Here is a 62,827-nt window from a genome sequence, read left to right on the forward strand (position 1 = left end):
CAATGGTGGTATCAATAGGACTTGCTATATGTGGATCCTATTTGAATGTGACTCCAAAAGTTTTGTGTTTTGAAAACTTGGTCTCCAGTGTGTGATGTTGAGCAGTGTGGGAACCTTCAAAATGTAGGGCTTAGTGGAAGCGAGGTGCTATCCTTTTTAGTGAAGATGTTGTTCTTTTGGAGTCCAGTGAGATCCTGTGAGAGTGGATTGTTCCTAAAAAGAGCAAGACTGGTTCCTTCCCTGCTTTCTGACTTCCTGTCTTATTATGTGAAGTGCTCTCAGCATTGGGATACTATTTGCCATAAAGGACTTTCACTAGAATGTGCACAAGCCAATATCATACTCACATGGTTTCAAAGTTCTCTTTAAAAACAATTTCCCAGTTTCAGGTATTTTGTTATAGCAATGAAAAACTGATTAATACAGGACCATACAAATTAGAAATCTCTTTCCTTTGCTATTTTCTACTTTGGGGCATGCATTTTATTTCTACATGTGTTATAAATTGAAAAAGACATCAGCATTGTTTTCTCTTTAAACAGTCAACAGTAATTAAATAAAGCCTAAAACATGCAAAAATGTCGTCTTTCTAACTACTTGTTTCTCTTTTCTGGGTCTCTTTATTCCTTACTGCAGATTGCAACTAACTTCTGATACCATAGCCTTTAATAATAATGAAGCTCTTCAATTATTTCCTATACTTCAAGCAGATTATCTCAGGTGATTCTGAAAATGTCTTTACTTCTGCTTTAGTTTTTAAGTGTACTTTATCATAGCCTATAGAATTCTAGGTTGTGATGTTATTTTATTTATTTATTTATTTTGGTATTTTAGATTGTACCCAAGGGTGTTTAACCACTGAACCACACCGCAGACCTTTTGATTTTATTTTTTATTTTGATACAGAGTCTCTCTAAGTTGCTTAGGGTCTCATTAAATTGGGGAGACTGAGTTTGAACATGCGATCCTCCTACTTTGGACTCCTGAATTGCTGGGATTACAGGCGTGCACAATCACAACTGCGGTGATGTTATTTTTATTTACTTTCAGCACTTTAGCCTACATTTTTTCCTCTGATGAGAAGTCAGCTGTCATTCTTATCATTGCTTTCCTGATTAAAATGTGTCATTTTTTTCACCCCTTGGCTGATTTAAAATTTCCTCTTTCTCTTTGATTTATAGCATTGTACAGATAATATGACTAGATTTCTTTATCTTTGTTTTGTCCTGCATGATATTTGCTAAAGTTTTTTTTTTTAATTTTTATTGGTGCTTTATAATTAAACACAAGCAGGATTTATTAAACCATATTCGTACATGCACACAGCATCATTTGATTGATCTCATTCATCATGCTAAAGTCTTTTGATTCTTTGGTTTGTTTTCTGGTCAATTGGTGTATTTCATCAGCTTTGAAAACATAAACTGTTGGAAACGCAGGGAACTTAGAGAAGTAGAGTTGCCCAGTGAGACTCCCCCTCTAGAGCGGTAAACCCAGACAACCGGGAGCATTGTAGAGGAGGGCAGCTCAGCGGGAGGCTTAGGAGCAGAGCCAGGGTCCCAGGACTGCAGGCAGCTTCTCGGAGGAAGGGCTGCCCAGCAGGGAATTTCGGCACAGGGTGAGGCTCCCTGGCCCAGGAGGTAGGTCCGGACCCCTGGGAACGTCGCAGAGGAGGGCTGCCCAGCCCAGACGGTAGTTCTGGAATGAAGGGAACTTCTCAGAGGGGAGCTGCCCAGTGAGACTTCCCCACCGGGTGAGGCTTTCCCACCAGGCAGTAGAACCAGAGACACAGGCCCAGACCAGACATGCCCCAACCTGCCCTCTAGTGCCCCTTTGGCTGACCATCAGTCAACAAGTGGAGGCGCCTCTACCCCCTAGCAGGGATATACCCCACCTGAAAGTCACCATCCCTAGAGGGGCAGCTTTCTTCTGGAGCACTGCATTATCAAGTTCTTCCAAAACTTCAAGCTACTGAAGGCTAGGAGGTGAGATATTGGAAATCTACAGGGACACTGTAAGTCAACAGGGGAAATCTGCAATATCCTAGAGTTTCACTACTAGAGGAGTAGATACCTGAGCAATATGAGAAAACAAGGAAAGAAAATGTCCCAAACAAACCTCTTTGCTACATCAATAAAATCCAATGACAGCATGGCAGAAGAAATGTCAGAAAGGGATTTAAGAATGTACATAATTAAAATGATCAGAGAAGCAAATGATGAGATGAAAGAGCAAATGCAGGCTTTGAATGATTGCATCAATCAACAGTTAAAAGAGCAAACATGGGAAGCAACAGATCATTTCAATAAAGAGTTAGAGATACTGAAAAAAAAAACAAACAGAAATCCTTGAAATGAAGGAATCAATAAACCAAATTAAAAACTCCATAGAAAGCATAACCAATAGGATAGAACACCTGGAAAACAGAACCTCAGACATTGAAGACAAAATATTCACGTACAAACAGAGAAACAAGAGGTACCCCATTTGTTTACAATAAAAATAAATTTAAAAAAGAAAAAAAATTAGCTGTTATCTTTTCAGGTATTTTTTTCTGATCCTTTTTCTCTTGCCTCTAATTTGGGAGCTTTACTTTGACATTTTGTATACAGTTTAACACTGTTCTATGGATCTTGAAAGCATTTTCTCTTTGTGTTTCAATCTGATCTTTTATTGTGGACCCGTCTTAAAGTTAACAGCTTGTTTTGGACAGGTTTAAGGTGGTCCCTGTTATCTCCTCTTCATGGAATTCCCACCGTCATGTAACCCCTTTCCTTGAGCCTTGAGCCCTGGGTTTTGGTGGAACCAATGCCTTGCTTCTCTCCACGTAGTTTTGATTAGATTCAGTGTACTACGGGCTAAAATATTTTGAAGACAGACCCAGTGCAGTTCATTTAAGAGAGCATCTGATGAGCCCTGGCAAGACTTGGTATCTCTACACACTCTGCCTCACAGATACCAGGTTTCCAAGACCTGCTTTGTCACCCAGATGTCATCCTGTTGGAATGCTGGAGAGCTCTTTCTTTCTCTCTTCTTTATTTTTCCCTATTGCTAAATTTCACTTTCTACACCTGCTGATCTCTTTCTGATCTTTTGCTCAGAATTTGAAGGCACCCTGCACTATTCTTGGCAAAGAATCAGCATCTTTCTGAAGGACTATGTGTGTTCTCCTACTACCCCTAACATTCAGATTCCTGGTGCCTTCCTTCTTGATGAAGGAATCTGGTGCCTCAGTGTTCTCTTTATCTTCCCTTCATACTTATTGACACTTTGATGAATTCATTGAAGGAACAGGAGGGAGTCAGTGAGGATTTCCATGCTTGTCCCTCCTCTGAGGTTCCTAAGAATTCATGTCAGCCCCAAATTGGTCTTCAAACCTTTGACACCACTGTGACATTTTTCTTCCAACCGGTCTTTCTGTGTTTTAATCAGAAATATTGAGACAGTGCAGGAATTAGAATCTCTATAGGTTGGTTGCCAAAATTGTCTCTTTAGAGTACCCTGAAATGCCCTCTGCATTTCCAAAACTCTTACCTTCATAAAGCAACCACGAGTAAAAGAACAGGGGTTGCATTTTACATACACTATTTTAGAATAGGAATTTATGATGAAGAGAGAGAGAGACCGAATCTTCATGGAAGTGCCCACAAGCCATTGAGATGCACAGTTGCAAATCTTGAGCAACATGCCCTTAGTCAATGCCCTTATAAAATGAGAGAACACACAGAGAACAGGGAAAACTGGTGTGAAATCCTGCATTTCCACCTGGGCTCCACCTCCGGTCAGGCCCCAGATCCAGCCCTTCTAGAAATATTGGATTCCCAACATAAGCCGCTGCTGAGTCTCCTCTCAATAGCCCATGTTCTACTCCTTTGTATTTAGAGGTTTATTCCTAAGTAAACCTCTACCTATGCCTTTGTCTGTTTCCTGCAGAAATTCTTTCTGTTATATATGCCAAGAACCCTGTTGGTGCTGAGTTGAGCTCTCCTTGTCCTCTGGGATCTCCTAGGACCCTTCTCCAGAGTCATCTGTTCACTGTAACAATTTGATACATTATTTAGCCATCTATTCTTTTTTCTGTTGTACTAACTGTACACTAACTTAGACATCGTGGTTAGTAGCTTGGAGTTAGTTGGAAATTATCTTTTAAATTTTGCTTATCAGCAAATAGAATTTCAGTATATAAAAAGAGAAAAAGACAGGAAAAAAAGAAGAAAAACAAACTTGATATGATAATGCACCAAAGTCAAGAACACTGATACCATTTTCGGAACCAGGAACATTTAATGAGTGAAACAAACATCAGGGTGTTAGATAAATTAAAGCAGACAACAGACAAAAAAAAACTTGATCAAAGAATAAAATATGGGACCATGATCAAAGAAAATAACTTATAAAGAAAACAATACTTGATTTTCAATAGAGACACTTAGAAGGCAGAGAATTTATTAAAAAATTAAGTCAAGTTGTAGAACCAGATCTGTTTTATGAGTATATATCTTATAATACATATTCTTTGTTATTTCACAAAAATTGAAAATGGAGTGTCCAATAAATAACACTGTTCTCACTTACATAAAGCAAGATTCTTAAGAAAAAAGACAGTTGATTTGTTTTTATTTACACTTAGAAATAATATAGATAAAAGCTACTTTTCAAGACAGAAGAAAATCCAAAGGAATATTGTGATATAGACGCCACATGATTGGACTAAGTAGTCTTAATGATTTCAAAGCTCTTAAATTACCTCCAAATTACCCAATTTGAGAAATGTACCGAATATCGGTATTTCTCCTAAGAGGGTTTTACAGATCTGGCTAATGGATCTTATTGAAAAAGTCTGATACCTGTCATGGCAATCTGGGAAGAAGGGCAGTTTTAGGAATCATTGTACATTTTTATTGGTGCCAAATTCTATATCCAGATTAACTTTGGTAACCTCTCTATTTATTTTTATTCTATTTCTTTTCATGTAATTTGTATGTGTTTAGCATTGATAGTGACTTTGGGGGAATTAAAAACATTAGTATATAAGGTCATTTATCCTTTAAAACTCTTCATTAAATAGCAAAATGGTGTATCCTGAACAACGGGAAAGATGGTTAGACGTGTTTCTTTATAAAATGGTGTTTGTGCATTTGGCTGATTCATAGTGGATTTTTGTACCTAACCTTATTGCTTTCTCATTATACGAAAACAACAGTTAAAGTGCAAATGCAATTTAGAAATTAACAACTTTCATTATGAAAGTTAGATTTCCTTGTTTGAGTTCCAGACTTTAATTCTGCACTGTCATAGCTTCTAGCTTATGGTATTTTATTTGTTTAGACCTGTATTGCTAGCACTGGATCCATAGTCTGCATCTACCAGACACTCTGAATGTATTTCTGAAGTAAATGAGCAAAGATTTCTTTGGAAAATAATGTTTGTCACCAAGTGTGTACATACAGCCATATGCTTTCTCTCTTTCTGCATAGACACATATGTAGGGTATACAGGTAGTCATGTATTACTTTGCAGAGATGTGATATCAGAAATGCATTGTTAGATAATTATGTCATTGTGTGGACATTGTAGAGTGTACTCACTCAAGTCTAGGTGATACAGACTACTCTATACCTTGGCTATAAGGTTTCACCCGTTGCTTCTACACTACAAACCTGTACAGTGTGCTACTTTACTGTAGGCAATAGTAAAGCAATGGTACCTACGTATTTAAATATGGAAAAGGTACTGCAAAAATGTTATAAAGGATACAAAATTGTTACATCAGCATCTCCACAGACATATGAGCCACCCATTGCAAACATTCGGTGGTTGTGAATCACCTAGGCTTTCAGGAATTTTTTAGCCCCATTGGAATCTAATGTGATCATAATAGTATAAGAGGTCCTGATTGTGTGCACTGTAGAATTAATATAACATATATAACTATAGAGATATGTAATAATTAATCATTGGTGTTATGGGTCAAACACTATTCTTAACTCTTTAGCTGTCTTAGTTCATTAACTTCAACAATATCCCCTTGCTTTGGTTCTGTTTCTATGCTATTTTCTTCTCCTTTTTATTAATTTTTAAAATTTGTTCTAATTGGTTATACATGACAGTAGAATGCATTTAGACACATTGTACACAAATGGAGCATAACGTCTCATTCCTCTGACTGTACATGGTGCTGAGTTACACCAGCAGTGTAATCATACATGTATATAGGGTAATAACGTCTGTCTCATTCTACCATCCTTCCCATCCCTACCGCCCCACCCCTTCCATCACTCCCTTCTGCACAATCCAAAGTTCCTTCATTCTTCGCTACCCATCCCCAACACACACTATGGATCAACGTTGGCTTATTAGAGAAAACATTTGACCTTTGGTTTTTTGGGATTGACTTGTTTCACTTGGTATGATATTCTCTAGTTCCGTCAATTTACCTGAAAATGCTATAATTTCATTCTTCTTTAAGGCTGAGTAATATTCCATTGTGTATATGTACCACATTTTCTTTATCCATTGGTTTGTTGAAGGGCATTTAGGTTGATTCCATAGTTTAGTTGTTAATTGAGCTGCTATAAACATTGATGTGGCTGCATCACTGTCGTATGCTGATCTTGAGTTCTTTGGTTACCCAAAGTCATATAGTTGCTAATGAGAGAGCTGGAATTCAGACAGACCATTTTGTACAAATCTACTTCTCCAAGAATTCCAACAAAATGAGATGTTTATATTTGAAGACAATATTATTCTTCCTTCTAAATCATTAGGTAATTTTTTTTATTTCATTTTGTCACACAAATGCTACTGTATTCATGAATAAGCATGAAATACATGCATAACTTATAAAGACCTAGACTTTTGTGGGAGTGAGTAGGAGCTTTCATAAGTGTGTGTGGGCATGTCTTGTTTTTCTTACTCAGAATGTAGCAGGTGCTGACTCCAGATTTAAGTGGGACTAGGGAAAGAAATAAGGGAGATGGTGGGGGAAAGAAAGAAGGAGGAAGAGAGAGGGTCTATGAGAAGGGATGCATCTTTCCAGGCTGATGAGACTGATAGCCAGGAGCTGTTATCTATAGTTTTCTCCAATCCCATTATGTTGGCAATAATGGGATGCAAAAATCTATGCAGAGACATTCTTTGTTCAAGAAAACATTTACAATCTGTTTATTCATTTGCAGTTGTCCAAATGATCTGCCCTGAGATAATTGATGTACCATTCTTACTGTCATCATTTTAAATAAGAAAAGTAAGAATCGAGATAGTTAAATTAATGGAGAGGCCACAGAGTTCTGAGCTGGAGCCAGGACTTTGTACTTAGTCTTCTGTTTGCAAAATCGATAATCTTCACTATGGTCTATGTTAATCCTCACCTAAACCCGTGACTCCATAATAAATAATTAAATGCTAGTTCTTAAATATCTATCTTTTCACCAAACTTGGGTCTAATGTCTGAAAAACTTTTCAATAAAACTTGAAATCTCTAACCTTTTCTATACTCACTGGACATATCTGAGTTTTATAAACCAATGTGGTTAATCTTTCTATGAAAATCCCTTATGATGTGTTGTCAGAATTTCTTCCCACTTATAGTATCAGTTCAAACAGCTTTTCAGAGATAACTGTAATTCTGAGAAAAGCCTAAGTCCTTTATGGCTAATCCTGCACGTGGTACCACCATTCAGTTTATTTTTAGCACATTCCGTTCAAGTGACTGTCTCACTCTGACATCTACGGTGGCTTCCAGCTGCATCTGTCCTCCCAATGGGACCCTGAGGGAAAATCAGGAATGAGTACAGGGCTTGAATGAGTTTTTTTCAAAGTCTCCCTAAATATGAAGCTCCCACATTACAGTTTTGGGGAACTCTTTACTTCAGTTTAGCGATAAGCGTTGACATTTGGAGGTAATAAAAACCACCATTGTAAGTCATTTCTTATTTTTGGTAGAGCTGCACGATCTCAAATATTCATGCAGTAAATTATTTTATATGCAATTTCCATTTTCAGGGAAAGGCAATTTGAACTGAAATTTAACATTTGCTGCATCAGCCACTCCTGCATTGTGTATGCATGCGAGCATCCATTCAATTATACATTTATATCATTCATTCAAAAATCATAAATCTAGCTCTTGTCATATATGAGATGTTGGATTCTAAGAATGCATGATGTGAAAAGTAGCCTCTAGTTTTCACCTTCCCTGATCTTGTAGAGGGAACTCTGTGAGCAAACATTTAAATTGCCTTATTTTTCACAAAGTTGCTCCCCTTCAATTTTTGAAGTTTTATTGCCTAATTTATTGGGATTTTCCCCTTCCTTTTCACCACACAGTCTCAAATATTCTAAAGTGCAAGGAAAGAAGAGAATGAAGGAAATAAAGAGAGAGGAGAAGCCTTTCAACAATAACGGGTTTATTTGGGACAAACGAGGAGGTGAACCGGTGGAGACTGAAACCAGGCTTCCACAGACAACTTGGGATAGATAAAGGGGAATGAGGGAGCTGGGGATCTAGGCCATTGCTAGGGGCTTGTCAGAGAAGGGTCCCTATGTTGTTACCTTCATAAGGAACTAGGTGTTTTCAGGATTTCAGTCCCAGATAACTTTCTTTCTTATGATGATGTGGTCAAGTTTCTTTGTATGAAGATGAATTGTTGTCCCGGGTTTAAGCCAGACTGTGACTTTGAGGTGACTGGTTCTAAGGAGCGTAAGTTTCAAAATGGAGTTGCCTGTGTCAAGTTCATCCTAACATAAAGTATTTTCTCAAATTTTCATTCATTTCAGGTTTTATATCAGCAGTGATATGGCATTATTTCAATCACTGCTACTACAAATGTGATTATGCAATATTTCTTAACTAGTTCTTCATGGTAAATAGGAGCTATATTGATTGCTGGTAACATTGTTACTATTGGGCTTTCTGGTTATTTTTACCTGTTTTTGTTTTGGAGCTGCTGGTTTTATCAGGTTTAAAAAAACCATATAATTTATAACTAGTGGAAATTTTACTCTCTACTTCTAAAAATACTTCTCTTCTGATTTTATTTAAGATTATATCTAGAATGCAATTCAATAACCAAGTTGGTATAATCCATTCTCATCTTGACTCTTAAACTTAATGAAATTGTTTCCAATCTAATGTTTTACTATATTAATAATGCTTGTGTTTTCAGCATCCCTTTTTCTAACATCTCTTTTTATTATGTTAAGGAAAATAATTACTACTTGATTAATAGCTTGTTGTAGGTATGGATTTTGAACTTAAAAATACTCTTTGAGTGCCAAAAACAGAGGAGATGTCTTTTTGACAAATGGTGCTGGGAAAACTGGTTACCCATATGTAGAAGAATGAGACCAGACCCTCATCGCTTACCCGCTACAAAAGTCACATCAAACTGGATCAAAGACCTAAAATTAGACCAGAAACTATGCAATCCCTAGAAGAAAGCATAGTGTCAGTACTCCAACTTACAGGGACAGGGGACAAAGGAGGAGAATTTTAAAGGGAAAGAGGGGAGGGAGGAGGAAGTTCAAGGGAATGATATTGGCCAAAGTTTATTTTTATATTGTGTGCATGTACAAATATGTAGCAACAAATCCCACCATTGTGTACAATTTGATTTTCTTGTTTATTTATTTATTCATTTATTTTTTTAACTTTTTGGACACTGAGGATTGAACCCAAGGATTGTTAACTCTTAAGTCACGTCCTCAGTTCTTTTCATTTTTTATTTTGAGCCTGGATCTTGCTAAGTTGCTAAGGACTCCTCGCTAAGTTGCTGACCTTGAACTTACAATGCTCCAGCCTCAGCCTCCCAAGTTACTGAAATTACAGATGTGAACCACCATGCCTGGCTCATTATGCACAATTTTGATGAACAAATAAAAATATGGAAAAATATGTTTGATATTTCTTCAAATAATTTATCATTATTGATTCATTCTTGAGGAATTATAATAATTAGCTCTCCAGTGTCAAATTACTCATGTGAATTTACCACCAAATATTACTCATTTACTTTGTAAGTCAGGTGTAGGCTCAAACTAGATAGTAAGGAGTAGTTCAACAACTAGACTATCCACTGTAGACAGGATCAAGGAAATAGGAGGTTGCCTTGTACCATGGACTAGTGAAGTTTGTTATTCTGTGGTTGATGATCAAGGGGAAAGGGAAGAGGAAAGCAGCCCAGAGAAGACTGCCTGACCAGAAGTGTGATTCCTATGAGAAAGATGCAGACAACCAACAGTGACTTTGCATGAAGGGAATCAGTGGAAGAAATTCCCACTCTGTTTCTCCCCATGTGACCTGAGTTTGGAAAGCAGGAAAGTCCATTGATTCTGTTTGTGAGGGTCTGACTTCCAGGGCCCAGCATGAGGTAGACCAGCAAATAGAACGAGGAAACAAAAGCCATCTCTCCCTATTTCTCCACAGAGTTTTAGTAACCTGGTATATTCCAGGCCTTGTGCTATCAATGATCACTCCATTACATAACAAGTACTCAAAACAATGGAATCTAGTCTTCATTAAGAATTATAAAAGGAATGATGAGAATCCTATGTTAAAAAGTTAGGGGTAGTAACTAGGTTTAATCAAGGTATAAATGTGTCTCGAGCTTGGTGTGCAAGGGAAGACTGATTTAGGATGAGGATAGAAAGGAAATCAGGAGGTATTGAATGAAAAACGGGTAGATGTTAGGTTTATTCTAAGTATAATGGAAGGCCATTGCAAGGTTTTACACAGAAATGTTATGATCAGATCATCTGAATAATTTATTCCTTAAAATAATGCCAGATAAAACTCCTGTCCCAGATGATTGTTACAGGTAACATGTATGTAGGTAAGCACAGGACTGAACCTAGGGCATTATGCAGGCTATGCACATGCTTACCACTGAGCTACACCGGATCCCTTCTCCCAGAGGGTATGGTAAGTTGTGTGGTTAGTGGGTGGGGACAGTTTCTTAACTATGTTCTTGTTTCCTTATTTCCAGATATCATCTAGCTGATTTATAGTTTTATAAATGTGAGGAATGAATTTGAGTTGCAATTTTTAACTCTGAACAAGAATATACTGTTTTGATATAGTTCTAAAATGCCTTCTGTATTTGTATTTTGGCAACTTGCTTTTGTGTATTTATACTTATTTTCTTGACATATTTACTAGAAAATGTTCTACCTTATTGATGCTAAATTTCCTGAAGAGCAACAATGTTATTATTTCCAATGCATGTATTTATTTTCTACTGCTTTATACTTTTAGTTGTGATAAGTTCTCACTTTCTTGTGCTTTTTTTTCCATTTATAGAATGGAATTTTCTTTAAGTGTAACTCATAAATATCTAATTTATTATTTTAGCTTCATAACAATATCATTTAAATATCTAAATTTGTTATGAGCACATTATTGATAATATTTTCTATTTTTGGCATGTAGTTACAAAAATAAATCCTTGTTAACCATACGGAATAGAAATTCTGGGTTTCTGTGGACCTATAAGATATGATTGCAAAAATAACTTTTACTTTTTTAATGCATTTATTCCTAAATTTTACTTAAAATATATTTAATTCAGTGCAATATTTTTTCCAATATAATTTCACATTTAAGAAACAATGATAATTTTCTCTATGACTTCGTATAAAATCACTTGGTATATATTTCAAAAAGTAGCAAATTCTATTTCTGTGAGGTTTAATATGAATACTTTCTGATAAAATTTAGGTATGCTTTTCATACTAAATTGCATTGACTCTTTTGTTCAAAAAACAATTGACTCTATTCTTGTTGGCCTATATTGTACTCTTTTATATGCCTATTTTCACACTGATAAGTCATTGTCTCATACATTGTATTTTTACACTATATCTTGATACTAGGTAGTATAAACTATTAAAATTGTGTTTGCTTTTCAAGGATATATTAGCTATTTTGAATTCCTTAACATATTCACATAAGTTGTAGAATCATTTCAATTTCTACAAAACATATGCTGGCATTTTGTCTGGAATTTTGAATCCATAGATGAATTTGTGGGGAATTATCACATTAAAAATATCAAAACTCTTATCCATTAACATGGTATATGTCTCCATTATTTAATGTTCTCCATTTTTCTGATACATCTTGTGTTATGTTCCCCCATGGAAAAACTTTATACAACTTTGGTTATGCTCAGTGATTGCCTTTTCCATGATTTTAATTTAATTTAATGTTAACATCAGCCCAAATAATTATCACCAAAAATTGATGAGATCTCAGTACATAAGGACAGAAGATATTATCCAATTATCTTTAAATACATCCAAAATTAAAATAAATTTCTACTCAGCAATTAAGTCATCCAGTGAAATGTAAACTCCTGAGCAACTTTTAATTGGATTATGAGTAACCTATTGTTGACTTCTTTCCTAATATATTCTTCCAGTTCTCTTTCTAGTGTGACCTATGAGCCCCTTCAATTTGTGAATTCAAGTGCTTTTCTACGTATGTGGCATTTTCTTAGAAGTGTAATGCTGTTAGATTGTTTTGTTTTTCTTTTTTAATGATAACAGTGACATAAATATTGCACTACTTTTTATGTTGTCCATTTCCAATATATTCTCTGTGAAACTTTTTACTATTTTGTTTCATTCATTTTCTCTCATTTGCTTTTTTCAACCTTTCTTCCATTTCCCTTATTAAATTTTTATGAGTCTCTCCATTGCATAATTTAAAAAAGTACAAGTCACCTCATAATTTAGATTTTGCTTCTGGTATAATTTTTTTTGCGTTCCATTTGTGTCTGAGTTTAATCAATTCTTCATTTTTACTCTGACTTTTAAAATCCATTAATATTCTTGAACAGTTCATTTTTTAATACATCTATTCTCAAATGTTTGCTTCATGGCACTTCTGTTTGGAGTGTTTTCTTACAGCAATTTTTGGCTTCAGAGTTGGATTTTTTAAAAATATATATCCTTTATTTTCTATTTCCTGGAGGAATTTTTTCAGTTGATATGTTTGGATTTCTTTTTTCCTTTTTGTTTAATTTTGACAGTCTCTCTCTATGGATTTGTTAATCTCCCCCTTGTTCACATATTTGACATTTTGAGGTTTTACAAAATTCCTAGTTAAATATCACCCACTTCTGTCTGTGCTGCAAAGGCCAGATGCTGGAGCGGATTTGTTTGTTCTGCTGGTAGCAGGTCAAGTAGTGGTTCCTCCAATTTTATGTCTTTGTTTTGCAGAAACCTAAGTTTTCCTCTTTCCTTTTTACCTCTCCATCACCAAAGGAAACTGGTTCTTTCAATCTGAATTATTTTATTCCTTGGACTTTTATGTTTTATTGAAACCCATGTTATTTTTCTGAAATCTCATACTTAAGCCCACAATAAGTAGGCCATCACATTGACAGAAACTACCACTAGATAGACCCATGTACTGGAAATGGTATAAAATATTCAAAGTTTCTTTCTAGTTACTTATCATTCACTACTGAGTATGCCTTAGGTAGAAATCCAGGTGTCATCTCCCTTTTTTTTTACTGGTCATACTACTTATCTGATCTACTTTCAGTCGCCAATATCTACCTAGTTCTGGGGTATCAATAAAAATTCTTTGCTTATGTCATTTTTGTCTTTGAATGTATTTATTTTTATTTTTATTTTCTCAGATGGGGTCAGAAGGGAATAGGACTGATATGACAAAGGAAATAAATTTTAAGACTTATTCTTCATGGAAATACCCATTCTGCAGAGATACATATTTTCTAAATGTTCTTTGCAATTTACCAAAATTACCTAAACTTTTTCATATTATTTGTGTATCTCAGAATTTTAAGAACCTATTTGATAATCTCAGTGGGGGGTTAATACTAATACACTGTTTACAGAGATGGAGACAATACTTAACACCAATAAACTTTTTTTCATGGAATGCTGGAAATGCAGAGAAATACTTAAGCTTTTAATTGCATCAATTTGTACTTTTACAAGCTCCCCCTGTGATTGTGATTCATAGTGATTTGGGGAAACCAGTACTGAAAATTCTGTACTAAAAGGAATGTGTGTGAAAGAATTGGTGTAGACAAAAGTCCTAGTTGGCTTTTATATTTGCTATTAGGAAGCAGTAAAGGATTGGGCACCAGGGAACATGACTGCAATGAATTTCTCAACTTTGTATATTCCACAGGCATTTGGGGGCTTATATCTTCCCTGATGGGCTCCCCAGAGTGGCCAACTAAAAATAAAAAAAAAAATTAAAAAAGCAATTCAGATGGAAATAGCTTCTACACTCATCACCACAGATAGTTCAGAAAGGCAGGCTAGAGGATTTGGCTCTGTGCTGAAGCTGGGCTTGGGGAGAATACCCATGGCACAGTTGACAGTAATAGCTCCAGAGAACAGAAGTTATATCAAACCCCAAGGCAAGGACAGAAAGAAACTGTAGTGAGGATATGTCAGACCAGTTTGAGGGACTTGACCAAACAGTTCCCCATTTACTGATGTACTCAAACTGTCGTGTCCCTCGCCCGCAAGAAAGCACGACACAGGAATCTTCCTTCAGCAGTTTAGGACCTTATTATTATATAACCATGGTTTTTCTTCTTCTATCCTTGAGCCGAATTCATACACTTTTATACTCTTGCAATAACCAATCTACTCCTGCCACTTGGCCTATGTTCATAGGTGTTCCCATTTGCAACAGTTGGCTCAACCAAATATGGGCTTGTTTACCTAGAAAGCACTTCAGGAAACCAGCGCCATCTTATCATGGCGGCGAGGCGGCTCACCACAGCTCCCCCTTCTTTATTTTATGAACACAGGTGAAGGTAGAGGCCCTATCCTACTGTGTAAAAGTGGCAGATAGTGAATGTCAGTCCCAGAGTGGCGCCTTCTCCGGGCCTTATAAGTGGCTTGGGACCGTGCCTGTCTTAGGTTGAGGGGTCAGCCCGTATCCTTACCCGTCATCAAAGACTGTAGATCATGCTACAGCTTCTGTCTTAGGTTGGTATATGGCCACCTCCTACATTACCCGTCTTTGACTACTGGTCCAGCATACTCAGCCATACTTGAGGGGAACTGCCAGCCTCTAAGGCTGTCATGACTTGTTGAAGGATGATTCGATCTCTCTGTTGGGTGCTCGTAATTGATAAATTAAGCAAATGAGATATAAAACACCTAAAATATTAGTCCTAGGGAACCAAGGCCTGCCCATTGTTTTACAAAACCTAGAGCAGTAGAGAACCATTTGACCATTTCAGATACAGGTGCCACATTTACCCTGGTGGTATTGACTCTCATAATTTCAGCTCTTAGTTGAGGGGTTAAATTGTCAAACCCATATGACCAAGTACAAGTAAGATAGTGAGAAAGATTTCTAGACAACATAGCTGCATGGCTATCATTATAAAAAGTGATAGGGGCAACACAAACTGCTCTTAAAGAAAGAACACATCCCAGACCCATAAGTTCTTGTAACAAGTCCACTTGTTCTTGTACTAAGTCCACTCTTTGATTTACTAGGAGGATGCCTGTTCTTAAATGTTGATTTAAGGTCTCTTGAGTCTGTAAGGCAGTGGCAGTGTTTTCTGCCAAATGATTAACTGTAGTTGTTGTCTGTATTGTAGTTGTCAACGCGGCTGCTGCGGTTGTGGCTGCTGCTGCAGAGGCTGCAAAGGCAGTGATCACAGCTGTTGTGATGCCAAAATCTCTTTTGTTTCTTGATAATAGTACTGGTAGTTCTGTATCTGTAACAGAGACTGGGACTGGTAGGAAGGTAGGAATAGGCATTAAGACTGCTCGTGAGAACCTAGAAGCATTCCAACATTGAGAGAGAAGTTTGGAGAATAGCAGCTTGATAAATACCCTGCTTTAAAACTTGTATACTTGGAAAATATGAATACATTTAATATACAAGGAGTGACCATTTCACAATTACCTTGACACTTTAATCTTACTAAATTTAGTTTTTAAAGAAAAATTTAGACTCTGTAACATAGTACAATACTCTTAACAGTTGTTTAACCATAATTGTATAAACCCCAATTTTTAAGACTAATTGTTTTAAAGAATAAAACTTAATAGACACAAAGTTAAGAGTAAATTAGTGTTTCTAAGAAATCCTTGTTATTTTACCATGTCATTTTACCATATAGATTAAACTTTGGCTTATATCAGAACATTAGTATTTCACCTTAGGAAAAACCTTAAATAGCTTTAGCTGTTTCACATACACACAACCAACTTAGTTACACACAGACTTGTTGAAACTTGCCCTTTACTTACACACAGACTTTCTTAGCACTTACTTAGACCCTCATGTATTCCATCACACAGGCACTTTCTTACCCAGAAACATTTTCTTTTCCTTTTTATTAAATATATTTCCAAACCTAGAACCTTTTATTCTCTCTTTCCTATCTGTTGACCCCTTTTTGTTCACATTCTGAAACAACTTTTATGAAATTTTTGAATTTAGATAAATTACACCATTTTAACAAGATAAAATACTTTGTTGTTTATAGTACTCTAACTGAAACACAGTTGAAACCTTTAGAACCCTTTGTATATAGAATTGTACTTGTTAAGACATAACTCTTAGTAACCTTGTTTTTAGTCAAGATATTAGACAAGTGTCCTGAACAGTATTTGCTGTCTCTTTCCTGTTGAAGAAAAGTCCTAGAAACAATTGATATTAGACATTGTTTATCATCAACATTCCATTAGTTTGACCACCTACAGACTTGCAAGTTATTTTTAAAGACATTTCACTTTTATTAGTTTACTCAATTTAAATTGAACCTTTTTAAATCATGTGAATAAAAGTATTTGGATCCATTTTTAAATTTTAATTTTAGGAGCGCTCAGTTTTGATACAGACAAAACATGACATTAGACAGCACAACATACACATAACACAAAATCAAAGGCCTTGTAACTTTATAGGTGAATCTCCATTGCAATGTAACAGATGTTCAAAAACTCTAGTTGAATAAAAAATAGAACTGATCAAAAAGAAAAAAAATCATTAACCTAGGTATGCAGGATGAAAATTATGAGCTCAAAAATACAGCATTAAAGAAAAACAAAACAAAACAAGAATCCTGGAAAATGAGTTAGTTCTGTGTAGCAGCCCAGGAGTTTAAAACAGACACCTTTTTTTTTTTTTTCTTATCTTCAGGTTACCCCCCTTTCCCGCTGAGACTGTTGCAGTTTACATTCCAATGCAGGCTTCAGCAAGGCCAGGCAGGGGGGAGGGAGGATCACCCAGGACTTTTTAACCCTTTTTCTTCCTGGTTGAGAAATCAGGTTAGGTTTGAATGCAGAAAATCACAAAACATTATTTCTTACTACTTTTGAGGAATGGAGCTGCTGAGCTCTCTGCCTAGGGGGAGGACTGCTTCAAGGACACGGGTGTTCCCTCCCTAGGTGGCCATGGAGCTGCGTGGAAGGGATCAGGAGGGGGGCCTTTTTCTGTCTCTTGTGATAGTTTCTCTTGATCCAACAATCCCTTATCTAAAAACCAAGGGGCTTTGTCTTCTACAGTTTTTAAAAACTTCCTAGCTGAGGAAACCTTTAAAGGTGCTCCATTAGCCTTTAATAAAGCCTTTAATAGTCCTTCCATGCGAACTCTAGACACCTCAGAACCCATGATTAATTTGCCCCCTTTCGAGTGCCACTTTCACTTTAATACTTTTAATGTGGACCGCTTTTTGCTTAGTCCAGGGTGTAGCTGCCTTTCGCGTGCTACTTTCACTTTAATACTTTTAAGGTGGACCGCTTTCCGCTTAGTCCACCCTGAGCTGCGTTTCGCTTAGCTCTGTCTCTGGACTGCCTTTCGCTAGTCCACTCCGAGCCGCATTTTGCTTGGCTCTGTCTCCGGACTGCCTTTCGCTAGTCCCCGCTCTCTCTTTATCTACAGAGGAGCATCCCACTATGTGTGGACCCCACTTACCTGTGGTACTTACCGGTGCACCCCCTGACCACTGAAAGTTCTGATTCCCGGGTTTCGGCACCACTTGTCGTGTCCCTTGCCCGCAAGAAAGCACGACACAGGAATCTTCCTTCAGCAGTTTAATCAGGACCTTGTTACTATATAACCATGGATTTTCTTCTTCTATCCTTGAGCCGAATTCATACACTTTTATACTCTTGCAATAACCAATCTACTCCTGCCACTTGGCCTATGTTCATAGGTGCTCCCATTTGCAACAGTTGGCTCAACCAAATATGGGCTTGTTTACCTAGAAAGCACTTCAGGAAACCAGCGCCATCTTATCATGGCAGCGAGGTGGCTCGCCACACAGTTGAACTCCCAAAGCAAAGAAATTTCAAAAAAGTCAAAAAGAGGTTTATGCTATACAAAAGCATCTTGGGTGGCAAACGCAGCAAAACAAAGTGATATGGTAGCCTAATCTCACTTACCAGCAAGGTTCAGAGATATAAAGAAAGAAAACTTTTACACAGCTATACAGTAAGTTTGGGCTTGAAGTGTTTTTTAAGTGTGAAGAAACCAAAAATTTTGAAGTTTATAAAGTAAAAATGCTACAGTAAGCTATCAATTTATTATTGAAGAAAGAAAAATATCTTTCCTTACAGATCCTGTATAGCCTAAGCACAGAGTGTTCACAAAGCCTACAGTAGTGTTCACTGAGGTCGTGGGCTTCTTTTCACATCTGCTCACCCACTCACTGATTTGCCCAGAACAATTCCTGGTCCTGTGAGCTCCATTTATGGGAAGTGCCCTCTATAGGTATACCATTTTTATCCTTTATGCCTTTATTTTTCCTGTATCTTTTCTGTTTAAACATGCTTAGATACAAAAACATCATTGTGCTAAAAATGCCTACCATATTCTGTAGCATGCTCTAGGGCATGTAACCTAGGTATAGCCATATAGCCTAGGTGTGTGATAGGCTATAGCATCTCGGTTTGAAAAAGTGCACTCTGTGATGTTCACACCACCATGAAAGCACCTAATGATGTGGCTCTCAGGAGGTACCCTTTGGTTAAGCAACTAATGACTGTGCTTTGAAAAATGTGATCTGCTGCCTTCTCGCTTGCATCTTTTTTTTTTTTTTTTTTTTTTTTTTTTTTTTTTTTTGCGGTGCTGGGGATTGAACCCAGGGCCTTATGCTTGCAAGGCAAGCACTCTACCAACTGAACTATCTCCCCAGCCCTTTGCTTGCATTATTTTTGATAGGAAATTTGACAGGAAGTTTGTAGTGAATAGTGGTCTCTGATGCCTCCATTTAAAACTCTTTGTACATACATGATTCTCTTGTTGACTCTTTATGACTTCCTCTGTGGCTATGTAATAGGTGTTGGAGTGCCGGAACCCCACTGTATACTTTTTCCCAGAACTGTGAGGCTGCCTCCAGAGTGACTTTCCTGTCTGCAATCCCAACACACACACAGACTCCAGATTTAGCCACATCCTCAGCAGACCGGTGCTTTCCAGCTTCCTCATCTGTTAAAGGAATAGTGCCAAAGTGAAACTTCATTTTATTCTGCATTTATGATTCCTAAAAAAGTTGAACAGTCCCTCATATGGTTCTTAAGCACCCGAGTTTGCCTTTTTGAAAACTGCCTACTCAAACCTTTAGAATCATATATTTTGGGCTAATGGAACACAAGCATGTTTTTGTTCACTGCCTGTTTATCAACTGGATCAAGGTCATCTGTATTTATAAGTTTCTTGCATGGTGTTGGCATTAATTCCATGTAAGTTTTGGACACAATATGTCTCATCCATTTGATAAATTGTCAATGTTTCCTTCATTGCCACAAAGTAAAAATCCACTAATGTTTTTGCCTTATTGGGTTTGGGGAGTTGAAAGTGACATCCCTAAGATCCCCAAATTCTTATTCATTAAACTTGATTTTTATCATTCACATTTAATGCAGGTTGTATGATATAATGTCTGTCAGTATTTTCCACCATACAATGAGCCAGTATTGTCAGAATTCTCTATTAAGACATTTTTCTTTATTAGGTCATGGTATCACTGATATAGTTCAGATTCACACATATGTATGTCTGGTTTTGAATTCTTCTGACATATATATAATTACTCCTGCATGACAATTTTTAATACTAGGTCTAAGCAATATATGTGCATTTGTAAGAAGGCAATGTTTCTCTTCATTTTGTTTTTGTTTGCTAAATCAACCAAGGTATGCTTGTGAACCTTTGTTGTTCTATATACACATTAGAAAAAGGCTCATGGGTTCCTGAAGTAAAAAAGGGAGACAAACTCCACTGAAATTCAACTTGAATTATGTCGGCTTTATTGGTTTGGGAAAAACTGATATCTTTATGTCAAAAACAGAGTCTCCATTATTCAGATATTCATTTATGTCCTTTTACTGTTTCTTAAACTTTCTTAACAATCTCATGAACACATTCATATCAGTGTGTTTTTCACCACAATGATTTCACTATTATTTAATGGTTTGTTACTATGATGAACATAATCTTGTCTTCCATTAGATTTCCAGTTGTCTATTGCTATTACAAAGGAAAATCACTTATTCTTTTATAACAGAATCTTACATCCAGCACATCTGTTGAATTTCTTCATTAGCTCTGAATGTGTGAGGATTCTTTAGATTACCTATAGAACTTCTCCTCTGTAAACAAAGACAGCATTGTATGGGTGAACAGCAGTCACAGAAGAAAAACTCGTTTCTGCCTTACTGGGAAAATGCTTTAGTTTACATTCCCCAGAAGCAAGAGCCCAGCCAAGGACTTGGTTCAAATAGTTTATTTAGAAGGTAATATTGGGTAAATGGAGTAGGAAACATAGTGAGACAGGAAAAGAGGAATGCCAATACAGAGGTGTGCTGCTGAAGTCTTCTCTGTAGGCAAAAGGGGCTGAATTCCTTCTCTCTGAGCAGGAAGTAGTGCCTCCCATAATTCCATCTGAAATATATGAGGTTGAGGCATTTCTTCCTGGCATGAACCCTGTTGGTTGAGGTGCTCCTGGGGTGTTAATGACTGCAATTTCCAGCTACACTTACACAAGAGCTGAAATTATTTCAGATTTGGAGAAGGGCGTGGTACAGGCTTGAAGAGGAATGCTGTCAGAATGAGCCCAACTCACATGGAACTGTCCACCACAGATGCAACCAAAAGTGTGGGAGCACAGAGGAGACATGACAGCACCAGCAGCACCCGCTGCAGTCTCCCCTCACACCACGCAGATCCACTCGTGATTGCTTTCAGTCCTTCTGACTATTTGAGCAACTAGTTGTAATCTTTAGAAAACAATCCAGAGGGTTCATGGAACGAGCTGGTTTCCACTGCTGCTGCCAGTTACAGGCTTTGACCATAACTCTTTACTTCTCTCCTATACCATCCTTTCTGGAAGGTCCTCATTCTTTGCCAGTACTTCAGCTCTACTAAGCTGCCTGTCTGGCACAGTGATCCACATCTTCAAACCTAAGGGCTCAGACTCTTGGCTCTCATGTCCCTACCACCATGTGGGACATGGAAACTCCAAATTTCCTCTATGAATTCTCAGCCGATTATGTAGCAAAAACCAGAGCCTTCCAGGTGACAGGGATGACCAACATTTTAAGGTCTTTCTTTGCTGCTGATCTAGTAGTGTGGAAATCCCAAAGTGACTAAGTGACAGACACTGTCAGATTCCATAGAACCTTTCCTTTATTTCCAGGTGCCCCGGTCCCCTGAATCTTTAGGATTCAGGACTTCTAATCCAGCAGGGCCTAAAGTTGCAGAGACAGAAAGCATAAATTGTAAAATTTAGTTAATGAAAATAATATTGTGAGAGGGCAATATTGCTTGATTCATGGACCTGAGTATCCAATTATTAGGAACAAACACGATTGGTTTAATGTAGAGGTCTGCAAGCTTATATATAAATGAAAGGAGTAAATATTTTAGGCTTCGTATATTATAATGGTCTTTATCAAAATGCTTTGTCATCAAGGGGCAAAAGTAGACATACATGAAACAAAAACATTTCTGGAAAGGCAATGCCTTTGTAAGGATCTATTGCCCAAGATAGTAGTCCATGCATATGTCAGGAAAATCATTCAGTTATTGCATGTAATCATTTTGCCACCAAGTTTCCAGATAGTCTGGATGTCTAAAATAGCAGGACCATACTGAGAATTCAGTGTCAGGTCCTGCTGCTGAGGGCTCAAGCCCCAGCAGAGGTCATCAGTATAGCAGCCTTGGTGAGAGCCCCAGCTGTCATGGGACCCAATGAAAGTTCCATTCCTGACACCTTGATGTTCTGTCCTGAAGCCCATTGAACAAGCACTAGAGTAGGCCAAAGACATCTCATAAATGAGTGATGCTACTTTTCAAGTCTGTAGATGCTATAAATGTTAATAAAATTCTAAAGATCATGGAGGGTGGCTTCAAAGATAGGGAAAGAGATACGTGCACTTCCTCTTTAACATCTCTCTCCAAACATCTCTTTCCAGCTATTTCTCCCCTTCCTCCCTCCTACCCGCAACATACCAAGGAAACTTCCACAGCAGCAGTCTTCTTGCAGTCTTGCTTGACAGCCTGACAAGAGTATCTGGAGTATCAGTAGCAAGTAGCATTCACTTATTCATGTGGTTTCTTTTATTTTAAACCAAATTAACTGGTCCCTCCATTATATATTAAATCTGACATCTCATAAAATATCAACAAAATTCATAAGAATATATACATACCCTTAAGTTAATTTTAAAGAAGTAACATTTTGTTCTTCAACTTATGAAAAATAAATTCACACTTTCAAAACTATTCCTGTAATTAATTTTTATTATGTGTTTCTTAATACAATAAAAAATATAAAAAGGCATTATTACAATAAAAGGGAGGACAAATATAAAAGAATATATCTACATCCTTATTAACTGAAAAAGTAGGTATCAATAATTTTGGTTGTTTTGGTAGGCATACTTTGTGACTAAATATAGATATAAATGTTTCTATGGACTGAAGAAGTGTGAACATAGGGAACTCTGAGTGAGGAGTGGTTATATATTTAAAGATTAGAATCAAAACTAATTGATGGATGTGTATTACAAATTTGAAAAAAATAAAATAAAAAGGATCAATGAAACAAAGAGTTGGATCTTTGAAAAGTTAAACAAGATTGATAAACCCTTAGCCAAACTAACCAAAAGGAAAAGAAGGAAAACCAAAATTAATAAAATTAGAGATGAAAAAGGAGAAATCACCACAGACATCTCAGATGCAACAGATCATTACATATTATTTTGAAAACTTATACTCTAATTGGAAAGGCTAAAGGAAATGTATACATTTCTAGACAAATACAATCTGCCAAAATTGAATCAAGAGGACACAGAAAACCTAAAAAGACTAGTAACCTGTAATAAGATACCAGCACTAATAAATCTTCCAACAAGGAAAGCCCAGGACCACATGGTTTCTCAGCTGAATTTTACCAAACCTTTAAAGAAGAACTAAAGTCAATACTCCTCAAATTATTCTATGTATTAGAAAGAGGAAGAACATTTCCAAATTCATCCTCTGTAATATCACAGTCATACCAAAGCCAGATAAGGAAATGTCAAGCAAAGAAAACTACAGACCAATATCCCTGATGAACTTAGATGCAAAAATACTTAATAAAATGTCAGCAAATTGTGTTCAACCTAGTAAGACTGTATACCATGAACAAGTTGGTTTTATTCCAGAGATAAAAGAATGATTTAATATATGTAAATGAATAAATAAAATTCATAAAATAAACAAAATTAAGGACCAAAATCACTTCGTAATCTCAGTAGATGCAGAGAAGGCCCTTGACAAAATTTGGCACCCATTCATGATAAAAATACAGAAAAAACTAGGGATAGAAAGAACCTATGTCAACATCATAAGGCTATATATGAAAAACCCCTAGCCTGGGGTTGTGGTTCAGTGGTAAAGTGCTTGCCTAGCATGTGTGAGGCACTGGGTTCAATCCTCAACATCACATAAAAAATAAACAAATAAAATAAAGTTTAAAAAAATTCCAAATGCAACCTCATTAGTAAATGGGGAAAAATTGAAAGCATTTCCTTTTAAATTTGGGACAAGACAAGGTTATTCACTCTCACCATTCCTATTTAATACAGCTCTAGACATTCAAGGCAGAGCAATTTGGCAAGAGAAGGAAATAAAAGGAATAAAAATAGGACAGGAAGAAGTCAAAATACCAGTTTATAGATGGTATGATCCTATACCTAGAAGATCCCAAAACTCCACTAAAAAATTGTTAGAGCTAAAAACAAATTTGGTAAAATAGCAGATTACAAAATCAGCATACAAAAATCAATAATTTTCCTGTATAAAAACACTTTCATAGCACTGGTAAATACTTCCCATTCCTAGCAAAGGCGGCCTGTGGAAATAAATGAGGTGTTACAAGAGGTGGGAGGACTCTGTGTAAGCAGAGATACACAAGTTATTAAACCACGAATGCAACATTTTCAGAGGTGAGAGGATCTTGGAAATGGTAAAATCCAGCTCTGGCAAGTTCGTCACAGAGATGGCTCTTCAGGAGCTGCGTGGTGGGACAGGCAGGGCCAGCCGTGTAGCATAGCAAGGCTCCGCAGGAGATAAGGGTGCAACCAGAGTATATACCACTGAATCATGCCAGGAAGTGAAGTGACTTCAGAACAGAATGTTCCAGAAATGGCACAAAAGCCATGTCTCCAGACCCCTGGCTCTCTACTGCTCCTGTAGCCCTAAGCCCCCAGCCAAGACTCCTGAGCTCTTACAATTCCACAAGGAAAGTATCAGTGAATTCCACCAACCTCAAAAAGCTTATCAAAGACATGTTTCTCAGTCATCATGACTTTTCTTATCCTAGAAATAATACTGATTTTTCTAACATATTTTAGATTTAGTACTTTCATAAAGCTTCATATATGTATTACTTATTCAACAATGGCAGATCAGAGATTCACAGACAATTAAAACTGGAGGACTATCAACTGGCTTATTCATTTTGAAGATGAGAATACTGATACTAGAGATATTATTCACTTGACAAGCATTTTCTAGAATTCCATTTTAGGTCAATAAAATTTTTTTTTTTTTCCTTCTTGGTTACTGTCTGTAGAGATGAACTAATATGTAATGCATAATCTTGTTAGTGTTTAGCTTGGGTTCTTTCATGTATAATACAGTTTGTTGTGATTTTTCTGAATGTTTCTATTGATAATAATTGTTACTATACAACAGTGTGATGGCAGCTGAACCCAAGACCACAAGATGTCTTCATTGGATACTTAAAATAAATCCAGGTGCTCCTTTTGAATGTGAGGGTAATTCATGGTAAATTAAAGGAGAATTTAAGAATATTTTTTGAGAAATACCAGTTTTAGATAGGTAACTGTGAGGAACACAAGAATCATACAAGTCAGACTCAGGAGATTCTTCCACAAGCCCCAAGGCGAGAGATCAATGCCCTGGATGGTCAAGAATTCTTCACCGGTACATCTGAAATTCAATTCAAAAAAACACATCTAAATTCCTAGCATCTGTCAAATTTTACTGAATATATTCACTAGTCTTTTGTTAAAGAAACCTCTAAGTTATCCAAATTATTAGGAGTTAGTCCTTCATATATAATAGCTAAAAGTCATTGAGTGCTTATAATTTTGCGGAATCCTGTGCTGAGCAACTTGTTTAGTTATATCGAAAAACAATCCAAGGGGATAGAGATATACACATTTAAAAGAGGAGAGGAAGTAGACTTAAAAACTTGGCCAAGCCTACAGAGACATACTGCAGAGCAAGTTTCTAGCCTCTTAGATTCTTTCATTCACAAATCTATAATGCTGCTCTCTTCGAAGGAAAGATGCGTATGGTAAACTTTCACTGAGACTTCCCCCTGAGGGCTAACTCCCAATGGGTGACCCTCAGCTCTAACGCCTTGCTAAGAAGATCAAAGCTCCCCGTAGTTCTGCTCACCCACAAGACAGCCGTCCTAAAAACTCAGGCTAAGAATTTGAAATAGGACCAAAAGGGAGCAGGCTTCTAGCCAGAGTGCTGTCTGTCAGCTCTTGCACCAAGACAGTGAAGAGCATCACAGATACTGAGTCATAGGATGTCACCTGCGGCCCAGGAATCAGAACCAGAACTGAAGTACCAGCTGCAGCAGAACAGGACAGAGCATTCCTGCCACAGGTGGAAAAGCACCTGATACTAAAAACACCTGATGCAGCCACAATAACTGACAGCTGCCATTCTTGTGCCTATTGTTCCATCTCTTGGAATTTAGTGTTATAAAAACATCTGTGGCCTCTCTTTGCTGTAATAAGAGCTTTGTCCTTCCTTTTCTGAGGTTAACCCCTGTGAGCATGAAGCCTGTGGCTGCTCCTTTTTATCTGGTCCCATTTTTTCCATCTACTTTATTCTGACAGCAACTTGGCACTGATTTTGTGCCACACTCAGATCAAAAAGAGAGTGGGAAAGTGAAGAAAACACCTCTTCACAGATTTTCTGATTGGTATAGAATTATTTCTATACTATATGAAAAATGCAGGATATTCCAGCATTCTCTTTTTTCTTATTAATATAAGCATTGAAGTCAAACCATTGACAACAATCATTGAAAAGGTAAAAAGCATTATCAAAATTTTAAAGCAAGATCTTCTAATTTTATTAAAATCTGCATTTGTGTTTTAATGATATTATATGAAAATAAGATGTCCTTTTAAATTTACTGAAATACATATTTTTTTTCTCTAAAGGTCATTCTATGATAGGAAGTATTCCAAGTCAGTTTCCACACACATACACGCAACTGAGCAGCCTCTGACTTCACGATGTCTCCCATCCCAGGACCTTGGGGCCAGCGTTCACTTCCCTGAGGCAATCACTGCCCTCTTGGTTCTTATTACTGTCCATGGGCTGGGCTCATAGGCACCATATAATCTGTTCAGTTCAGAGACCATAAACCCTTGCTAAACTATCAAAACATCCATTTCAAATTCAAACGTTCTGAAAAATAAGAACTTGAACTCACAATCAAAACATCAAAATAATTTTTCCAAAGGGAGAAAACAAACATTTCTCCACATTTAATACAATATTGACTATAGTGGAATACAAGTACAGCATGTTCACATGCATCTGCGTATAACAAGTCACTTTATGAGTGAGAAAACTTATGTTCAGAAAGATTCATTGTGCTTGGGCTCTAAACCCAGGGGACTTTCTATATCTCACCACAGTGGTGAGGAATCTCATTTTGACATTGAATGGAAACTTACATCACATAGCTGGTGCAGCCACTGCTTTCTGTTGTACTGAGTCCTGGACAGAAGTTTCGTCCCAAAAATTCATTATGCTGCAAAGCCTATATCATAAGGGAAGATAAATAGTTTTAAATTTCAAAAAGTTTCCAGATGCCAGGTACAGAAGTACACACTGGTAATCCAGCTGATGGGGAGACTCAGGCAGGAGGACAGCAAGTTCAAGGCCAGCCTGGGCAACTCAAGATAAGGAGACCCTGTTTTAAAAAATAAAAAGGGCTGGGGAAGTAGTTCAAGGATAGAGTGCTTGCCTAGCATGCACAGGTCCCTAGATTAACTCCCCATTACTGAAAATTTTACAGTTGCCAAAGAATTATCACAATTATGTCCTTGTTTAATCTTCATTGTTGCTTCTAAAAATATTCCAAGTCTCACATTCATAGCCTTTGTCACAGCACAGCAGCTGATATATTTTCCCTAATAATCAAGAGGCGTAGGTTTGAGATGTTGCCTCTCATTGGCAAAAAAGGGAGACCTCTGGCTAGATAACCCAAATGTCCTTCTTCTCACTCAATCTTATAATCCCATAAAAACTATAATTAAAATGATACAACAGTGCTCAGTGAACATTGTCAATTTATAATAACAATGTTTTCTTCCTTGTTTTCATCAAAAAGCAGTTATAATTCTGGGAGTTAGAAATTTGGTTACACTATGCTAAGACACAGCTTTATTTGGAGTTGATTCACTTGCCAATATGGCTCTGGGTATTAGATGGTCTTCTGACGCTCTCTTAAATTCAATTTCAATATAAACAATGTGTTCCAGTCTCCCTTCCTCCCATTGATTCCCTGATTAAACTAAAACACAAAATATGTTTTTTATTAATTAGTCAAGCTAACTTTTCCTGTTTGCTAGATTTCTCCCCAGACTTCCTCTTCCTCAAATAATGATGTGACTGAAAAACCCCACATACCTTCCTGAAAGACAATTCCTGGAAGGAAGAAGTTCATAGTTCATGCCCATGGAAATTAGACAATTAGGATTTATTTTGGTTGTTCCCACTTTGAGAACTCTGTCACAATGGCAAATAAGGACATCTTACCATGTAGCCATAATGAGGAATACTGAAGTACTCAAACCATGAGAGCCACGGTATTGTGGTTCCAAAATTCAGTGACATACCCAAGAAAACCTACAAAAAGCAAGACCAAGTGTCATGAGGACTCTAAACAAGACCCTCTACAAGAACTCTACAGCCTTCTAAACATTTCTACTAGCACCACTCTTCCTTAAAATTTCTTTCACTTACTTCTAAATACTAATTTTGGTCCTCTTCATGTATATACCTCTGTATGGCTAAGGCAGTTTATGGTACTAAAAGAAGAGCAATATACCTGTAATCTACATTATATATTCCACTTATTTAGGAAGATTCTTTATTATCAAGATTGTGTGTTTAAATTGGTCTGTAACTGTACACAATGGAAGATTAAGAAGTAAGGTCATCCCTTAGTATCTGACAGGGATTAGTTAGGGAGCCTTCAGCAACTCGCACTCATAGATACCAAAATCTGACAATGCTTATATCCCTTATTTCTAAAATGACATAATATTTGCATATAACCCTATATATCCTGTATACTTTAAATATACATATTCTGTATGTTTTAAATCAATTCCATATTTCTTTTGGAACATACCACAAGTAACCACCAAGTAAAAAAAATTATGCTGTATAGTTTTGGGACTGATGACAAGAAAAAAAAAGTGTACATTTTCAGTACGATGCAAGTTTTGTTTTGAGAAGTTTTTTTTTTCCATGGTTGGTTGACTCTTTAGATGTGGAACATGAAGGACTGATGTTCATGTTCCTTCAAGTAGTCATGACTGACTATTTGAATTATACCACCACTATCTGTCCCCCTCATGAACCTGGACATCTAGAACATACACCAGAAGAATCCTGAGCATCACATGCTCCTCTCTTCTACACAATAATAAGATTTGTTATTTACAAGAGTTTACTTTTTGTACCCATGTCTAGGAATAATTTGGGATTCTGAATGCTGGCTTCAATGCCCAAAAGCTCTAAAACTCAAAAAAGAATAACATAGTGAAGTTTAGCAGAAAACATAGTCAATACCTCCATTTTAAGCTACCAGAAAGCAGTATCGCAGTAGAGATGCCAGGAAGGACTGCTAGAGACGAACGAGAGATAGCTACAAGGTTCATATAACACTTGTCCTAAGTGGTGTGAGATGCACTAGGATATGCAGAACAACGACAGTGTTGGGGTGTGTGTGCATATGTTTAGACTGGACCTAACCAAGTGCTTAGTATATAACAGCAACTCTGGGTGAAATGTGGTTTCATAATTGGTTTTTAAAATTCCATTTGGAATTCTTTACATAAGAATTAGGCAAAGCATCAAATCAAACAAAACTGCATTTATTGAAACTGCATTTTATTTGTTGTACGACAGCGTAGGAACTATAACAAGATTTATCCCTTCACGATACACATTGTAGTTGCCAAATTCACCAACAGAAGAATTAAACTTTGGCAAGAACTTATAATAAATCTGTATCATTGAAAGACATCTCCTACTGTGGCAGAATGGATGTGTGGATTAATAGGAGAAGCACTCCTGTTTAATTCATGTCCCAGGGGGAAGACTGGTAACTAGTTATCTGCTGATTCATCATTTTGAGTACAAAATTTAAAGCATATAAGATTAAACTAAGTAAACATTAAAAACAATCAAAAGATGTGCAGAAATATATTGATATAAGAGAACATCAGGAATCCATAAGGGAGGAAACCTAGTACTGTGGACTTTGGATTTTCCAGTGCTTTCAATACTTCTTTTCAAAATATAAGAGGCACTTCAGTTCGACTTTCCATGCCACAACTGTTGAACTTCCAATGGATCTTCACTTTTACCTTGAAGTTACACAATCCAACCAAACCATCTCTGCTGGTTAAAGAGCTGGCAATTCTCTAACACCAGCACGAAGGTCAGACAGAGAACCTGTTGTTTTCATGAGGCAATTAGCCAAACATAATAATTCTGGGTTTTGAGTTTCCACTTTATCAAGGTTTCATAATATGTCACCCAGAAGTATTTTTAAAAGCTCATTAGTGAGGATATGGTTAAGTTATAGTGACAAAATTAGGACATTAGCAGAAAAGACTGGAAACGGGCCAGGAGGAACGAGGTACATTCTGTAATATCAACTGTATGGCCTCCTGAAAGCATTAGCGTCCCATACAGAATCCTAAAAGCAGGTTTTATAGGACAGGCGAAGGAGCAGGAAGAACAAGGGGACAGATTCCCCCCAAAGTGATACAGTTCACACTCACCATCATAAACACAAAATAGAGGTTCACAAGAAATGTCTTCATGTCCATTGCCTTCTCCCCTGCTCCCAGCACCAGGGCCATGGAACTGGTGGCATAAGCCACCAGTAAGACAATAGACATCAGCATGAAGAAAGCCTCCACATCTAGTTTCAACCCTTGGAGGGAAAAGAAAGAGTCAGTCCAGCTGCCCAGGTCACCTCGTATTTGAGATTGTTTATTTTGCAAATAACACTACAACATTCTCATCAACTAATATCAGCATGAAAAAAAGTCACCCGCTATCCAACTGTCATTATTGTTTCCTTCCATGTAGCCACATAAAGTTATCACACGGTTTTCTTTTTTACATTTGCTGCAAAAGTACTTTCCACGTAACATCTATGCTCCTTTATGTGTAAAGATGAACAACTTCTAAGTTGCTGAGATGGAGAGACAGGGGCAACACAAACAGCCAAAATTCTACTGTCACAGGAAACTTCTCAACAACACATTCACGTATCCAGACAGCTCCACGTTGTTCAAGGTTTTCTGTGAATGTATTAGTGAAGAAATTGGGATTCAAATTTTAAGGTCCCACAGTGGGAGGAAAGGGGGGAAGTACTAGGGACTGAACTGGAGCAAATTAAATTCCATGCTTGTATAATTATGTCAACAAGAACCCCATTATTATGTATAACTATAATGCACTAATACAATATTTTTAAAAATACCTGGGGGAAGGAAAGGTATCCCCATAACCTAGGTCCCCATGAACAAACCACCACATGGCTGTGATTGAAAATGGGTTAAATTAAGTACTCTGTAAACCATAACAAGCTAATGCTCTGAGTCATACTATCTAAGGGTTTTGGAACATTTGAAGAACACTGATCAGCAGCCTGGGGGTCTAAATTTCATAATTCTTTATGATATATCTGATTTGTAAAACAGAAAGTTTAAGCTCTATCAGTGGTTCTTATTTTGCAGTATGTTGTCAAAAACAGATATTTCTTGTGTGTGTGTTAATGAGAGGGTGGGGGAAGATGTGGAAATCCTGATGTAGTACCTGAAGTGAAGCCTGAGTCTAATGCACAAAGGAATTCATCTACAGCCATCAAATAGGTATTTTATTAAATAAATAAACACCAAATTTATCATCTTTCTTTCTCTGATTAGAGGGAAAGAATATATGTGTATATCGACTTTCTTATCCCTCACAATACATCCCTATACATAGTACAGGAATTACCTATCTGTATTTTATCTCTACATAGAAACATATGTAGATATAGAGAGTAGATAGAGAGATAAGCCATAAATATCAAGTAGTTTTATAATTTCTTCCATGTTTGTATATGACACACAGCATCTCTTGGTAAATGCAGTTTATAAATTGTTTTAAAGTTTGATTGGCCCAGTTACAGGGGTGCACACTGGCAATTCCAGGTATCTGGGAAGCTGAGGCAGAAGGATCCCAAATTCAAAGCAGGCCTGTGTAACTTATCAAGACTCCATCTCAAAACAAAATAAAAATAAAATTGCCTATCATGCTCACACTTGGTTGAGTTCCTAATACCAGTTAAAAAAAAAAAGATGTTCAGCTGGAAAAAGTCTTGACAACAACAGTGAACAGTTATTTCAGAGAGTGCACAATGGGTATATGTACTTCCATAGCTTACATACAGCTTGGTTTGTAGTTTTAATAACCATAAAAGTGCTCACAGAAATTGGCATCACCTCATATTCAAACTAAAGACACATCTTCTTCCTCTTGCTACTTACTTAACATGAAGTATAGTATAAAATTAAATAGGACACTTGGCAAAAACCTCCTGGGTAGTAATTCAGATAAGAGTTCTCCAAAGAAATAAGGCAACACTCTGTAGTATCCACTGACGTACTCGTGTCTACAGAACAAAAACACAAATCACACATCCAGATGAGTCCAAGAAGGCACAGCCCGGGTGAGATGCTGCTGCGCAGACTCCTGCAGACACCAGGTCTGACACCGCAGCTGCCTACAGGCTTCAGGCTGACCCCAAAGTCCTTCTTTATCTCAGGGCAGCCTCCCTAGGGATCTGCCCCAAGAGGCTCATACTGTGACCCTCTCTCATGACAGCACCCATCCTGCTGCTGCCCACTCTAGCCTACCTCACCCCTCCAGAGACACACAGTCTGCATCTCCTTACTCTCCTCAGAGACTCTGCTCCTCCTCTGAGGCTGGCTCTGCCTGAAAAGCAGCACTTCAAGGGCTAATCTCAGTGGTAACAGGATTTTCTTCTCCCCACTCCTGATTGTGAAAAAGGTAAACTTGTTATTCTCCAAGGCCCCCAAATGCAGGTGCAGTTTCATAAACTCTTTTTATTTCTGCTGCTCTCATGTTAAAAAAAAAAAAGACTTCTTCCTTCAATGATCATGTCTTTCAACAATACATCCTTTCAGATACCAAATCCTCATCTTCCCTCTTCCTGACATCCCTTCCATAATTTCAAATTCTTCCACCAGTGTCCTTACTCCTTTGCTCTCTGAGTATTCCTAACCTTGGCGTGTACTTATCGGTTAATCTCTTCCAGTTTTGAAAAGCAGAAGAAACAAAACCAGCTTGCTCTTTACTGTAAGGCTGCCCTCTGGCTCTTTCCAATCCTCTATCCACTGAGGGCTAAGCAACTAAATCATATCCTTTGTCAATTTTATTACCCATCTCCAATTTGCTGCTGATGCCAACATTTACTTTCTACCAAGCACCTCAAACTTTTCTTGCAAGGGTCACAATGACCTGTCATTTCCTAAAATCACAAAGATACTTTCCACACTATTACTGCTGGCTTCCCTGCAGCATTGGAATTGACTGGTCATATCTAACTGCAAAACTCTCTTTTCCCTTAGTGGTAGGTTCCACATACTCTTGATTTTTTTATCCTCCCGTGACCGTGTTTTCTCAGTTAATATTGGTAATCCCAAGCTATACCTCAGAAGTTCACACTGTGCATGGTGAGTATACACAGTTTGTGGCACTCTTCAAGATGACATCCTTGTCCCAATTCTGGAGGTGACCTGTTTGACCAAAAGCTACCAATGCCTACTTTGAAACAGAGACCTACTCACTTAAACAGTTTCTTCTGGAGCTCAAAGATCTCCCCAGCTGTCACACTGCTGAAACACTGGAAGGCAATCAGCACATACAGTGCCCAGGCTCTGCCAGGACAGAACAGGAACAAAAGTATTACAGTCAAGTCATTGCCATTAGCTCAGTTTTCTACCCACAAACTCTTTCCACAAATGACATAACATGAATAGATTTTTTTCCTTTAAAAGGTGCAGAACTGTTCTTGTTAAAACTGAGAGGGAAGCAAGAACCCATGAGGTCTCTCCCTCTCTCTGTTTCTCCACAATGGTGCCCCTGTAATTCCATATTATAGCCCTATTTGAAATTCATGGTCTTAGCACAGGTGAAATGACTTCTGTTACCAAAAAATGAAATGTGGAGGCAATAACCCCAAATATGAGGGTATTTAGAAGTAGGTAACTCAGTAAATAATGTTAGATGAGATCATCAGAGTAGAGACCCAAGATGTGATTAGTGTCCTTATAAGAAGAAGAAATGTCCAGGCTGCTCTGCCATGAGAGGTACAGAGTGAAGGTTGCTACCTGTTAGCCAGGAAGAGACCTTCGCAGGAGACTAACCCTCTGGAATGGAACTCTGAGCTCAGATTTCCACTCTCTAGAACTGAGAGAAAATGAATTTCTGTTTTTTAAAGCCACCAAGTCTACAGCATTTAGTCATGGCAGCCTGAGCTAATTCATGGGTCACAAAAATACTACCAACTTCAATTTTTTAAAAAAAATTATCATTATCACTACTAATGTATATTTGGAAGATAAATAAAGTCCCAAAGTATTAAAACATTCACTTACCCAATTTGGTTTTCAGGTGGAGTAAAGAAAAAAGTGAGACGTGGAAGGAACATGCCAGTCAGTGGAAGGAACCTGCACTCAGCTCTATACTACAGACACCCTGTACCTGACCATCAGCAAAGCCTTGACAGCTAGCCTTGGCATGGAACAACCACCCTGCCCAGGTTCCCAGAGTGCTCAGAAAATAAATCAAACTGATCCTGATTGATAAAAAAAAAAAAAAAAAAACAATTTGTGCACCTGTGTGAAAAGGAAGACAATGCTTCTTTGTTTAGCAAAATAATTGAGGTTTAAAAAGGAAAATGTTTAGTTAGTCCACACTTGGATAGATACACAGATGTTATGAAAGAAACCCCACATACTTCATACTTGTATGGGCTTCACCACACAACCAAACAGTTTAATCAATATGGAGGATGTTAGTTGTAACTTTTTGAAAACAGAGATGATGTGACACATCATTGAAATATCAAAAGCCAGAGAACATATTTAAAAATTGTGAAGAACCCCAGATACTTTAAGGGCAAAATACACATACAAGAATTTTCAATAGTACCCACAGAATGAAGAAGTAAATGTACAGGCTATTTAAAATATAAATGTTTATACAATGATTAAACTGAATGGAAATCAGTCAGGCCTAATAGAAAAGCAGCTGCACAACTTTTGAGCCAGGTATAAACCTAACATCAAGTCAAAAGCTAACTTGAGGAACATGGGAAATGACAAAGATTCAGTTTAATATGTTGTGTTACATCTAACAGTACAGTGGTGTTCATGATTCTGAAAAAAGAGACAATGAAATTCCTTCTAAAACAGGATAATTTATTTTATATTAAAGATTTTTTATATTTAGGGTTATTTAATGCATTCAGATTCTTTCCAATGTGGCAAGTCACATCTGTATTATCTACTTATTTATCTGATTTATTTTAATAAGTTGACAAATTATATTTACATGTTTATGAGTACAAAGTGAAGTTATGGTTTATGAACTAAATCAAGATAAGGTAATATCTACCACTTTAAATATGTATGGTAAGAGCATTTGAAATGAATTCTCAGCAATTTTAAAATATATACATATATTAATATTTACTATATTCACATTTTGTAATATATCTCAAAGAAAAAAATACCCTTATTCCTCCTGAGACTTTGTATGCTTGACCATCTTCCCCTTGTTTTTCCTGCCCCTCAGCCCCCGGCAATCTCCATTTTACTCTTTGCTTCTAAGAGTTCAACCTATTTAGCATAATGTTGTCCACTTCCATCCCTGTTGTCACTATTGAAAAAATTCCTTTCTTAGAGCTGAGCAGGACTCTGCCTCACTTTCCTTATTCATTTATCTGAGGATGGACACTTAGATTCAATCCTCAACTTGGTTATTGTGAAGTGTACTTCAATGAACATAAGCGTGCAGATAGCTCCTCAATGAACTAATCTTAAATATTTCACGTTAATTCCCAGAAGTGGGATCACTGGATCCAATTATTTTAAAACACCTTTTTCCTAATTCATTTAGCTGTCACCACAGTTCTGTAAGGCTATGGAGTCAGAGGAGTTCACACTCCACACAAGATTGAAACCCAGTTCCTCTGCTACACAAAGAAAATGCAAAGACAGTGCTCCATCCCACAGAAGAACTAAACCACTGGCCTCCCCAGCAATTTCAAAAGATGAAGCACTGATAGTCACCCCTGAAGAAAGCTTTAAGAATTTGCTTCCAGAAATGAAACTGAAACATTGTTTTCTTTTAAAAATTTTTTGTGTTATAAATGAACACAATATCTTTATTTTATCAGTTTATTTTTATATGGTACAGAGGATCGAACCCAGGGCTAGGTAAGCGCTCTACCACTGAGCTACAGCCCCAGCCCTGAAATATTATTTTCAAACCAAAAGAATCAACTAATGATCACCCCAGGACAGATTATATAAGCTATACACAGAGGCCATTTTCACATAGTCCAACTTTTTATAAAAAAAAAAAAATGGTAGTAGATATAAGGCAAAAATACAAATTAAAACAAGAAAAATGTCCAATTTCTCCAAAAAAACCTGAAGAAATTACTAAAGCTCTCCTATATTCTCTATAGTTTTCTACTAAGACCTTTAATGCTTGGCTTTTTAGTTTGTCTTTAAATTTCCTATTAAGGATAGATTCTCAATATTTTTTTCAAATGCTTCCAGGCATATAATAGGAGCACAGTCTTTAGGTCCTGTTGGATTAAGAAATGGAGTCTACACAGGGCACAAACCAAGTACTACTATGTTTGGAAATAACCCAGAGATCTAAGCCTTTAGGGATGGTAAAAGTATGGCATAACTCAGGAAAATCTCCATATCATAGTGTAACACTATCTGATTCCACACAGAAGAAAAGTTGGTTTTATTCAAGGAATCAATATTTAGCTAGGTACTGTGATACACACCTGTAATCACAGCTACTGAGGAGGTCAAGGCTGGAGGATTACAAGTTTAAGGCCAGTCTGGGTAACACAGTGAAACTTTCTCAAAATAAAAAAAGAAAAAGTGCCAGGGATGTAGCTCAATAGTAGAGTGCATGTGGATTTAGGCCCTAGCACTAGAGCCAGCAAGAGAGAGAGAGAGAGAGAGAGAGAGAGAGAGAGAGAGAGAGAGAGAGAGAGGAAGAAGAAGAAGAAGAAGAAGGAGGAGGAGGAGGAGGAGGAGGAGGAGGAGGAGGGTGACGGGGGAGGGGAGAGGAAACAGAAAAGAAAAAAAATTGTCTTTGACACTTATTCTTTAAAAAATAATCAGCCTCTAACAGACAGTTAAAGATTTGATATAACCTTCCTCTGTTGAGAGCAGGGTGGTATCTGTGCTGCTAACTGTCTCAAGGACAAACAGGACTGCTGGGCCCCTGTGCTTACCAAGGTTGTTAAGAGATATTTGTCCGAGGAATGTGCAGTTGCCTGGAGACCTTATCCGTCAAGGACGAGAGCAGGGCCTAGCCCCGACTCAGCTCCTGAATAGTTCACCTGTTCCCTCCCCCCTTCTTCCTCTAGGACCGTTCAGTTCTGACAGGACCCAATGAAAATCAAATAGATTGACCGGACCCAACCAGGGGAGGTTTAGCTGTTCGAATGTTAGCCAATTAGAAGAACACTGTAAAACTGCTTGCTTTTCCTTATAAAAACCCTGCTGACGAGGGCTCGGGGCCTCTCCTAGCGTCGTTGATTAAGGACGCAGAGGACCGGGTTCGAACTCGCTAATAAATGACTCTTTGCTGCTTGCATTGATCGTGGTCTCTGGTGGTCCTTGTGGGGTCTCAAGCCTTTGGGCACAACACCTCAACCGTCCTCAGTAGTAAAATGGGGATATGACCATCCACCCCTCTGGCTGTTGGGAGGTACTGAGGCCATGGATGTCAAGCATGGAGTCCAGCGACTAGCAAGGAGTGGTTTTCATACATGAATTATGATGAGAACCCTGAAGTCTATGATGTTGCTAAGCACCTATGTTACGAACACGACAGTCATTAAAAACTCTCATCCTGAAATGAGATTTTTAAGGGCACATTGTGATTAAACTAGGTAATGACCACAACATTAAGATAAGTGTTATCCATAAAATAGGAAATACTGATTGCTACCAGCCAAACTTACACCCTTAAGTCAAATGAATTAAAAACCAGAAAGGAAACTGGTTCACAAGTAACAAAAGAAAAATAAACAAACTTGACTATATCAAATTCCAAATGTTTATGTACCAAATGCACTATCAAGAGAGTGAAAGACAGCCTACACAGTGGGAGAAAATATTTGCAAATTGCATACCCAAAAAGGGAATTAATTCAATTTTAAAATGGACAAAGGACATTTTACCAAAGATTCAGTGGATGTCTATTATTTAGAAAAGGAAAAATTAACAACTTTTGGTAAGGATATGGGGAAACTGGAACTCTTGTTTGCTACTGGCAAAAATGTAAAATGGAGTAACCGCAGTGGAAGTCAGGATTCAGATCCTCAAAAAATTAACAGAATTACCATATGGCCCAGCTGTTCTATTTCTGGGTATCTACTCCAAAGAACTGAAAGCAGGGACTCAAAGAGATATTTATAAACCCATAGCAACATTATTCATAATAGCTAAAAGGTAGAAGCAACCCAAATTTACATGGACTGCTGAATAGATAAAATGGAATATATAGACAGATACAATGGGCTATTACTGAGCCTTAAAAAGGAAAGAAATTCCAATACATGCTACAACTTGGAGGAATCTTGAAGATAGTATGCTAAGAGAAATAGGTCAATCACCAAAAGACAAATACTGCAGGAGTCCACGTTTATAAGGTTCCTAGAGTAGTCAAATTCCCAAATGTAGAGTAGAATGGTGTTAGTGAGTTTAGGGAGTTACTGATTCATGGAGATTCCATTTGGGAAGATGAAAACAACGGTTTGGAACTGGGTGGTGGTGGTAGTTGCGCATGTATATATTAGATACCACCCAACTGTCCACTTAAGAACAGTAAAAAGGATAAAATTTGAGTTGCACAGCTTACTACTACATATGTACACACATACATCTGTAAAAAAATTAATCGTTCCACTCATTCTTCAGTGCACTAACTCATCCTACCCAAAATAAAACAGTGACATTCACTGACCATAAATTCAAATACTTAAAGGATGTTCATAAGCTTGAAAAAAGTAAGAGCATTTTCTCAAATTGATATCCAAATTTACTTACCTATTCTGGATTTCAGTACAATCATTTTTTAGCACAAGAAAGGTGGCACCTACAATCAGTCCCAGAATGACTGTGGCAAACAGCTTATCAAAAAGAAAAATGAAAAAAAAAAGGAGAGAATTTCAATTAGAGGTAAAATATTTGCATATAGTTTATTCTTACAAGATATATGGCTACATAATCAAATCTCTCCATTGAGATCAACACTTTAAATGGCGTGGCCAGAATCCCTGGGAGAATATAAAGCAACGTACATTATTAGACTGCTTTCTATATATTTTCTATATTTCAAATTGAAAATTAAGGTATCTGTTGTTTGGGGAACTGACGAGAAATCAGAGCAGATGATTAGGCAAACTAAGATTCCTGTCAGGGTCCAAAAGGTTCTCCTGGTATAGGGCCAGTTGAGGTTCTGGACCCACCACACCTTACAGCGTAACGGAGTCAAGCATGCGCTAGGTGAAGTCATTTTTAGGCAAAAACTAAAGTCCGAGTGGCCAAAGTTTTAGACTTAACTGAACTCTCAACTTTTGTGCCCATGAACATGTATCATTTCATGCTTTAAGAGGTTCAGATGAGAGGATGTCTTAGTCTGATTAGAAATAAACAAAATTTCAGGGCTGGGAATGCAGCTCGCAAGTATGGTGCTTGCCTAGCATGTGTAAGACAATGGATTTGATCCCCAGTATCACAAAATTAATAAATGATAAAAATTTAAAACTATATATTCACAATTTCTAACAATGGAATTTTGTACAAAAACGGAAGTAGGGATGAACAGGATCCTTCCACTTCACCTCTGGTAAGACCCCATTTGCATGAGAAAGTGCATTGTCACTGTCACCAGTACCCTCAGCTGGCTCTCTCTGGGGGCACCCAAGTGCTTCCATCACCATCTCCTCCATCACTGCTTGTCCTTCAACCTCAGCAGTGAGGCCTAGAGTCAACCTGTCCCACCTGAGTGGCCCATTCCCCATCCTCACCTACCTTCACCTACTCAGTTTGTGTGAACGGCTCCCAAGGAGACCTGACATACATCACTTTTGTTTTTAGAATAAAAAGTCTCAAAAGGATGCCTCAATTAGCAAAGGCTTAAGGGTAACTGTTAAAATTTGGATATGTGGTGTTTTCTCAAAGGCTCACATATTACTCAGTGCAGCAATGGTCAGAGGTAAATGATTAAATTATGAAAGCTATAACTTGAGCAGTGGCCTGATCCATTTGATGGATTAATAACTTAAGGCAAGTGGGAGTGACTAGAGGAAGTAGGTCACTAGAGCCCTGCCCTTGGGACTATATCTTATCCCTGGCTCCACCCCTGCCACCCGCTTCCCAATGGCCAACAGCTGAGTAGCTTTCTTCCACTGAGCCCTCCCACTGTGATATGCTGCCTCATCTTGGACCCAAAGTACTAGAACTGGCTGAAAATATACTGAACCTCTGAAACTAAGCCCACAATAACCTTTCCTCCTCTAAGGTATTCTTGTCTGGTATTTTGGGTCACAGTGATGAAAAGCTGACAAATACAGTTACATTATAATATAATTTATTCAAGTAATGCTAACTCTAATTATTCATGGGAAAATTATAAAAACATAGGAAATGTTAGTCTAAAGAAAGCAAAATCTTTTACTATATATCTTGAAAACCTCAAAGCTGAAAAGAAAATCTCAATACAATAGTATCAAGACAAAGTAATCTGTAAAGGACATTTTAAGCAAGAAGAAGCCAAAGTAGAAAAATGGACTCATAATTAAAAAAGACTGGTTTGTGAAGACCATAGCCTAGAAAGAGTATTATTTAAATGTTTTCTTTGAGACATGTCCTTTAACATACCTTTGCTAATAAGAGAGAAATTTAGGGGAAAACTCCATTCTGCATATCCTCACTACTCTCAGAATATACTCTATTTCATGTCATCAGATCAAGCTTCCAAAATAAATGTCAATGTCTCTGCCAACATGCAGCACGAACATGTATACGAGCCTATATTTTCTTATGGTGTACGTTAGAATAGTCAATCTTTCAAACTAGACTCTGCATTCTTTGTTTCTTGTGCACTCAAATATGACAGTTTATACTGAATATTATCATTAGAATGTTTCTTACAAGTTTCAAAGTTTTTAAACTATTTTTAGTCAGTTTTCAAACACACTGACAAAATCATGAATTCTGAAATCATGTCATACTTTCATGAGGTCTACATGTGTAATTTTTCTAGCATGAAGAAAAAAACAACCACTAGGCAAACTAAATATTGTACAATGGGGCAAATGACACTCCATGAGCTCTGTACATGTGTGGCCTCTGTTTTTAACAGAAGGATTAAAAAATAAATTATTGCAAAAGGTTACTCTTTGATCAAATATGTTTAACCAACTTTTCACAAAGAGTGTTCTGAGGGATGTTTGTTGCTTTCCACTAAAAAACAAATGAATCAAATACTTAATATGCTAATAGAAAATTTATTCTCAGAGATTAATGATAAAGTCCTCCAAATTGATTAGATTAGAAAATCCTTGACACATTTAATGAACTCTAAATTTTCTTATACAGATATCAGTACATTCTAAGATGTTCCAAATAAATGCAACCTCTGGTTAGAAGCCAAGTCTGAATCATGTATGTAACTAGTTCAAATCAAACTAGGACTCTGGGAGAACACATACAAGATATTATTAGCAGAGAGTCAGAAAACATTTTTACAACTCCACGTTGGAAACTTAGAGAAGTAAAAAAGAAACAAAGAAGGTTAAAAACACCAGGCCAACTGGGCGCAGTGGTCTATGCCTGTAATCCCAGCAGCTCAGGAGTCTCAGGTAGGAGGATCAAGAGTTCAAAGCCAGTCTCAGCATTGGCGAGGCACTAAGCAGTTCAGTGAGACCCTGTATCTAAATAAAATACAAAATAGGGCTGGGGATGTGGCTCAGTGGTCGAGTGCCCCTGAGTTCAATCCCTGGAACCCCCACCCCCCAAAAAAAACCCCATGACGACAAAGGGGTCAGTAAACTGTGGTCTGGGGGCCAGGAGCCATAATTGGGTCTGCCACCTATTTTTGCTCTGCTCTAAAGTTAGAATGGTTTTTAGGTTGCTAAAGAGTTGGAAAAAAAAAAAAGGTAAAGAATAATATTTCTTGTGATATTAAATTTACTACATATTCAGTGTCCATGAATGAAGTTTTATCAGAACACAGTCCAGTTCATTTGCTTATGGCTGCTTTCACATTAAAATGGCAGGCTGACTATCTGAGACAAAGACCATGTTGGCCTGCAAAGCCTAAAATATTTACCATCTGGTTCTTGATCAAAAAGGATTTTCCTACTCTTACACTAACACTCCAGTATTTAAAAACCTTAACAAAACTTGTCCCACTAAGCTCAGGGAGCTACCAGGTTCTGCCCTTATTCCAGAAAGTGCCATTCTCTGAACATTGCCGAAATGGCTTTTATGGAACTGAGGTCACTGATGAGGCAAATAGGCTAAACATGCCACCTGAAGGCTCTCGGCCTGCTGTGTGCGCCTTAAGGAAGCCTAGGACCAGGGCATCCTGGTGGTGCACACCTGTGATCCCAGTGACTCAGCAGGCGGAGGCAAGAGGATCACAAATTCGAAGCCAGCCTCAGCAACTTAGCAAGACACTACAGCTTAGTGAGACCCTGTCTTGAAATTTTAAAAATAAAAAGAGCTGAGGATGTGGCTCAGTCACAAAAAAAAAAAAAAAAAAAAAAAAGGAAACCTAGAACCAAAACAAAACACAATTTACACAATTCAGGTGCACTGCAAATAACTATCATGTCTGCCCACAACTGACTACCATACATGTGTCTGTGTTTCGGATAAGACATTCATAAACCAATTTAGAGTCAAGTAATTCAAAGTAAAGCCCAAATCACAAAGAAGAATCCACTCATTATATCACACCACTGTTTGAAAAAGGGTATCCTGGGTTGATAGAACTAACATGCTCCAAATGACATCAAATCTATTCTCAAAGAAGAAAACTTTACCCTATGATTGACAGGACAGAAAAGTGTTCATGTTCCAACACAAATGCCAAATCCCAAAGATCAAAATGTTTGAAAAAATTGATATTATAATTCAAAGGCATGTAGACCCTCAGATATATTTGAAAGGTGATTTGAAAGGTGACATTACTCACATGTGAATATTATGGTGCACAAGTAGCCAGCAGTATGTCGTTAGAACAAATCACATGACATCTTCCAGTACTCAGCAGAGACTCAGTGACTAATGATAGAAATAGTAACCCCAAACAACTATTGAAACTGATTTCCTTACATATGTGATGGACTAGTGTCTGGAAGAACTAGTATTTTGTGTGACACAGGGAGTAAGAATAAAAACAACAACTACAAAACCTTAAAGAGTGATAATCAACAACCACCCCAGAGCCAACCAATAGAAAAAAGTAAAATATTACCTCATCTTAGTTAAGAGAGATAGTGAGACAGTAAATGGCCTTGTGAGGTCTGGTGGTGCACACCTGTAGTCCCAGTAACTAGGGAAGCTGAGGCTGGAGGAGCCCAAGTTTGAGGCCAGACTTGGTACCTTAGTGAGATTTTGTATCAAAATAAAAAAATTTTTAAAAGGGCTGGGACTATAGCTCAGTGGTAGAGCACCCATGGGTCCAATCCGCAGTTCAGCAAAAACAAAACCAAACAAAACAACAAAAAAAATCTTTCCATGTGTAAAAACTGTTTTACTTGTTCTATTGACTGTTTCTATATCCAAAATAGAATGGGGATAACAAGTAAATGGAAGGGTGGGTTAAAGATCCATAATCCTGACGGAGACTACATCAGAACCAGATCGCTCCCACTTCAGTATAAAAGAGCACAAGAGTCTGGTAGGTTACCTGAAGAAGAGTGATGAAGGGAAAACCGAGAGAGTTTTTGAATGCACGCCAGAGATTCCATCTGAATTGATGGCAGAAGGAGGTGACATCAGCGACCTCCTCAAAGGCGGAGCTCCTCTTCTGACCATCTGAGAGCTCCTGTAATCTAGCTTCTGTGTCTCTGTAGAAGGAGGAGTTGGCATAAAACTCAGCTAAGGTGCCTCTGACCGACTCTTCTGTCTTGGAAAACTGTTCAGCCCTGTTGGCTTTGGAATAAAAGGGATAAAGAAGGGAAGCATTGTTAATAGATAACAATGAATTTAACCTGTTTTTCTGTGAGTCATTTCTTGGATAGCACCTTAATTCTAAAGCTTCAATATAGAAAATCATGAGTGTTGTCATTGCTTTACATGTTAGTAAACACAGCTAATTGACAAGACTTCTGCCATAATCTTATGAATACAGAAAACTGACATTTTCCTAACTATGGGGACTTTTGTTCTTAAAATAGGCATCTTACCACAATTATAATTCATAACATAAAATCTGGTCCTTGCTTTCTACTATGTACAAATGCATGAAGTGCCAAGTTTCTTATTTTGAAAGTAATATAAACCATAAGCATATTTATTTTTAATGGAAACTCAATTTACAACTCACAGTACCATATAAATGTACATTAATAAATTAAATAAAAATACAGCACTCATGAACAACAAGGTCTATCTGTTGACTGGTGTCAGAATATGACATTAGGATAATTTCAAAAGCAATGTTTTAATGAACCAGCATATTTCTAAACTTCAGCCAAATCAATTAGGCAAAAACCTGTGAGTCTAAGAGACTAGCATACCTTCACAGTCGTCTTCCTTTCTATTTAATACTACAGTAGAGGAGTCTCTCTTAATGTTGTCCAGAAAGAAGTATGCAGGGTTGTTGTAGGGCTCATACTGGTAACCTGGGAAAGAAAACCAAAGAACGCAACCTGATGGTCTCAACAAAAAAAGCGAATCACCTCCAAAGGATGATGGAGGTGAAAATGGATAAAGAACATAAAAATTCTCCCTCATCTTCTTGCTCTTTTCTCCCCTAATTTGTCTCTTCAGAACATTTTATATTACTGATCATAAATCATGAAACCCAAAGAACTATTAAAATGCTCTGGTGTTTATCAGGACTTCTTCATAAATCTACAGCTAGGTCCAATGAAAAAAGTATTAAATGCCTGGGTACACTGTGCTAAATTCACCTGGAAAATTCCGTGATGGCAATATTCATGTCAGCAATGATTGCTTCTCTGCCACTTAAATACAGAGGTCCAAATGATCACCTCTCAAGCTGCCATATTCCAAATAGACAACAGTTCCCCAAAGCAGCATTATCAAGAAAAGGTGACCAGCACAGCACACCTGGGCTCTTACCTCAACTTCTTGGGGCACAATCATCTGAATTTGTCCTGAGGTCTGACTCTTAAGTTCATCTACCCTGGATTCCTCAGATCCATAAATGCTTGATCATTTTTAAATAACCGACATAACATAAAAATTAAGAAAGATAGCTATTTAAACTGCATTTGAGATCACAGAAAAGCATCTACAATTATACCCAAATTTCTAAAATAAAGCAGATCACATAAGCCATTAAAAGAAATCATATAATTCAACCCAAAATACAAAGAATCAGGTAACTCAGAAATTTTGGCACATCTAGTTCAGATTTAGAACTAGTCATTCTAATGACTAACAGATCACTCAAATCCATTCAAGGCCTAAATCTGCAATCTAATCTTTCTAGAAAATACAGTATCTTCTCCATGAACCCTCAAGAAGGCAGAGCAAGATCACAGGTCAGAAGGAAAGATGAAAAACCACAATCTGCTATATGGTGAAGAAGAAGATAATGTTAGACCTTTCCATAAAAATTCAATTGGTGGAATAACTGACTGTTGGTTCAACCAGTTAATCATATAACTTTCAGGGAAAAATCACCACAACTGTGAAGCAGAACAAAGGCCCAGTAGAAACACTCACATGCACACATGCACACTCTAAATACAAAAAGGAAGGAAACCTACAGAACAAGCAAGTGCTGCAAAATGAGGCAAAAATTAGCATCGAACTGACCAAAGATGTTTTACAGTGGGGAACCCAAGGTGCGCCTGCACAGAGATCAAGCAGCACTTTTGTTGACCCCTCTACTCTCCCCAGGAGGCTACGAATGAAGGATCTAGTGCATGACAAGGTCAACCACACCTGCTGATTCAAAGTACCCCAAGGCCTCCTGTGCAGGACCGTGGAACATTAGTTTTCCTGAGGCCAATAAGGTGAGGCTGTCGAACAGCTTGAAGATGAAATACCGAGGCTGATGAATGGTGAAGATGATTGTTCGTCCCTGCTGAGACATCCTAAGTTAGAAGAGGGAAGAAAATGAATCATAACACATCTGGACCTTGCACTACACTGAAGTGGAATCTCTGGGGATGGGTATAGGGAGCTCATATTTTTTAAAAACGCCCACATTTGAGAACTAATTTTGGACTAAATATTCAAACAATGGTTGTTTCCCAATTCTCACTGATGGCTTGTCTTCTATCTCGTTAAGATAGGTTTTCATTCTTCTGCTCTGATAGTATAATTAATGTTCCTAAAATCTTACTGTTTATATTTGTTAAGTGCTTTAGAGATAATTTGTTTCAATTTTTATACTTTTTTTTGTAAAATAAGGCTTAAAAATTAAGCAACTGGTCAAGAGGTCACAGTTACCAAGGTTGGGATTTAATCTCTGGTTCAATCCCATGCTAAACTACCTTTTCATAGGAGTTATTACTAATGGGCACAGAAAACAAAAGTCAAAATCACTGTTCAAAATTGTTAGTAAATTTTTTTATAAGAAGAATCACTTTATGCATTTGATAACCACCTAGCATATGCTTAGCAGAGTGTGTTCTGCTTCAGAGAGAATCAAAACATAAGATCAATAATCTGAATACAATGTGAAATAGAATTAACTAAGGTTTCTTGTGATCGAAATAGGAGACTTAGAACCCAGCCTAAAGATGATATCAGTAGAATGTCGAAAGGCCCAACAGGAATGGTGAGCTAAGAAGAGAAAAGCACTCGTTGGTAGAGAACAAGGTGAATAAAATGTGAAATAAAAAGACCTCATTGAAAAAATATAGTAAGAAGCTCAGTGTTAAGGGCTAAGTGTTATGTGTGTGGTCTGTGTGTGTGTGTGTGTGTGTGTGTGTGTGTGTGTGTGAATGTAAGTTGGTATTAGACAAGGAAGATAACTAAAGTAACCATAAAAGAGTAGAACAGGCCCATGAAGAGCCCTCACCCAGAAACTGGAACTTTGCTCCTAGGCAATCAGGAGCTGGTGAAGAACTCAGAACAGGATCTGGGATCACCTGAGAGCCCTGATACTCAATGGGTGATCTGAGGACCAGCAACATGAGGATGAGTACCTCCTCTTAGAATCTCCTGGGGAGAAACTGGATTTTTACCTCACTTCTAGAGAAACAGAACCTACATATTTAATGAAACCCCGGTGTGAGTACAGAGTGTGCTTGAGAAGGACTGGGTAGAGCCAGCTCTCTGTGTGAGCAATGAGCCTGTGCACTACACAGTGCAAAGCAAGAAAACAGGCTGGGGTGTGACTCCATGGTGAAGTGCTTTCCCAGTCCCTCATTAAAAGAAAATAGTTACAGTATTCTGTATAAATTCATCATTCTCTAATGAGTACTATTAACATAGTTATTAACACAGATAATAAAAATATCATGGGACATGTCCCACAAAGGGACCTGAACAGCACGCTATAACTCGGCATCTCCACTTGTATGTGCAAATGAAGTCTTAAACTTAAGATGTTTAAACCTTTACACATACTTCCAGTCTTCTGTTTCTTTTCTTTTAGCATAGAAACTTGTTATAGGGGCATGGGCAACAGATGAAGGGGAAGGTACGGATAAAGAGGGGAAGCCGTGAAGGGGGTGTGTCTGGAAGCTTAAAAATGGGGCAGAGGGGATTCAAAGATGGTAGACAAAAGGAGCGGCCAGAGTCATTGGGAGACTGTTTGCATTAAACAATTAAATGACTTGTTTGAGCAAGTAAGTGAATATATTGAGATGATGGTAGCAAACTATCTCACTGAAGTCACTTACAAAATAGAAATGGCTTAGACTCAAGATAACACAAAGGTGCCAGATTAGAATATTATTAGGAACTCATTGACTTTTGAATATATCTACTCTTAACAGAAACAGCGATAGTTACATATACATATTTACAAGTTTTTCTATTGGAAATATATACCTAGGGACTAAAGAGTAGCTCAGTGATAGAGTAGGTGCTTAGCGAATGTGAAATCACAGGTTGGATTTCCCAGCATCCCACACAAAAAACTATCTACCTACCTGTCTATCTACACATACGCACACTCATACACCAAAAAACCCCATAAAATCATAAAATATATTTATAATAATTATATTTTCAAATAAAATATAGGATATTTATATCTATATACATACATATCTATACACACACAAACACATACACACATTCATACATTCATATTGTGTATTTCCTAGGTCTGTATATTAAGGTTCTAGAGGCAATGCCACATGAGTAGTAGTGAGGTCACTAAGAAACCACATCTCAGTTTCTACATATTAACTACAGCTGAACCAGGGATCCTGGAAAAACCAGCTCACACAGGAAAAGTACATGATGAGCTAGAACACCAAAGTGACCGTGAAGTAAAGAACTGCTAGAATGACTCAGAAGATGTCAAAAGTAAAGCAAAGCCATATTGAGTGGCTTCCACTGGCCAAATCAGGATGAATTTGATCATTAAAACAGTGAATCCCAGATTTTAAACCAATGTATTCAATGAGAAATGAATAGGGAAGGAGAGAAATCTCTTCCTTCTACAGAATGTCAACTCTCACATGTTAGGCAACTGGGACAAGAGCAGGCATAATTGGTGTCTGCTAAAACTGGTGGGAAGAGATTTGATAAGGAACAGAATATCAGCATAATAGCCAAATATCCTTCCCAACAGAACCGTAATCAATTGCAAAGGGGAGGAATAATAATTTCCCAGCAGAAAAACCCAGCAGCCACCATCATGATCAAATGATGGCGATTCTCACCACCAGAGGTAGGTGAAGCCTCAAGTACATTTTGCAGAGGACACTGCAGCACTTCATGGTCTGGGGAAATAGACATGACCCACGCGAGGATCACCCCATGCAATGAGCTAAGAATTACAAGGGTCCAAAAGACAGGGAAAGACTGAGGAACTTCTCCAGATTACAGAAAAGGGTGGGGGAAAGGCATATTTCTACAAAGGATCCAGAGGCGAAAAAGGAAACAGACTTCAAGGGGACCTGGTGACATCTGACTGAAGTCCAGGAACTGCACAGTGGTAAAGCCATGACTGTTGATTTCCTCAGTGGAAGATGGCACTGTGGCATGTGCTTGCATCTTGAGTTGCCCTTGGAGGTGCTTAGGGTGATAGGACATGATGTCCGAAAAGTTATAAAAGGAGAGAGCAGAGATGGAGGAAGGGGCAGGAAGTGAAGTAAAATGTAACAGCTGGGGAGTTTAGGTGATGGAGACGAGATTCCTCTGTACTATTCTTGAAACTTTTTGTCAGTTTTCAATTAATTTTTTATTCATTTTAAGGATGTTTAAAAAATTAACTTTTGAATGTTTCCCATAAACATTAATGCCACAGTCTCCTTTCTGGATTAAAGAAAATGTCATTTTATTTATCTCTTTGTACTTCATTCTTCCATTTGTTCATGCCAAAATTGCAGATTCATTCTCCCAATCCTCACACCCCAGGTCCACTTCCTCAGCTGATCCTGTTGGTTCTATCTTCAAAACGGATCCAGAACCCACGTTCTTCTCACCATCTCACCATAAGCATCCTAGTCCTATCCTGTCTCAGTTCCTCTCTGGTGTCCTTTACTCACCCTGGACTGACCTTATAGCTTTCCCATTGCCACTGCTCTGCTCCAACACTCATGAAATGCTCCTAAGTTCTCCAGTGACAGGAAAAGCCACGTGTCTTGTAGTGGACAGTGAGGTCTATACAACCTGCCACCAGCCCACCAATACCTCTCATTATATTCTAACTGTGATGGGCTGAACTGTGGCTTCCCAAAACCCATATGTTGAAATCCTAACCCCCGTTACCTCAGAAGGTAGCTACATTTAGAGATAAAGTCTTCTCAGAGGTCATTAAGATCAAATGAGGTCACTGAGTGTCCTCATCTTACTGTGTCTGGTTAAGAAGAGATTAGGGCAGAGACACACAGAGAGAAGATGGCCACCTACAAGCCAATGAGAGAGGCCTCAGAGGAATCAATGCAATGGATACCTTGATCCCAACTTTCAACCTCCAGAGTTGAAAGAAAAATAATTTCTGTTGCTCAGTCCCTAGCCTGTAGTCTTGCTATAGCTGTACAGCAGCCAACTCCACTCCCCTTTGTCACTGGTTTCTGTCTCTCTCACCTCTCTGCTGGGCCACAGTCATCAGGCATGGTCTGCCTCAGGGCCACTGGCTGCTCCTTCCAATCAGGACTCTTGTGTATACCTCAGATCTTGCTCACTCTCTCCCAACTCACATGTCACATATTTGCAGATCACCCTGACCCTCCTACTCTTTAAAACAGCTCCCCACCCACCACCAAGACATGCCTTCCCTAAGATTTTGTTTCTTCTTTCTTGATAATACTTCTTTGTTAACTGACTGTTTCCCTCTAACAAAGAATGAAGAAATTTTGCTGTTTACTTCAGAATCCCCTGCACCAGAAATACCTGGTACATAGAAGTGATCAGATATTAAGTAAATGAAGAACATTGTTCCCATTGCATTTACCTTTTCAAGAACAAAACGATAGCACTTGCTGTGCTCGAATCTAAACCAGTTGTGGGCTCATCCAGGAACAGGATGGAAGGATCCATGATTAGCTCCATTGCTATACTGGTCCTTTTTCTTTCTCCACTAGAGCTAACCTAAAACGCAGATCATTACATTATCAACAAGAATGGTCGTGGTAATTACCATTTGGTGAACCAGCCTGTGCCAGCCCTACTAGAGACACTTCATCTTGTTATCCTCACTTTTCTGAACAGTAAGTAAATGGAACTCTGGGAGAAAGAGGAGTTTTCTCTTTTACCAAAAGAATAAATGAAGCTCAGGGCAGAGCTGCCACATGGCTGGACTTGGCATGGAGTTTCTCTCTACACTCTTTGTTACACTTACCCACAACTGTGCTTCCCAGTCCTAAAATATCCTGACATATAAGAACTGAGAAATAAATATTAGTAGAAGAAAGGAAGAATGGAGAAAGGGAGGGAAGAGATGTGAGAAAAAAACTGCCAAAGAAAAGCTATAGAAAACTAACTTGATTGCTACACAAATTAGAAGTAAATACTAATAAATACACTGAATATAGTTATGGAAGCCACATTACCCCAGAGTGAAACATAGTAAGAATCACTGGGTTCCCATCATTTATCATTTCCAGAAATATATCTCAAAAAACAATGGAACAAAATTCCCCAGAGGAAGAAAGGGAGAAGAACAGTTAAAAGGGCGGAGGAAAAACTGGGAAGAACAGTTGGTGCAAAGACATCAAATTTGCCTTGACTTAACGAGGGTGGGAGGACTGTGGACAAGGCCGTGGGAGGGGCTCTCTCTACACTGACCACACTCCATCCCCACATTAGACCAGTCAGGATGGTTTATGTAGCTTCATGTCCACCTTCATATTATATAACCAGTCATTTCCCCATCATCCTAGACTGAGCACACACAGTCTAGGAAACTTTTAATGGAGGTTACACTGTCCACCCAGGGAGGTCCTCTTTCCTGACTGATTCTGTAGGATCTTTTCCACATTACCTTGGAATCAGCCACTGTACTCAGACCTAACTCTTGAATGACCTTGTTAATCCGTTCCTTTCTTTCATGATCTGTCACAGTTGGAAGTCGAAGAGCTGCTGAGAACTCTAAGTTTTCTCTCACCGTCAAAGTGACCATCACAGCATCGCCCTGAAGGCAAACGATATGTCAATAGATATACTGAGTTTTTCTAAAACCATCCCTCCAATAAATGTGACTTAATTCATGAAAATAACAGAGCCAAGGTAAATTATAGCTCATGGTAAACTTTCAGCTCCACAAATTGCAAAGCTTCCACCTACAGACAACTGCAGAGCCTAAAGGAAGCCCTTTGTTCTCCATCCGCACACTCGGATGGAGTGTAAGTATGCTGACTAAACTAGACACTTCCAGATCATTTTGTATGAGGATGTAACAAATGCATCTTGTAGGGGAAGGAGAAAGGTGCAGCGAGGGTAAAAAGGGAGAAGAGCAGACACTTTCGGAAATAATACAACAGACAGAATTGACACCACTACCCTACAGGGTCATATTCCAGGTCCTCTCCCTCTTTTCAATTAATTCCATCCTTGATCTTATGAGAGATTATGAAAAGCTGGTAAAAGAGAGGTGGTTCCTGGATCATGTCCTGTGTTCAGCTGGAAGCATGGTAAACTACAAGCCAAGCTTCTTGGTCATAGAGAAATAGGGGAAACCTAAAAGGCAAACACACCAACACTTACTTTTGCCACATAACCTGAATTACGTGGGAAACTGGTTGGTAGAGGTGCTCCATTTATCAAGACTTTTCCAGATAATCCACGTGGATCCTTCCTTGCAGCTAAGACATCCAACAACCTATAAAAGGACAAATATTTTGTGGATCATTTTTTCCCTGAACACAGGCCATATCTCTCAGCTACTCTGAATTGAAATTTTGTGCAAGTTGAAAAACAAGCTAGTCAGAAAGTCTAGGGTTCAACTAAAATTTTGCATATACACATGTGCATATATATATGTATACACATATGAATATATTTAAATTTTCACTTTCCTTTACATTAGAAGTTATGAGAACACCCAAATATATAAAAGAAAGGCCAATTTGGCTTATCCACCATAGACATCCCAAATGACAAATCTTGGAGAGTCCAACCCAGACAATATACTCCTTTCTCTAAGACTCATGTCTTCAATTACACCTTCAGCTCCATCTCCCGGCTTTTTATATCATCCCCTTCCTTTTCCTCCTCATTAGCTCACAATATGACCAACAGCAGAATGTCAATTACATTATCATGCTGTGTTCATAAAGTTTACCTAAGAAGACTTCTGGGTCCTTGGAATAAAACCACAAAGTAGCCCAACCACATATTATCCCCAGCACCTAGGACAAGAGTGGACATGCTAGCAAAGACTCAATCAACACCTGCTTCAGAAACTGATTTTTAAAGCCTCCTGAAACTGCACAAAAAAGGTTTGCTCATACTGTCTGTCATACTCACGAGGATTTGCCTGCCCCTGAGGGTCCCATGATGGCATTGAGGCCAGGTTTCATGATCCCACTGGAAACACAAGAACATGTCAGTACACTGTCACACCTGAAACAAAGCTCAACTGAGGTCAGCACTGAATACACTCAAGGAAGGTTGATGAAACTGCAGAGGGAAAACAAGAACTAAGTCAAAGAAGAAAAAATATATTGATTAATAAAAGTCTAGTTTACAAAAGATGTCAGTCACTAGTCAGGAAGTCACTATAAGGAAGATGACTCAGGCATCTCTCATTGCCTTTCACTTGTTTTCTAAACCTTATTCCTTTTGGAAAATGGCACATCTGATAATCAAAGTTTTTCAAATTAGCCTGAGGACACAGCTCGGCAGTAGACCCACAGCTCAGCACAAAGGAGCCCTGGACTGCATTCCCAGCAGCAGCAGTAGCAAAAGTTACTTGCAATAATAGCATGTTCCCTTGAAGTCTCACTGTTCCACTTACTTCTCTTTAACACTCTGTAAAGTACATCACAGCTTCTGAGAAGTGTTTCAACACCAATATTTTCCAATAGCTTCAATGCAATGTAGTCAAATTCTACACAATTAATGACTAATTCACAGAATATCAATGGTAGTGGTCTGTTACTAAAATTTAACCAGACCAAAGAACCAGGTATCTTAGGTGGAAATCCAAAGGCTAGAATAAAGCATTCCAGAGGATAAGAAAGCATGACAGGTGCTTACAACTCAAGAAAAATGTTTTACTGATTAGACAAAAAAAAAAAAAAAAAACATACACCAAGAATGACTGGAAAATGCTCAGTTTTGAATCTGGAGCCATTGCTGCATTAGGAGACAAACTTTAAAGATGCCCAGGCCCCGAACAGTGTGTTTCAAACAAACTGGATAAGTGGGGTAGTGAATATTCAGATACAGCAGGAAAGAGGAAAAAAGTACAGCAGAGCCACCATGGGTTACACAGTATGGTAAAACAGAGCCTGGCTTAGCCATTGAGAAACTGTAAGTAGGTCAACATGTATTCCACACAGAAAAACAGCATCAGTGCAAGATCCAAGCTGACAGTTACTTCGTTCTCAGGTAAGGATTCCCACAGAGGTCGATCCTCGAATTTCACAACTATCACTGATGATGAACTTCCCAGTGCAGCTCAGCTGCCCCACAGTGCCAACATTCAAGAGGACCTCAGCACTCACTACCTGAACTGTCACAAGTATACTGTGGCCAGTGGGACTGAGGTGAAAAGTACCTTTTGCTTTGTTCATTAACTGAGGTACCTCTCCCTGAAACATCAAAGATAGAATTCCATAAAACTCGAGCAAACTGGAACACAAGAAATCTCTTTCTGTTCTTGTGACCTTTCGTTTCCCAAGGAAAAAAACATACCGGTGATTGGGTAAACTGTAAGGGACATTTATCTACAGTGCTTGATGCACCTTTTCTGTTTACTAGCTACCTAGTATCTGTTACTGAAATGACCAGAAACAAGCTTGGTATTCACTAAGGCTTCATATCCAGAAGAGTTTTCCAGGTTTTTATAATACCTACTCAAATGATGACCAAGCAATCCTGAATTATTTGACCACAAACTAAACTTGAATATGTTAAGACAAAGAAGTCTGCTTGCTTTGACACTAAACCCTATCATTCTAAAAACAATAATGTTCAATAATAACAATAATAAATAATAATGTACAATCACATATGCAAAGGTTCCAGCATAGAGCAATGACCAATTCCACCTCCATGACTTTCAACACAACATTGTCTATGATATAAAGACAAGACGTTCTTCTAGGACATGAGACAGAGCTGAGAACAAAATAAGCAGATAAAGAAATGAAAAAACAACATCTTAACCCTCCTAAAGTTCACATTCTAGTCCAGGATCTCACTGAGGTGATCACCTCTCCTGTGACTAGGACAGAGCCATGCCCATTGATTTACATAGTGTTTATAGCTGCTTTTATGCTTCAAAGACAGTTTAGTTGCAACATGGAGGTATGATCCAGAAAGTTGGAAGTAAAATTGCCATGTACACCTATAATTCCAGCAACTTGGGAGGCTGAGGCAGAAAGATTGCAAGTTCAAAGTCAGCCTGGGCAACTTAGTGAGAATTCAAGCAATTTAGTGAGACCTTGTCTCAAAATATAAAATAATAACAGACTGGGAATGTAGCTCAATGGTAGCATGCCCCAGGGTTCAGTCCCTGGTAACATTTAAAAAAAGAGAGAGAAAAAATATTCGCAATTTGGCCCTTTGTAGAAAAGGTTTACTGACCCCTGTTTTAGTATATGCTCCACAATTTTCTAGCATCCCCACCTTTCTATTATCCACAAAAAGCTACTTCCAGTCAGGCAGTGTCCCAGGCCTAAAATCCCAGGTACTTCAGAGGCTGAGGGAGGAGGATCCCAGTTTTTGGCTAACTTGGGAACCTTAGTGAAACCCTCAAAATGAAAAAAAAGAAGAAGGAAAGGAAAACAATTCCTCATTGTCATTTATTTCTTGTGTACAAAGTTCTCCTTGCTGTATTCTGAAAAGCACTGCCAACAAGAATTGTGTCACAATGTCCCCTCTTTCCCTTTCTTCTATCTCCCATAACAGGCAACACACTGAATACAAATGTGTGGAATGAAACTTCCCTGAAGCATTCCTGTCTTACCTAGACCATTTTAATGGATAATGGCCCACTCCTTCATTTTGCTTTGTTTATGGACAAGAGGCATCCATGCCCTTCCTGGAACATGACTCACCTCCTTACACACAGGCTCACACAAGTGGATTCATTTTCTCAAACTCCATGAGCCTAGAACTTCTAATTCGAAGTGGGAGGCTTATACTATACCTTTTAATCCTTCTATCTCACCAGAGCAACACAGTAAAAATGTTCTTATTGCCAAATGCATTTAAGAACCTACGATATTGAAGAGAACAGAGGTCATATCTATGTTGACTAACTGAATGACTTCATTTTTGTAAACGGAAATTACTCTGAAGATAACAAAGCACTCTTTTTATGAAGAAAAAAAAAACACAACTCAAAAAGTAGGAAACAACCCGATTAAGATGTGCAATTTTTACATTTCTATGTGTGAGTTAAAAAATAAATTCGAGCCAGCTGTGCTGGTGCACACCTGTGATCCCAAGTTTTTGGCAGCTGAAGCAGGAGGATCACAAGTTTGAGGCCAGTATGGGCAACATAAGGAGACACTGTCTCAAAAACAAATCAAAAAAAGCATGGGAATGTAGCTCAGTGATAGAGCTCTTGCCCAGCATCTGCAAGGCCCTGAATTCAATGCCCAGTATCACAAAAATAAATAATAATAAATAAATTCAATTAATTAAAAAAGAAATAGGAAATAGCTTACTAAAAATAAGAATATACTAACTGGAAAGAAAACTCAGTTACATTCCCACTTGTGAATTTACGTTTCTATTAGACTTGCCCTTCCCCTTCCTTTCCTAGTAGAAAGAGGATAGAGTTCTGGGTGGAGGAGAGAAACCACCAGCACCCAGGAACGCTGTAAAGGGGTTGAGAGGAAAAGAGAAGAGAGTCAGAGGCTGGGCAGATGCTTCTATTAGGGAATAAGAGAAATGAGTTAGCAAAGCAGTAAGTATCACAAAAATAATGAAAGCAAGTTTTTCACTTTTTTGAGAAGATTTGACAAACATGGAAATATAGAAAGGATCCAAAGTATGGAATTGTCATTGCTGCATTAATGAGAAGTCATGAGTTATAATCAACATAGACAGCAATAGAAGTTAACAGGGACAACTCCCAGGGTCCTGCAGGAACAGCTGCCTACCACCCACTACTCCTCTTACTCTTTCTGCGAGATCCATATGCACCTGCATAGAGAGGCAGTTGTTTTTTTCTTTTGAACAAAAATAGACATGTGTGTGCACATGTTCGTGTGTACATACATACATATATTCCCTAGGCAAGTTCATTGAGAAGGCCTAGGAACAATGATGTACAACACCAATAAGCAATACAATACAATGATGTATAATAGCACTGTTGCTTTGTAAAAACCATCCTCCACACAAACGAACATCAGCTGACTCCAGGAGTGGCAGGATAACTACAGAGTGAATCGGAAATTTCTTTATTTGGAGCAAATGGGGTACTGAGGACGGAACCAGGGCCTTTTGCATGCTGGACAAGCAGGCTACCACAGAATGACATCCTCAACCCTTTTCAGAAAGCTAAGTTGCCAGGCAGGCCTCAAACTTGTGATCCTCCTGCCTCTGCCTCCTAAGTGACTGGGATTACAGGTCAGCATCAACATCCCCATGAGAATCTGGAACTTCTAACTGTGTCAAGGAAGAAGTCTTCAAAGAATCAGAGAATGAGTCAAAATAATGAGGGACAAAAAGAACTCATTTTGAAAGGTATTCCACTGTCCAAATAAGGGATACCAGGAGTATCAACATGTATAACAATAACTGCTGAATACTATTGAATGAAATAGAAATCCATGAGTCAATACAGGAAATGAAAGAAGAGACCGTGGCTGAAGCTACTTCCTAGAATGCAAACTATGAGAGGATACAATGGAAAACCACCCTTTGCAACTCTTCTAGTAGTTGCTGATCAAACAGGAGTCACCGCTGGGGCTACACTCGTGAGTTAGATTTAATGAGGATGAAGATGCTGGGACAATGTCAAAGTGTCTTCCCTCATAATAATCAAGCACAAAGAGACAATGGTGGCATTATGGTGAAGTTTGGCAGACAGAAAATGACCAGGTGATCAATTTTAACATTACCTCGAATGGGTTGGGACTAGAAAGTACCAGGTTGGATGAGGCTGAAGAGACATGATGAGGTGGTCAGTCACCTATGTGAGGAGCACAGAGACAGGCAGCCTTTGGGACCACTTCTGCCTTCATTCTGAGGCTACATGTCCCCTTGGCTGCTGCCAGACAATGACTGAGGGATTATGCAGATGAAAGGCCACCTTTCTGGAAAGCAATACTGAAGGATCTAGGGATAAAGGAACATCATGTGGGCAGCCTGCTTTCAAATAGTTCCCCAAAACCAGTTTTGACAATGGATAGGAAAAAGACACAGTAATGGGAGGAAATAGTGCAGTGTGAACAGTCAGGGACTCTGGTGAAAGGGTTAGTTACCATTTTGAATTCAGATGATGCTTCAAATATTAATAAAAAAAATAAGAAAATGAGAGCAACCCTTTTCCTATCCCAAAGTCTCAGAAATATCTAAATCATAAATATATGTAAGCATGAATATCAATCCTTCCTATTTTTTTTAACTATAAAATTTCAAAGAATTGTAAGATTTGATTGTACTTTTATGAGCCTAGGAAAACATAAGACAGTGATCTCCTCCTTCAGTGAGACACACACTATTCAGTCAGAAATACACACATTGAGAAGCCTTGAGCAGAAGAGACATTTAGTGTAGTGAGTCATGAGTTAGCTTGAGAAGATAAGCAAAGTAAATGCACCCTCGCACAGTAGGCACTTTACATTTTTCAAACCTGCACATATTCCAATTCCACCTCTTTTAGTACAAAATCTGAAGGAACCAATATGTACTTGATTATGTTTCACAAAGTATGTGTCCACTTTTCATTAACAATTCTAGTGAGTCATGCAGCAGAAGAGGAGGGCTTTGCATCCACCATTCTTCTCCTTCTTCTGGTCAAAATTTCATAACCAACACAAGAAAGAGATGGGAAGGAGCATGTCAGCAGGCGGGCAGCACAGAGAGTTCCGGTTCTGCACGGTGCTCCTGGCCTCAGCCCAGTCAGCTCAGATTGTCATCATTTCTCTCACCCAAGTACAAACATTTTACCCAACTTGTCATTTCCTTGTCCTCTGAAGGATGTTCACTGCAACTAACATGAAAGACCACAGTGGTATAGTATACAAGACACCAAGAAGAGAAAGAACCTCTGACTCTATAGATCCACAGCCACACTGGTCAAGGGACCCTTTTATAACTACTTCCCCCACTCTTTCCGTGGAGACTCAGAAAAGGTTGGTTGCTTGTTCTATCAGTAAGTATTTCCCCAATTAAAGAAAAAAAAAAAAAAAAACCTGACACAGTGGCCATGCCAACTGAGCTAACCCAAATTCACTTCCTATTCCCATAGAGGAAAAGTATCAGCTCTATTCTCTAGAAAAGAAAAAAAAATTAACAAGCCTAATGGTAACATTTGCAGACTCACAGAGACACCTGATAGTGGGTTCTATACAATGCTCCTCTCGCCACACTTAAAAAACTAAATGACACAAAATTGCTCAGTCTCTCAAACACATGATACAACCATTTTTACAAAGTTTGTCATTTCCTTTTAGAGTTAAACATACACTTAGTTAGGGATCTAATCATTTTAGTCCTAGTTTAGACAAAAGGAATGAAAGCATGTGTCAACATGTATGAAGACTTGAACACAAATGCTCACAGCATCGAAAGCTGTGAAGCTCACTGTAGGTCAATAAAATGGCCTTTTAAAGGTTCAAGCACATACTTGATATTTGATAGTACTTTTTTCTCATTTGTTTTCCAAAAGAGGAGAAAGTGACTCTTCTCTTTTACTCCATAGCAGATGTTATGAAAACTCAACACAGGCCCTTCAGAAAATGTCTGCAGGTCACCAGATGTCATCTGAGGCAGGTCATTGGATTTACTTTGTAACACTGAAATCCAACTCTGGTCGTTACTGGAAGTCATCTGGAAAATTTCTGCTTTTCTGTAGACAAAAAAATAATAGTAAGTTGATTGTCCACATAAATGAGATTATAAATACTAGATAAAATACAATTAAACAATTAAACTAATGATACAATTAATAATTAAAGCAAGATTGTTTTGAACTGTGGTACGGTTGAGTAGATTCCTTTTCAGAGAATAGCCCACAACTCTGTGATAAGAAAGACCTTAGAACCTACAGTGTGGATAGACACACTTTGAATACCTGCACTCCATTTAAATGCTGAATAAATTTCTAATAAGTAAAGGTTAGGAGTATGAAAATTACTCATAACTTACAAATCAAGAAAAAACACAAGTAAGGTGAAAATGCATGTCATAAAATAACTGAAGTTCGTGGACAAGATCATGCTCATATCCCCTGTATTTTTACTTTAATTTTTGGAGATTATAATACTGTTTTTACCAAAAGGAGTTTAGCCAAGCAGTCAGACAGGAGAAACTTCTCTTAATTTATAGTCCCAGGCTTTACATCTCTGGTTGCTATTCATATTAGCTAAGAAGCTATTATGATTTAGATATTTAATGTCCCCGAAGGCCATGTAGTAATGCTTTATGGCCAGCCTATGGTGCTAGAGGGGAGTGGAGGAAACTCTGATAGGCAGGGCCTGGTTGGAGGAGATGGGCCACTGAGGGTGTGCTGTGAGGATATATCTTGTTCCTGGTCCCTTCCCTACTTTCTCTCACTGCTTCTGCGTTGCCCTGGGGCAAACAGATTTCCTCCTCCATTCCCTTCCTTCATGATGTTTCTACCTTACAACAGGCCTGAAAGCAATGGAGCTAGCTGGCCAGGAGCCAAAATAAACCTTTCCTTCTTTAAGTTGATTTTCCAGTTTTTTGTCACAGCAACAGAAAGCTAACTAACACAGAAGGTGGACCCCAAAATTGTTTGCAATAACAATATTTTTCTTAATGGGCAAACATTTAAATTCTAGGAAGATGTAAGTGTGGAAATAATTAAGTAAATTAGACCAATACTTAAGCAGCTCAAGATTTTAAAGCAAAAACTGAATACTAAGTTTGCAAATGAAGTTTAAAATGTTTCATTAAATAACATACAAAAGGCCCCTGAAACAGATTTAATTAAAGTAAGACATTATGTTGAACTGAGCTTGTCGAATAGGTTTAATTTGCTAACGGCAATACACCTAGTTTTTATTTTTAAGAGCCAAAGGCATCCATGAAGAACTTTCTCTCGGCCTATGGTGGGCTAACTGCTACAAACTCATCATCCTCCTGGGAAGAAACTGAAAGTGGACAAAACATGAGAAGTGGTTATGTGAAGAGTTGTCTAATGAGAGCAAAGCAACCAATGAGGACTCAAGAAACCAAAGTCCTAGCAAGGAGGGAACAGGACTGGACAACCCCAGCACCCCATGCCCTTTCCTCTCCAGGTATTTGTACATGCAGACTGCACACTCATGGGACAACACTCAGGACAACCAGGCAGAAAGAAGCTGCTGGAGGCACCTCCTTGAACCCCTAATACATCCGAGCAAATATCTCAGCTAGGGAGACACAATTGGAATTGTGTGTCAGCAAACATGAGGAGCCCTAGAAACCCAGCTTCTGAGATACCAGAAATGCTATGGCCTGGGAATATGGACAAACCAAAGGAGACCAGCCTTGGCTTAATCAAGGTGCTCTGCTTAGACTTTGCTAGAAGAAAGTTAAATCCACTCTTAATACATCATCATGCAAATTTTCAATAAAAAATTAACAAGTATGCCCAAAAACAGAACCTAAAATTCCAAAACTGAGAAGATAGATGTAGACCACAGTAGTCCAACCTGGATTAAAACCACTAGTTAATGTGTTTAAGAATATAAATAAAAATATAGACTATCACAGAAGAACCTTAAAAATAAAAAATGAAAACTAAGAATTCAAGCCATGGACAAGGAGGCCCTATAGTCCTAGCTAAACCAGAGGCTCAGGCACTATCGCTGAGTTCCAGGCCAGCCTGGGCAGCTTGGGCCACATGGCCATACCCTGTCTCTTATCAGAAGAATAAAGGGCCTGGGATTTTAACTCAGTGGTCAAACACAAGCTCAAGGCCTGTCAGGTGTCAACACCTGACACCAGAAACAAACAAACAAACAAACAAACAAACAAACAAAGAAGAATCTAGTAGAGAGCTTAGCAGCAATTTAAACACAGATTAGAAAAGAAGATTATGAACCAGAAGACTAGTATCTAGAAAACATCCAGGAAGAAAATTATAAATAATGAAAATTATCACCATGAAAAAGAGGGGGGGAAAAGCTCCTTATTGAAAAGAAATAAAACTACATAGCAGAGCATAAGGAACAAGGGACAAGGTGAAAAAGGTGCAGAAACTAAGGAGAGGAGGAAAGATGGGGCAGGAGCAATATTTAAAGATACACTGGCTAAGTATTTTCCAAAACTGAGCATATTAAGCTACAGATTTAACATCCCATAGGGATAAGAAACACAGAGGCATGGCATAGTTAATCTGACAAAAAAAAAAAAAAAAAAAAAAAAAGGCAATCTCTGAACAACTTTTTATACCCAAAATTTAGCATTTACAACATCCTATTCATTTTGGAAACTGAAGAAAAAAAAGAAACCATTTAAATATTGACACATAGGATATTAAAGTTTT

At 38.0% G+C, this 62,827-nt stretch overlaps 1 protein-coding gene across 1 annotated transcript; it reads right to left on the reverse strand.

Annotated features, from left to right (window-relative positions):
• Nucleotides 1-22,749: 22,749 nt before the first annotated feature.
• LOC124967353 (broad substrate specificity ATP-binding cassette transporter ABCG2-like) lies at nt 22,750-60,175 on the reverse strand. The gene is made up of 15 exons (XM_047529561.1): nt 59,960-60,175; nt 53,452-53,511; nt 52,690-52,804; nt 51,968-52,117; nt 50,939-51,075; nt 46,300-46,451; nt 44,901-45,005; nt 44,069-44,313; nt 39,193-39,275; nt 33,667-33,756; nt 32,344-32,468; nt 30,583-30,737; nt 28,322-28,411; nt 27,235-27,320; nt 22,750-25,456 (listed from the first exon to the last, which is right to left on the reverse strand). The coding sequence occupies exons 1-15, from the start codon at nt 60,160-60,162 to the stop codon at nt 25,309-25,311; spliced, it is 1,944 nt and encodes a 647-aa protein (XP_047385517.1). The 5' UTR covers nt 60,163-60,175; the 3' UTR covers nt 22,750-25,308.
• Between the last annotated feature and the right edge of the window lie 2,652 nt (nt 60,176-62,827).

This window comes from Sciurus carolinensis, chromosome 16 (assembly GCF_902686445.1).
Source record: "Sciurus carolinensis chromosome 16, mSciCar1.2, whole genome shotgun sequence".
Classification (NCBI taxonomy): Eukaryota; Metazoa; Chordata; class Mammalia; order Rodentia; family Sciuridae; genus Sciurus; species Sciurus carolinensis.

Excerpts from the sequence above, each read along its gene's own strand:
- LOC124967353 (XM_047529561.1), bottom strand. The coding sequence starts at position 60,162 with ATGACTTCCAGTAACGACCAGAGTTGGATTTCAGTGTTACAAAGTAAA. Across the intron at positions 32,469-33,666 it reads CTCCAGAAGAAACTGTTTAA|ACACGAGTACGTCAGTGGAT; the intron begins GTGAGTAGGTCT and ends TTTGTTCTGTAG. Across the intron at positions 27,321-28,321 it reads TTCCTCATTATGGCTACATG|GCTTTGCAGCATAATGAATT; the intron begins GTAAGATGTCCT and ends CTTATGATATAG.